General features: G+C 37.5%; 1 protein-coding gene, 2 long non-coding RNA genes and 1 other non-coding gene across 5 annotated transcripts; all 4 read right to left on the bottom strand.

Moving 5' to 3' along the window:
* Nucleotides 1-5,317: 5,317 nt before the first annotated feature.
* On the bottom strand, nt 5,318-10,838 carry LOC130936556 (uncharacterized). The gene is made up of 3 exons (XR_009068126.1): nt 9,982-10,838; nt 6,162-6,333; nt 5,318-6,008 (listed from the first exon to the last, which is right to left on the bottom strand). It is a non-coding gene; the product is annotated as an uncharacterized LOC130936556 (long non-coding RNA).
* An 11,188-nt stretch (nt 10,839-22,026) lies between these two features.
* On the bottom strand, nt 22,027-23,941 carry LOC130936773 (probable serine/threonine protein kinase IREH1). Its single transcript, XM_057866926.1, has 5 exons — nt 23,855-23,941; nt 23,664-23,752; nt 23,016-23,067; nt 22,851-22,907; nt 22,027-22,238 (listed from the first exon to the last, which is right to left on the bottom strand). The coding sequence occupies exons 1-4, from the start codon at nt 23,921-23,923 to the stop codon at nt 22,854-22,856; spliced, it is 264 nt and encodes an 87-aa protein (XP_057722909.1). The 5' UTR covers nt 23,924-23,941; the 3' UTR covers nt 22,027-22,238; nt 22,851-22,853.
* Nucleotides 23,942-24,930: 989 nt separating this feature from the next.
* LOC130932538 (uncharacterized) lies at nt 24,931-25,833 on the bottom strand. Of its 2 annotated transcripts, none has more exons than XR_009067479.1 (4): nt 25,780-25,833; nt 25,652-25,714; nt 25,232-25,506; nt 24,931-25,007 (listed from the first exon to the last, which is right to left on the bottom strand). It is a non-coding gene; the product is annotated as an uncharacterized LOC130932538 (long non-coding RNA). The 2 variants fall into 2 exon arrangements; XR_009067478.1 differs by having other exon boundaries at nt 24,968-25,007; nt 25,232-25,512.
* Nucleotides 25,834-55,334: 29,501 nt separating this feature from the next.
* On the bottom strand, nt 55,335-55,443 carry LOC130937165 (small nucleolar RNA R71). The gene has a single exon (XR_009068395.1). It is a non-coding gene; the product is annotated as a small nucleolar RNA R71 (small nucleolar RNA).
* Between the last annotated feature and the right edge of the window lie 16,646 nt (nt 55,444-72,089).

The following is a 72,089-nucleotide window of genomic DNA, read 5'->3' on the forward strand; positions in this document are numbered from 1 at the left end:
AGCATGTTGGCTCTTGAAAGAATGATAAATCTAGAGAAGTATTATTGGTTCTTTGAAAAATAAAAAAAAAATATTGATTCTTGAAGCAAGAAAAAGCAGCTAAAAGAAAAAAAAAAGAGAGAGAGAGAAAGAAAAGCTCAAAAAGAAAATTCAAAAGAGCAAGAATCCAAGGCTTTGAGCATCAATGGTTAGGAGGGTCACAAATTGGCCTAAAAATCTCAAATGAGTTGCTATCCCTAACTAAATGCTTGTGGTGTGAAGCTGTCAAGTAAAAAGCTTGAGACTGAGCAGTTAAAGTCGTGCTCCCAAGGCTGAAGAGTACGCTTAAGAACTCTGGACACCACTGTCTGGGACTTTAAGCAAAGCTAAAGTCGAATCCAAAGGGTTCCCCCAGTTAAGTGTCTGTGGAGTTTATGTATCCGATGATAATACAGAAAAACAAAACGCTTAAAGTCACAGTTAGGTTCAAAAGGTGCAAAGCACCAAAAGAAGCTGTGTTCAAGAATCAAGAAGAGCCAAAAGATGAGAATCAATAATATTATCCGGATTCTAGTTCCAAGGGATGCCAATACTTCTGAGCTTCAAAGAAAAGTGAGATGCCAAAACTGTTCAAAAGTAAAGAGCTAATAGTCCCATTCAATAATTGGAACTGAGCTTCATTGACAACTCGGAGACCTAATGTATTTTTCTCTTCCATTTGTCCTACATTGTTTTTGGCTGCTTGAGGACAAGCAACAGTTTAAGTTTGGTGTTATGATGAGCGGATATTTTATAAGTTTTTTGTGCTATTTTCCTATTGTTTTCAGTATATTTTATTAAGTTTTACTATGTTTTAATAGGTTTTTGTGCAAAAATCACTTTTTGAATGCTACTTTGAGTTTTTGTGGGTTTTCTATGATTTTAGGTGATTTTTGGCTAAAATTCGCAAGTTTTGGCAAACTCTGATTCAGAGGCAAAGAAAGGAGTCTAAATGCTGTTAAATACTGACGTCCATGCATTCAAACGAGCATTTCTGGAGCTACAGAGGTCCAATTGACGTGCTCTTAACAACGTTGGAAATGTAACTTCTAGGTCTTTCCGGCAATACATAATGGTTTATACTTTTCTTTGGAGATGACTGCCCAAAATGGGCGTTCACACCCTTTCTGATGTTCAACGCCCAAATAGGACCAACGTCTCAAGTTGAACGCCCAAACTGGCGTTCAACGCCAGCTAGGGAGCAGGAAACGCCCAGAACGTGATTTGAATGCCAGGCATAAGCCCAAACACTCACCAAGTGGGCCCCAAAGTGAATTTTAGCACTTTTTAACTTATTTTATTTCCCTTTTTGTAATTTTTAATTAAAAACAATATCTTTTAGGTTTAGTCTTAGAGTTTTTATTATAAATAAGGGACTTCCTTCTTCTTGAGGACTATGCCTCCCAGGAGGAGAGAAGCTCAGACATATTACATTACACCTTCTTAATGTGTTCTTTGAAAAGTATGAGTAACTAAACCTCCTAGGTTAAGGTTAGGAGCTCTGCTGATTCTCATGGATTAATAATATTATTCTTTCTATTTCAACATATGTTTGATTCTATTCTAAGATGCATTCTCGTTCTTCATCTTTATGAATTTGGGGTGGAACGGAAGTATGACCCCTTGTTCTACATGAGTTCTTGCGAGTCTCGGAAGGGATAGCATGGAACTACAAGCTTGAGGTGACATCTCTTAGACGGCTAATCCACAATCTTGCTGGGGATATGGGAACATCTGTTCAGTTGAGTTTTGGGGCGATTAAGGTCTTTGTGGTATAAGCTAGAATCATAAAGCTTCATTCTCCGATCCAGAAGATTTGACCTTGTCTGTAGCATTTTGAGTATGATCACCAGAGATTGAATTGCTAGAGCTTCACCCTCGTTCAGATTGAATGACCATTGACGTGGCATTTGATGTGGATCAGAGGAGATTGATGACCATTGACGTGTCGTTAATTACTTAAAGCTTACCATGGAATGAATCCTCCATTGTTGGAATAGACAGTAAGAAAAGTTGATTCGGAAAGATAAAGCATCTCCAAAACCTTAACCAATTTCTCACTATTGTTTCTTCGCTATTTCTTTATTGCTTTCATATTTTGTTTATGCGCATTCAACAACAAACAATCATCTCTCTATTTGCCTGACTAAGATCTGCAGAATAACCACTGCTTACTCAGTCCAACAATTTTCGTGGGATCGACCCTCATTCACCTGAGGTATTACTTATTACTTGGATGACCCAGTGCACTTGCCGGTTAAGTTGTGCGGAGTTCTAAATCTCGCACACCAACAATCAAAAGGAATTTATACGTATAAAAGTATTAAGGGTAAAAAAGAAAAAAAATGTTCACATCAATTTAATTAATTCGATATTAAATATATTCTTGAAATCAATTTATCATAAAGCAGTATCACACAATTATCTATTTTAATATTTTTCATTTAGTATCGATATTTAATTATTTATACTTTGTAGAGTATCAATATGTGTTATTATAATATATTTATCACATTTTATAGTTGCTAAATTTGGATTAAATGTTTTTTGCAAGGTAACTTTTTCTGTTATCTAATAATTATACAAAAAATATGATCAAGTTAAATTAATTGTCTTTTGATTGAATAATAATTTTCTCTTATTTTTTATCTAAAGTAATTCTCATAGTTTTTTTTTTGTGTACAGAAAGTGAAAAAAAAAATAAAAACATAAACGAACAGGAAAAAAATCCCCTAATACAGATTCATATGTAACAGCGAAAATACTATCACTCTTGACATATAATGGTTAATTGATAAATTTCAATTAATTGATTTATTATGTAACAAACAAATTTAAATTTTTTTATTATGCTTATATATAAAAACAATAAAATAATCAAATTAAAAGAAACTTGATAAAATGAAGTTCATTAAAAGATTTTAAAATAATCGAAAGAATTTACAAATATAACATTAATAGATCTCTACCGTTAATATTTTTAAGAATTAGAAAAGAATTGAAAAAAAATAGAAATAAACTATTACTTCAACAAAAAAAAAAAAAAAACAAATTGTAGGCCATTAAAATATTCTTTTCTTGTATGATTTTATATCCGTGAGTTTTTGAGTCAGAAATGATACATTTATATATCACTCAGTGATTTTAGTCTTTTCTTACATTTGTAATTCTATTTTGTCTCATTCTTTGATTTTAATTGTCATTGCATGTATATATTTAAAATAATTGAGCCTTATTTGTTTTGGAGTCACTCACCGTATAGCCTACCCTTACATCAACTTTAGTTAGCCACTTTAAACTTCTCATCCCTTTTCATTGAAACATAGCACAATACAAGTTTAATACGAAAAATTAATAAATTGCCTTGAACTTAACTCTCTAGGTAAGTTAGGATGTTATGTGTACTTAGACATAAGATAGAAGTGTTGTATGAGGACATATATATACAATAGTCAAAATGTGGGAGAATGTATATAAAAAGAAAGAAAAAAATATATATATACGAAAAAAAAGGGAGACAAAAGAAAGAATATATATATATATATATATATATATATATATATATATATATATATATATATATATATATATATATTCTTATATATATATATTATAATATTTTTTATCTAAAATAACTCTCAAAGTAATATTTAACAAAAGTTGTCTTAAATATGTAAAGATAACAAAATTTTTGGCCACCTATAAAAATAATTGTCCTTGATATTTTATTTTTGTGATTAGTTGTCTTTGATATTTAAAACAACATTTACAAAATGTTACACTATAAAAACTATAAGACAGTATTTTTAAATAAAATATAATATTTTATAAGAGTTGTCAAAAAAACTGAAGAAATAATATTTATAAAAGGTGGCCTAAAATTGTTCATAGTTAAAAATTTTAGAGAAAAACTTTTAATCATATTCTCACCAATTATTTTTCCAATCAAATAACTTAAAAAATAAAAAGAACAATGCTTCAATTCATTATACTACCCTAAACCCTAACATATATAACCCAGTAACCCACTACTACACACCTTTTCTCTCTTGCCAATCAAAAAATTCTTAACGGCGACAGTAGTTTGATCGCGGTGTTCTCTTCTATGTATGGCGACTGCGCAATGCTCTCCTCCATGGACGACAATAATGTAGTCATCTTCTCCATGTACGCTTCTCCACGGCGACGGTGCGTGCGCTCCTCGTTCTACGTCGAACCACCACCGGTAAGAAACCTCTTTCCCTTCTCTTCTTCTTCTCCTTCTTCCTTTTCTTCCCTTGTGGTGGACGAAATTGTGACCCTCTTAAAGTTAGTCTCTTTGTACTTGTATGAAATTTAAATATTTGCTCTTATCAAAAATACACCAAAGAGATCATGGTATGATGAATTGGGATCTTAATAATCCCTGGTAATGGCACGTGTGATCACAACTCCATTCAACTAACCAGCAAGTGCACTGGGTCGTCCAAGTAATAAACCTTACGTGAGTAAGGGTCGATCCCACGAAGATTGTTGGTATGAAGCAAGCTATGGTTACCTTGTAAATCTCAGTTAGGCAGATTAAATGGTTTATAATAATTTCGAAAATAAATAATAAACAGGAATTAAAATAGGATAGAAATACTTATGTAAATCAATAGTGGGGATTTCAGATAGGCGTGTGGAGATGCTAGAATCCTCTCGAATCTCTGTTTTCCTATTGCCTTCATCCAATCCTTTTTACTCCTTTCCATGGCAAGCTGTATGTAGGGCATCACCGTCGTCAATGGCTACTTTTCATCCTCTCGAAAAAATGGTCCTATGCGCTGTCACTGCATGGCTAATCGTCTGGAGGCATCACACTTGTCGATGGCTACATCCCATCCTCTCAGTGAAAATGGTCCAAATGCTCTGTCACAGCACGGCTAATCATCTGTCGATTCTCAATCAGGTTGGAATAGAATCCCTTGATTCTTTTGCGTCTGTCACTAACGCCCAGCCTTCAGGAGTTTGAAGCTCGTCACAGTCATTCAATACCGGAATCCTACTCGGAATACCACAGATAAGGTTAGACTTTCCGGATTCCCGGAATCCTACTCAGAATACCACAGACAAGGTTAGACTTTCCGGATTCCCATGAATGCCGCCATCTATCTAGCTTATACCACGAAGATTCTGTTGGGGAATCTAAGAGATATGCGCCCGGCCTAAAGTAGAACGGAAGTGGTTGTCAGTCACGCGCGTTCATAGGTGAGAATGATGATGAGCGTCACGGATCATCACATTCATCAAGTTGAAGTACAACGTATATCTTGGAATAAGAATAAAAGAGAATCGAATAGAAAATAATAGTAATTGTATTGAAACTTGAGGTACAGCAGAGCTCCACACCCTTAATCTATGGTGTGTAGAAACTCCACCGTTGAAAATACATAAGTGAAAGGTTCAAGCAAGGCCGAATGGCCAGCCCCCATGAAGGTCTAAGGACTAGGCATCCAGAGATGTTCCTCAGATCTAAAGTGATCAAAAGATGTCTAATACAATAGTAAATTATCCTATTTATACTAGACTAGCTACTAGGGTTTACATGAGTAAGTAATTGATGCATAAATCCACTTCCGGGGTCCACTTGGTGTATGTTTGGGCTGAGCTTGATCTATCCACAAGCTGAGGCTTCCTTTGGATTTGAACGCCGAGTTATAGCGTGTTTCTGGCGTTCAACTCCGGGTTGTGACGTGTTTCTGGCGTTTAACTCCAGACAGCAGCATGTACTTGGCGTTGAGCGCCATTTTACGTCATCAATTCCCGAATAAAGTATGGACTATTATATATTGCTGGAAAGCTCTGGATGTCTACTTTCCAACGCTATCGAAAGCACGCCATTTAGAGTTTTGTAGCTCTAGAAAATCCATTTTGAGTGCAGGGAGGTCAGAATCAAACAGCATCAGCAGTCCTTTTGTCAGCATTTTTCAGAGTTTTGCTCAAGTCCCTCAATTTCAGCCAAAAATTACCTGAAATTACAGAAAAACACATAAACTCATAGTAAAGTCCAGAAATGTGAATTTAACATAAAAACTAATGAAAATATCCCTAAAAGTAGCTTGAACTTACTAAAAACTACCTAAAAACAATGCCAAAAAGCGTATAAATTATCCGCTCATCACCTTGTCTCACCTCCTCGTCTTTACGAACCAAAGATGCAGAACCGTAGCAACCTCTGTTCTACTGTCGAGCTCTGACGCAAGACGATGACCACCCCTCCACTGCTCTATTACTCTAGCAACACTACACGCAACTGCAACCTCCTCACCCTGGTCTTCTTATTCCTCTATTCTTCTGTTTCCAGGTTTTTGAAAAAACTAGTTTTACTATTCTCTGATTTAATTCATTACAGTTTAGTTAAATTTTAATTTTATTTGGTAAATTATTTTGTTATTTTCTAATTTACTGTTCTCTGAAAAACTTGAGTTGCTGTTCTCTAAAACTATTTTAACTCATTAATTTATAGGCAACAAGATGCATCTTTTTGTAGTATGAAACAAACATATTAGCTTAGCTTGCATCAATCGATATACACCAAACTAGCTGCATTCTGCCTTCTCAATGTAAATAGGTATAAGTTCTAAGTTATAAACTAGAGATAGCCTTTTAATTTGGTATATGGTAGCTTAAATTTTGCTGTTCTCTGAAAGTAACAATGACAATTAAAAATTCTTTTTTCTTCAGTTTAAGTAAAATATTATTTCATCAATATAAGTGAAAAATGTGATTATAATGTCAAAATTTTTATTTGTTATTTTTTAGTTAATTTGGTTGATGAGTGCAAAAGATAGAAGAAGAAGTGACTTGGTAATAAAACTTTTCAGTGACTGAATTTCTTCAAATATAAATTAAAATTTTATCATATACTTCAAAAAGAAATAAACCTCTAGAGAGCATTTGTAAACAACTTCATTTGGTGAATCTATATGGTTTATTGACAGCAATGATATTAAATAACCTTAATTAATCGAATTACTAACTCAAATGACAATGCAATTTCCATGCAACCTTTTAAGTTTTATCTATTGTGAAATATTCACTAATTAATAATTTTGTAAAAGAACAGCACTCATGATTATTATGTTTTTAATAGTATTGCACAAGCATAAGAAGCAACCCTTGCACATGAAAACATGCATAGGTTTATGGTTCAATGTGATTTCTCAACTAAATGATTTCCAGAGTTAATAATAAAATAATTGACCTAAAAGATCTTATTGATGAAATAGTCTATGATTTTGAAATTTTAGTATGTTTGGACTGATTTGATTGATTTTTTTGTTGAATTTTAGATTTTTTACCATTTTTTTACCGAGGTATGATTCTCTACACTAGTTGTTACTAATCCAACCATTTTTGGTTCTTCACATTGATTTTGGTATTTTTTCCTTTAATTTCTTCATTTTTAATATAAATTATAGAATGATTAATTTTCGTAATTCGCTGAGTTAACTAGTTTATATAGATATTTTTTGTTTGTTTATTCTATTGGCCACATTGACTGATTTAAATAGTTCATAGAGAATAATATAAATTTTATTCTTTACTCTTTTATAGAGAAAGATTGCTTCAGAGGAGTTTGAGGAACATTAGCGGATATTCTAGTTGAAGATTACAATTTGTTGAGCTATAATTCTGTAAGTTTTTTATCTTGCTTATAATTGTATGCTTTTATATGTATATTATGTATCTTTATGCAATCTTTTTTCATATTGAATGTCTTTTGATATTAAGTCTACTTTTGGATAAGGAATATAATTTTTTCTTAATTTTAATAATAAAATTGTTGTGTGCCATTTGATGATTTATATACTTAATATGCATGAACATTATTATTTACATGCTTAGTTAAATAGTAGTAACATTATTATTAATAAGGGTTTGTTACTAACCAATGTATTACTACACACATAAGGCGGGATTAAAATTTCTGATACTTACTTAAGTAGACAAATGATATGTAAATTAGCATGTAACAACCTTATTATTAGAGCTTTCGACTGCGCCACTCTGATAGCAAGGATATTACGATGACTTTTATATAATTAATAATAAAATAAAAGCCTTTAACTCAAACTGTATCGCTGTTTTCTTGGAAAACCAAAAGTTCTTTTTCACTTTTACAAACATGCATATTCATATATACAAAACTTCTTAAACAAGCAACTCATAAATATTATATGCATACATTTTATTAGAATTTTGACTTCTATCCCTTTTACAAGAATGTAATAATAATAATAATAAGGGCAAGAAAAATTAATAACTAAAAATACAAAGAATAAATGTCCAAATGCTTAGTAAAATCAATAGATCCTTCCTCTTCCGGTTACTAAAAATATTGGATGTAGGAGGGTGAGAACCTAACCACACGGTCTCTCCATAAGAGTTTTAGAATTGTCATAAGAAGATATTTAAAAGAAAACTGTTTTCAAACACAGTGATCATCACTTATCTTATGAATCTTTTTGAAAACCAATGGTTAATTCCAGAGTACCATACTAACCAAACTTATCACCGATTCATCAAATTATGACCTCCGGCCCAAACATAACCAAATCAGGACCTCCGGCCCAACACAAATTAACTCACGACCTTCAACTCAACATAAAATCAAATCATGGCCTCCAGTCTAAAGCACAATCAAATCACTACTCAAACCACCATCGTCCAGACCAACCAGTCACAATCATAAGTAATAAAGTTCAAACCCAATCAAGAATAATTATAACAAGTATGGCAATTAGCAATTAAACAGAAACATTCACATAGGCAGACCAAATACAATATGCACACCCAAGAGGTATTCACTTCTCTTAGAAGAATTATCCGACAAGGTCTAAGTGTCCGGCCACATCTTGCGATGGAGGGTCAACAGAGTCTCAAATCTCAACCCGAAGTAAGTGGGGAAAACCACTTCATCTACCCAGTGAGTTTCAATTCTCAATCCAAAGCAAGTGGGGTGAATAATAACCCTTGCATCTACCCAGAGAGTTATCACATCAAATCTCTCTAATAAAACTTATTTTTACTGAATCAAAAGTCCTGAATTAACTTCAAAATTATTTCTCTTTTAAAAACTCATTTTCAAGTAACCAAAATCACTTTTTATCCAAAAACTTAGCACATTCAAAAATAGATAATTTCTAAGTTCATCCTTTTGAAAAACAAGTTAAATTCCCATCTTTACTCAATCAAAAATTCCAAAATAACTTCAAAACTTTTTCAAGTTTAAACCTCCTCCAAAAGATTCAGAAATCATCCTATTTGCAAATCAAAATTTTAACTGAAACAACATAACTATTTGTTGTTTAATAATCACTATAAAGTTCACCAAAAAAACCCCAAATCATACTCTTTTCTTTAGTTAAATCAAAATCAAATAAAATTATTCTTCAATCAAATTAACCAAAATAAAACTTCCAAATTCTCATAAAAATTTCGACAACATCTCCACTAAAATTTGGACTTTGCCACCCTTATCAGGTCCTAACAAAATCATTTCTCAAGCTTTTCTCAAATCATTTCCAATAAATCATACTAATTCCAATATCAAATTATTTCCAAATGACAAATCATTTCCAAATGACAAATCATTTCCAATAAATCAAACCAATTTCAATATCAAAATCATTTCTAAATCTCAAATCATTGCCAACCTTAAATCATTTCTAATATCAAATTATTTCTAATATCCAATCCTTTTCAACGTTGAATCATTTTCAATATCAAGAGAACCAATTCAACCAAGTCATAACCAACAAATCAGAATACCCAGCCCTCTCAAAAGGTCAATAAATCAACCAGGCAAATATTTGCAATCATCCAAAGCAACTCAGTTCAATCCATAATTCTCACAAAATAATAAAAATATATTTCTTGCATGAATATCAATTTATAAAAATTATGTAATATAAAATAAGTTTTCAGAAAAATTCCTACCTCGAATAATCAAAATCCAAAAGCCATAAAACACTTTTTCTCCCGGCCCACAACAGCGGCAGTCGTAACCACAGCTCTATAACGCTTCCGCAACAATAACAGCAACTCCAAACGCGAAATGCAAGAACCAAAACTCAACGCATCAATGTCGCACAGATCTTAGTAACTTAAAACAAAATAACAATGGTAAGGATTTTGGGACAAGAAAACTCATTGTACCACAAAAAATTCAAAGGATGGAGCAACGACAGTTCCAGTGACGATGCGGCAGCTAGGGCAAGCTAGCAAAGGTTCCAGTGGCTAATATCCGGCAACGTTAGCATTGCTCCTCCCCACAGAGGATCCAAATGGCGATGGCGGTGGCTTCTGTCCACAACGACGATGACCTGGCGCGTCGGTGGAGTGCAACGACGACGGCAGAAGCGGGACATAGCTCCTCCTTTCCTTATTGCATTTTCTTCCTTTTGAAGCCCATGACTACAGCCGTGACGGTGACAGTTCCCTCGATGGCGACCTGACGCGACAGAGCTAGCGGTAGCAAGGCAGCTCGGCAGTGATGGAGGCACGTCGGCGATGCAATAGAAGCTCCCTCCTCCCCTGGCTCTCGCACGATTCTTCCGTCCTCCCTGAACAGCGTCGACGGCATCCCTTTCTCTTGGCAATAATGATGGCGGCTCAATGATAGACCGGCAGGCATGAATGGAGACGCAGATAGCACATGACGATGACGGTGGCGAGACGGGTTAGACGGCGGCAGGGCGCGGCTCCCTCTCTCCCATCCCAGGTCTCTTATGCTCTCTCCTCTCCATGGGGGGTGCGTTTAGGAAGAAAGGGGAGGGGTGTGGCAGTTGAAGAGAATGAAAATGATAGGGTTAGGATTTTGGGGAGTGTTTATTAAATTAGGATTTTTTTAGGGAAAATAATAATATAATTAGGGTATAGAATCGTAATTGAAAACCAATTTTAATCCAACAATAATTATATATAAAAATACTATTTATTCATCAATCTACAAATTATTTTTAAATAAATACTCTAATTCAAGAATTAGAGATAATCAAACCAAACTTCTTTTATTCATAAAATAAAGATCGAAATCTAAATATTCAAATTAAAGCATATAAAAAATCCTCATTATTTAATTTTTTAATTACTAAAGTTTTAAATAATAAATAAAAAAATACCCAATCAATATGAAAATATCCAAAAATAAAATCTTCAATAATAAATAAAATAAATCAAAAATAATTTATTATTTAATTTTAAGAAAATCTCTATCCAAATTAGTTGAAACAAATACTAATTATTTTTAATATTTTTAATATTAAAATCGTTAAATTTTATTTTATATTTTGTTTAATTGTCTTTAATAAAAAAAACTTTATGTATTTTTATGTATTATCTCTTGTATAGTACAGGAATATATACTAATAGTTTAAATAATAATTGGTCTAGTTATCATTTTTATTTAATTCAATTGTTATATTTAAATTTTTAATTTATTTTTATTATTTTTATTGTTTGTTGATATTTGTTTATTTTATTATTGTCATTATTTATTTAATTTATCTATTATTTATTGAAATACTTTCTGTTTTATACTATGTTAAACTTAATTTGACTAAATTATGTAATTTTTAAAGATTAATTTATTCCATATAAAAATATGTAAATTATTTACGAAGAACAACTATGCTGACTAATTAACTATTGACTTATTGAGCACTGAATGTTTATACTTTACATTCATCGTATGCGTGAGTGAGACACACCATTCTTTTTGACCAACCACCTCGGCGGCTCTCCCTCTAGTAGTGGAGGTTCAAACTTCAAAGATCAATTTGTCAACATAACATACAGTTTTTTCTTTTTATTTTATTTTATTAAAAGAACAAAGGAATAAACGCATCTGGTACCTACTATAAAAAGATTTGACTTAATTATCTGAAATAAGAATTTAGTTTTTATATACAATATAACACGTTTTACATAATTATTTATTTGAATTTATGCATTTAAATTTTTTAGGTAATACTACATGTCTATTTAAAACATGAAAACTAAATTCTTCTCATAATTCAAACTCAAAATATGTAATTGAAAAATAAATTTCAAGTATTTTATATTATTTAAATGTTATACTAAGTCCTAATCGGAGGCCGAGGCACAAGAAAATAAAGAAAGTGGGAGCCAATCCTGTATATGGAAACTGTAAGGAGATTTTACCATGGTCGTGAGAACCAGACTGGTCAATAAATTGGTGAGGTTATTGGTTTAATAATTTATTGGTTTGATCGGAGTTTATTTGGGATTTAACCGGTTTAATAAAATATTAAATAAAATTATTAAAAATCTAAAAATAATTTTAAATATATAAATTCAATAATTTTTAACTTAATAAAATTTAAAATTTCACATAATAAATTATCCATAACTTAATATTAGAAGTTCACAAACAACTTCAAACATCAAAGTTTATAACTAAAAAAAAACGCACATAATGACAAACCCATAATGTATAAAATGTATCATAAGCTATCACTAAACAGTTTAAGATTTTGACATAATATTAGACCTTTTGTCACCAAATGATCAAGGTACATCCTTGCTAACCCTTTTCTTCAAAGCAAAGTTGAATTTTAGCACAATAGTATGCATCAAGCTCATGATTATTTCAGGCATATATATTTGTACCTCCTTGTTGCCTTTTTTTTTAATAATCCTTTCAAATCCATCAATCCCAAATGTTACAAGTTCATAGGCTATATAACCAACCAAAGAATTGCAGCTCTTTAAGGCACAAAATTTATATTTGATCTGTTGTAAATATCTTGAATTTTGTAGTTCTTGAATATTGTCCTATCTCAACAACAATAGTATTTCATATAGCACAACTTACCAGCATTGCAAGAAGAGGCATGCAATTAATGTAGCCACCTACTTTTAATGCTAAACATTAAAGGAATTTTATGGAAACACAATCTCAGGCACTCAGCAGAATTAATTCAATATGAACAAACCGAATTCAAATAAAAATTCAAAATATTAATATCTTAAAATTCAGCAGAATCATCAATAATACATCATATGCATGTTCAGAATAAATTTTAAATTTCAGAGGGATAGAGTCAGGAAAATAGAATCAGGGAGTGTTAGAGACTAAAACTTGAGACCAGAGAGGGTTGAAGGCTTGAATCAGAGAAGAAGAAACTTGAGAACTGAGAACTAAGATATGAGACCTGAGAGGGTTAAAGCAGAGACTAAGACATGAGACACGATGACAGGTAGTCGCTTTGACTTCGAGACTCCACGCGAAGAAGAGAAGCAACAACGGTGAGACACGGTTCGGAGCATAGAAGCAGAAACAACGCCAACGAGGAAGGGCGAAGGAGGAACGACGAGGATGGGAGAACGACGACGACCCACGGCGAGGAGCAGTGAAGCGGCGCAACCCACGGCGAGGAGCAGCGAAGCGGCGCGACTCACGGCGACAAAGCAAGCTCGGACAGAGAGGGCGACAAGTAGAGAAGGGATCGACGATGAGTTTAAGCTCTGAAATGGGATGGTGGGTGGTGGCTATTCTTGGAATTCGAAGAGATGAGAGGATTATGGGTGGGACTAGGGTTTTCTGGTGGGTATGAGTGAGAGAGAGAGAGACAGAAGGGGTGGGGTGGGGATTGGGGCCTTTCTTTTGGTTCTTGTTTACGTTCGTTTGGCCCTTTTTTTTTTACCTTCAAAACGACGTCGTTTAGTAGTTTAATTTTCAAACAAAAACCGCTAAAAAACTGGATGGTTCTCCCGGTTCACTGGTTAATCGCCAGTTCGACCGATTTTTTTACCGGTTTTTTGTCAGACGATTTCTGACCTTACCCGGACCAGCTAGGTAATCGGTTCCCAATTTTTCTGGTTGAACCGGCCGGTCTGATCCAGTTTTCAAAACCATGGATTTTACACAAAATATTTTTGTCATCTTTAATTTATCAACCCTACAACTTCACACGAATTTAATTTTCTAGGCTCTCAAAATAAGAAAATTATGATTCACATTTTGTAACATTTTATCACATAAAATTTTACACTATAATCATAAATAAAAGTGATAAAGCATTATTACGATGCCTAAAAAAACATATATAATAATATACAAATAAACATCCTATCTCCTTAAATAAAAACTTCTAAAAAAATATATATAGAATATACAATAAAGTATTAAAAGTGGAGAGAATTCTAATACCAAAATAAATCTCAAAAAATATTCGATTCACCAATCAAAATCCCGTACTCTCAACGAGGTGTGTCACGCTCTGTATCTGAAAAATAAAAAATTCACGACAGATGAGAATTCAAAGATTTTTAATATAGTAATAGTTCCAAATAAAGACTATATAAAGAAATATGAACTCACTAGACAATCCTAATCTCCAACTTCACAAAGTTCAAGCCTAGGGTCTTAACTTATCCCAACAAGGTTAATTCACTAAATTTTTAATTCTGTAACTACCTCTAGTCTCAATCATTTCCAATACATCATCATCTCTTCTCCTCAATATTACAATTGTTCAGTTCAATATTCAATTCAATAGGATCAATCACAAACACAAAGCAAATACAAAGCAAATACAAAGCAAGCACAACGAGAACAAATAGTACAACTAATAGTTAAGCAAGATAACCAGTTAGACAAACCAAAACAATTATGCACACTCAAACAATAATAAACAAATGCACATGACGCACGCCTGTCTTACTAACTGTGAGCTCATGTGTCGGTTAAACTGCCAGACCCGACACATCTGGTAGCTAAGGCGGACATTGTCTCTCTGTTGCGCATCCTCAAGAGAAAAAATATCTGGTCTTATCACAAGCCGATCTTAGAGGTAGAGTGCCCAGTCTCCTTTTCCCTAGAGGTATCATTCTATCTCAGAGGGAAAGTGTCATGTCACTTGTCTTAGAAGGAGAGTGCTCTGTCACCTTGCAATCAGAGAGAACGTGGGCAAAATAACCTACAACATCCCCAAAAAAAAACATTCTAAACTTATCACAAGTTGGTATCAGGAGGAGGATGCCCCATCACTTATCTCAGAGGGAGAATGCCCTATCACTTGCCTTAGAAGGAGAGTGCCCTGTCATGCTTCACAATCAGAAATTGAATCAAAAGGAATTCTCAACCTTCTATACAATTCCCATCAATTAACCATTTCTAATTCACATCAATTCCATTCAAAAAACAAAAACTAACCAATTCTTATTAACTAACCACTTTTAATTTATATCAATTCCAAGCTCAACATCATACCACAACAAAATCGATGCATACATCTCAACCATCTTATACCACAACACAATCCAGGCATATCCACAAAATAACATTTCACTCAATCAATCCTCATTAAACTTACCAACATTCATTCAATCACATCCTTTGGCTCAATTATCATTCAATAACCATTAATTAATCAAATTCACACACTTCTATGATTCATATGATTCAAATTGTAAAACCTACAAAATTAGTAAATAATTAGTCAATAAATTAATTATTATTTAAAGAAATAAAAAAATTAAATTTTATAGTTTAATAAAGTAGAAATAATTTAAATATGAATTTTAACACTAATTTTAAAGAATTTATCTCAAAACCAGATCAACGGACCAGACCCAAGTCGGACCCATAGCCCAACACAGAAACCACAACTCAGCTTTCTTCTTCCTCTTATCACATGCAAAACTCTGAAAGGGAGCCAAGAGAAGGAAAGAAACTCCAAACCCTAATCTCTCATTCAACCTCACATAACTTTCAATCCGGAGCTTCGATCGCCGCAAGTAAACAATTTGGCAAGTACATCACTATTTCTTTCTCAGCCACTATCTCCTAAACTTTCAAATTTGAAGTTTTAATTTTGAGAGATTTTGTGATTTCAATGTTTAGGATCGAACTAGCTTTATGGACTTGTCGGGTCTGGTCCCAAATTTCTGTTGGTAAAGTGAAAAATCTCTAACTCTTATGAATCACAAGTAATTATGAGCCCTAAGTTGATTTTGAGAAATATTGTTGGTATTAGATTAAATTGTGATTCTTTGGATCAAATTAGTGTTGTTGGAAAGCGGAAATTTGAGTCTTGGTGGCTGGGAGTTCGCATTTGGAGAGGAGTTAAAATATTGAAGCTTGAAGAACGGTGAAATTGAAGTGTCTTGGGCTTTAACGAGGAATCGGCCAAGGTATGGTTTTGGTTTCTCATAGGTAATATATAATGTAACATGAAAACTTAGGTTAGATGACCTAGGATAAGTTGAATTGTGTCTTTGGTACATACATAGTGGTTTTAGTCGATACAATATGTGTTGAATTGATGTGGCATGGTTAGAGTAATGATTATTGATATGAGTGTGGTTGATGTTGGTGAAATGATAATTTTGATGATTGATAATGATATATTGATGGTTATGTATGAAGTTGTCCTGGATACAGATTATTGGGTTGAACTTGATGAAATTATGCATTGGTGTATTACGGAGTAAATGAGAAGTGTTGTAATATAGTTTGGTTTGTTTTGGTGTTGTTTTAAAGATTGGAATATTGGTATTGAGTTGAGAAATTGATAAAATAAGAGGTTTTGAGTTTTTGGTAAAAAGTGATTTTTAACCAACTTCAGCGAATCATAATTTGAGCCTCAGATTTTGGATTTGAATGAAATTTATTTCAAATTAAAGATAATTTCAAGAGCTTTAAAATGGTTTAAAGTTATGAAAATCAAAGTTGGACGCTCGCGTATGCGAGCAGTATATGCAACGCCAGAGTCACCTTGTTTTGAAATCTCGCGTATGCGAGCCCCCTATTTTAGCCAAAAATGAGATTTTTGAATGTTTAACTAATCCTTTAACTTTCCAAACCTTTATAACTACCTTCCCAGACCTAATACCTAGTTTCTAAACATAAAATGGAGAGGGGACTTATAGTGAAAGGTTGTGAAGTGGAAGAACTTGGATCGAGGACTTTAAAAGAAGTTAAACATGGTATAAATAATGAGAAAACTAATGTTGGTTGATTGAGGAAATGCAAAATATTGAGATTATGATGAACGAAGGTTAACTTGATGATAATTGATTGAAAATGAATGAATATTTTAAATGAGTCATGATTGAGGATGATTGATAATGAGTATGTCTGTGTTTTCTCTCTGGTTGTAAGTGTGACAGGGCACATATTCCCTTTAATGGTGACATGGCACTTTTCCTCTAACTGTTAGCTGATGTGTTGAGATATTTGTGCACAACAAAGAGATAATGCCCAGGTTAGCTACTGGACATGTTGGGTTGGCTGTATAACCGACAAATGAGCTCATTAGCCATAGGACAGTCATGCATCTTGTGCACTTGTATGACTTGGTTGTGTATGCATTTGTTTTGGCTTGCCTTATTGCTTATCTATGACTTGCTGCTATCTGATTTGCTTGTTGTAATTGCATCCTATCTTTGTTTTCTTTACTTGTCTTGTATGTCTTTGCAACTAAGAGATTCCTCATTTGGCGGACAAGTGACGAAGGTAGTTCTACTGGAGTTTTGTAGGGTTGGATGAGAGTGAGAATTGTGGGGAATAAGTTAAAATCGGACTAGAACCTAGGTACCATAGATAGTTCAACTAGTTTTTGGTTTAAAGTATAACTCTAAGATTTTAATTTGAGTGTCAGAGTTCTAGGATTGCCTATGGCTTTCCCGGGACCTTATATATTATTTATGTGAGCACCATTATCATGTTGAGAACCCCCGGTTCTCATTCCATACATATGTTGTCATTTTCAGATGCAGGTCGAGAGGCACCTCACTAGGTGTTTGGAGTTTCCTTTGGAAAGCGAAGATAGGACGTTGTCTCTTGTATTTTGCAATGCACATAGATATGTGTATAGACTTCTCCTTTAGATATGCTTTACTTTTGTTCCTCCTAGAGGTTTCATGGAGATATAGGAGTTTATGTCATGTATTTTGAGTGCTTTTGGGATGTATATGTATATATATGTATGTCATTTTCTCCGGCCAGCCTTGGCTTCGCAGGTTAAGCCTGGAGCTTGATATTCTATATCTCTTGACATTAAGCTCTTATTATATATATGTGCCTTTACTTTTCTTCGTACGCAAGTTTCTGTTACGTGAGCATTGCACTTTTCTTTTTACAATTTTGTTTAAACTTTCTTTCAAGACTCCTCGATTATTAAATTCTTTCAACTATTATTATGTATAAATTTTATTTTAGAGGTTGTAATACCACACCACCTTTGTTTTACAGCTTAAGCGTAAAGCACTGTATGGTAAGGTGTTATTGATGAGTGGATATTTTATACTCTTTTTGGTATCATTTTCATAATGTTTCATAATGTTTTACAGCTGAACAAGGTCACAATAAAGAATAAGTACCCACTGGTGAGGATTGATGATCTCATGGATCAGCTACAAGGAGCTGGAGTTTTCTCCAAGATTGATTTGTGATCCGGTTATCACTAGATAAGAGTGAGGGGTGAGGATATCCCTAAGACCGCTTTCAAGACTCGTTATGGTCATTACGAGTACACTGTAATGTCTTTTGGGTTGACAAACGCTCCTGCAGTGTTTATGGATTATATGAACAGAGTTTTCTGTCCGTTTCTCGATTAATTCGTTGTTGTCTTCATTGATGACATACTGATTTATTCCAAAACTGAAGAAGAGCACGCAGAACACTTGAGGACCGTGTTGCAGATACTAAAGGAAAAGAAACTCTATGCGAAATTGTCCAAATGTGAATTCTGGAAGAGTGAGGTGAAGTTTTTGGGTCACGTGGTTAGTAAACAAGGGATAGCAGTAGACCCATCTAAAGTGGAGGCGGTAATGAATTGGGGGCGACCAACCTCAGTTACTGAGATAAGGAGTTTTCTAGGCTTAGCTGGCTACTACCGATGATTCATCAAGGGCTTTTCGCAAATAGCTTTGCCATTGACAAAGTTAACCCGCAAGGATGCGCCGTTTGTTTGGACTCCTGAATGCAAGGATAGCTTTCAAGCGTTGAAGCATAAGTTGACCACTGTACCTGTGTTGGTGTTACCTGAGCCAAATGAATCGTTTGAGGTGTACTGTGATGCCTCACTAAAGGGTCTAGGGTGCGTGCTGATGCAGCATCGTAATGTGGTGGCGTATGCCTCACGTCAGTTGAGACCTCATGAAGTTAACTACCCTATGCATAATTTGGAGCTTGCTGCGGTGGTGTTTGCATTTAAGGTGTGGAGGCATTACCTCTATGGGGTTAAGTACCAAGTTTTTTTTAATCACAAGAGCTTGAAATACCTCTTTGATCAGAAAGAGCTTAATATGAGATAGAGGAGGTGGATGGAATTACTGAAGGACTACGACTTTGAGTTAAATTACCATCTGGGGAAGGCAAATGTAGTGGCAGATGCATTAAGTCGAAAGTCACTGTATGCTGCTTGGTTGATGATCCGAGAAAAAGAGTTTCTCAAAGGATTCGAGAGTCTGAAGATTGGTGTTCAAGAAGTGTCTGGAACTCTGTGTTTGAGTCAATTACAAATCTCAAGTATTTTATATCCGAACTCTTAAAGGCTCATGAAGATGATGACGCGTTATGGAAGGTGCTACCAGCCATTGAGCACGGGAAACATTGGAGAATGTCAGAGGATAAAGATGGGTTATGGAGATTCAAGGGTAGGATCATTGTGCCGAATGTTGGCACCTTGCGGCAAGATATCTTGAAGGAAGCACATAAAAGCGGATTCTCTATTCACCCAGGAAGCACTAAGATGTACCATGATTTAAAGGCAATGTTCTGGTGGCCAGGTATAAAGAATGATATGGCAGAGTACGTCTCGAAGTGCTTAACTTGTCAAAAGATAAATATTGAACATCAAAGACATTCCAGGATATTGCAACCTTTAGAGGTTCCGCAATGGAAATGGGAAAGCATTGCAATGAATTTTGTGTCGGGATTGCCAAGGACTAGGGACAGCTTTGATGATATTTGGGTGATTGTGGACCGACTGACGAAGTCAGCTCACTTTTTACCCATTCGGATAACTTACACCCATGAGAAGCTAGCACGGTTATACATAAAGAAGATTGTGAGACTTCATGGTGTACCTGCTACTATAATCTCTGATAGAGACCCTCGTTTCACTTCAAGGTTTTGGGGTGCATTTCAGAAAGCTTTCAGAACCCGATTAAGCTTGAGCACAGCTTACCATCCTCAAATAGATGGTCAATCCGAGAAGACTATCCAAACCTTGGAAGATATGTTGAGGGATTGTGTTTTGGATCAACCGGCGAGCTGGGATCGCTATATGCCGCTAGTGGAGTTTGCGTACAATAATAGCTACCATGCGAGCATCGGAATGGCTTCGTATAAGGCTCTATATGGGATGAAATGTCAATCTCTGCTATGCTGGTATAAAGCTGGAGAGAAAAGCTTGTTGGGGCTGGAGATGATAGTTGAGACCACTGAACAAGTCAAGAAAATCTGAGATAGGATGCTTACTGCTCAGAGTCGTCAGAAGAGTTATGCCGATCAGAGGCAGAAGCCCTTGGAATTTGAGAAAGGAGATCATGTTTTCCTTAAGGTTACTCCAACCATGGGAGTAGGGAGGGTGATTAAAGCAAAGAAGTTGAATCCTCGTTACATTGGTCAATTTCAGATCCTGGAAAGGGTTGGACCGGTGGCGTATCAGATGGCTCTACCACCTCATCTTTCGAACCTGCACGATGTGTTTCATGTGTCGCAGCTTCGGAAGTATACTCCTGATGCTAGCCATGTGTTAGAACCTGAATCGGTTCAGTTAAAAGAAGATTTGACGCTTCCGGTGGCTCCAGTCAGAATTGATGATACTAGTATCAAACGGTTGCGTGGAAAATAGGTTTCGTTAGTCAAAGTGGCATGGAGTCGAGGCGGTGTTGAGGAACACACTTGTGAACTTGAGTCGGAGATGCGAGCTGACTACCCGCACTTATTCTCAGGTAATTGAATTTGAATTTTGTGGGAAAAATTCCTAATTAGGTGGGTAGAATGTAAAACCCAGTTAATTAATGGCTTATTAACCCCATAAATGAGAATTTATTCTAGAAAGCCAAAAATGTGATTTTTAGGCTTAATATGTTAGAGGAGATTGAGAAGAGAATTTTGATACCAATTTAATAGAAATTGGACCAATATTGGACCGAACGGGTCAAACCGGGCCAACCAGACCCATATTGGGCCCTTGGCCCAATCTAACTAAACCAAAACCCAAATTTTCAACACTCTCTCTCCTCACAACACACAACACATGCTGAAAATGGGAATGGAGGGGGGAAGAACACTCTCTCAAGTTCTCTCCCTTGGTTGGTCTTCAAATCACTATAACTTTTGATCTAGAGCTCCGATTACCGCACACTACAAGAAAAACACCCATTCAGGTACACTTGAAAAGTGTAGCCAAAAGTGAAAAAAAATGATGCCTTAGGCTACGGCTACGCTTTTTAGGCTACGGCTACGTTTTTTGGAGTGATTCCTATTCGGCCGTTGCCTATTCTCAAAGGCTACGCTTTTTTGCAACAAGGGCTACGCTTTTGGCCTTTGAGAATAGGCTACGCTTTTCAAGTGATGCTATCTAGGACCAAAGGCTGCGCTTTTCAGCTTTTATTTTTCCAGAATAGGCTACGCTTTTCAACACTACTGCATCACTTGTAAAGCGTAGCCATATTTTATATCATAGCTACTTTTTATAAGCGTAGCCTTAGGTCCCTCTTTTTTTTATATACTATAGCTACTGTATATAAGTGTAGCCTTAGGTCTCGTTTTTTTTTGTATACTATTTTTTCTATATATATATATATATATATATATATATATATATATATATATAAAATAATTATTAATACAACATAATAGTTAATATGATTACATATATAATAATTTTGTATTTTTATTTAAATGAGTTGAATATTACAAAATAAAAATAATACATAATTATACTAAATAATTTCTTTATATAATAAAAATTATCTCTAACCAAAATATATTTATAATATTGATCCAAAAGTACAAGAATGAAGTTAACTGTAAAAATTTATACATCTCAAACTAAAGTAAGCATAGCCATATCAAAACCATAATATCACTTAGCCAATAAAAGTATCTTCTAATAAAAATCATTAGTCAACCATACATGTAAAGATTCTAAATAGCACTCTATCTTAGCCAATAAACCACAATAATAGTCAACTTAATCTTCATTGTTATCCTGCATAATTATATAGAAAAGTAGTTAAAAAAATATTCATAATGACATTCGTAATTATAAAAAGACCACCAAAGAAATCACCTTTTTTTAATCTTAATTTTAACTCGATTTATCACCAAAGAAACACAAGGTTCTCAAAAGCTATAGACACTTAAAAGAGTTGGAGCTAACATTTCAAGAATACATAAAAATGAGTAATGACTAACAAATATGATATTACATTTTGCACCTAAATTGTTATAGATATATAAGGTGCCAAAATAGGTCAGAGACTACTTCATAACAAACAAAAATCTGCTGACTTTGGAAATAGACCTCTCAAAATCAAAATGAGCAATTAGATAGATGAGACTAAGATTCTTCAATTCGGAAAATAATGCAATATGTTCACAGAATAATCCTGACTCTTGAATAGACCTTTCTGACAAATAAAGACTTAACTATCGAAACAGAAAAATAAAACTGACAAATCCAAACCATAAACCATTGCATTGAAGTGATGAAATATAATTCATTATATTAGGGAGTAATTATAATTTTAATTGAAACGCATATTGCATTGAAGTGATGAAATTAACAGTACTTAATTATGACTTGAGAAGCATTACATACCTTCTATCTAGCAAGTGTGTCCCAATTTATATCCTTAAAGAAAACATGTTCTTTCACCTGGATAATTAAGCATCTATCAATGTGACGTTTGAAGTGCAAGTAAAATGAAATATGATCATAAAAATGGGGAACAAGCATCTGTATGCTAATAAGAAATTAAATCACCTCTGATGCACCTCTAGCTCCAAGTCTTTGGTTAGGATCTTCAGTCAATAATCTGTAAATAAACACATCTCAGGTACTAATCCAAGAAAATATTCATTTTTCTATCCTAATCGTGACTTCAACTTAGCACAATAACGCAGGACAAAAAACCATAATTTATAACAGATCGGCATCCAGCAAAGGGAGCATAAAGAAAAAGCTTTAGATAGAATAAAACTTAGATTTTGTACAAACTATAATTATATTTTCATTTTTACACAAAGCCACAGTTAAGAGGGGGGGTAAAAAATGAATCATGGGCTTGTTATGTAGTTGACAACAGTCAAATAATTCAGAACACCAAATACAATGGGATTGCTGTTCTCATGGTTTAAGGATAATGCCATGTGAAAGGTGAGACAGTAGTGGTCACTGTCACAAGATTATTAACATAAAGTTCATATTTAGCAGATGGCACCAGGATTGCTAAACAATATACATTCACAAATGCTATCTTCGGCTTAAGCAGTCAAGCTAAAATATCCAAATTAATGGAAGCATGCTCAGTATTGGAAACATAAACAAAGCATTGATATTCTAAAATGCTGACCAGAATAAACAGTTTGCAATTGCCAGATACATATAACATGAAGATAACATGATTATTACCGATCAATAAGATCTTGAGCTTCAGGACTCATTTCTTCAGGAACTGCAGGCCAAGGTATCTTACGATTAAGAATATTATCAAATATAGTCTACAAACACCCCCAAAAAGAAATATCTGTCAGTAAGAGCTAAACCATACATCAAACAAGAACAGAAACGCAAAAATCATGGCAAAAGGTATGCTATTAAACCTGAGGATGCTCTGCATTAAAAGGTGGAAGACCAACAAGCACCGTCTCTCCGGCCTCCGCCACTCTCATTCTCTCTCCGTCTCTCCCTAAACTACAATCACATTTAAGAATCAAAATCGAAACCACCGATAAGGAAGCTTAATCCGTAAGCCAAAACAAAAAGGTAAAGAAAAGAAAAAAAGCGAAGCTAAATTGGGAAAGTTGTATTATAAACTGTAAGCTGTAACTAGAGGCAACCATGGCAAGATTCGTCAACTACCGAGTAGGAAAAATAAAAAAATTGAAGAGAAAAAGGGAATGGGCATAAGAAATTAGGCACCTGAACACCAGGGGTATCAAAGTTTATGACTAGGATCTTGGCACCAACGTCACTCGAAATTCGGAGCTCCACTCGGTCGTTGAGCGAGGCGTCACGCATCAAATTAGCGGAGTAAAAGTGAAGCATAACTATAAAAGTGAAGAATTAGAAACTGCAAAAGTGATCTTAAAACTTGTTTAAGAAAGAATAACAAACTACTATTTAAGATGGAAACAATGAGATAATAGATATGCATGTTCTAATGATGAAACATACTACTTCATTAGCATTTCAGTTTAGAGTTGTATATCAAGTTTTCCATGAACATAAAGACTTGAAATATATAGTTTTTGGGTTAAGCCCACAAAATCTGGTACAAACTTGGTACATATTAATGAAAAGCACCTGTTTGCTTTATTCTCTGAGAGAAAGGAGGCCAAGTTGATACCTTCCTTGTTGTGGCAAGGGATCCAGAGGGCATTGCTGCTACAAAAGATACTATGAACCTAATGAGGGACATCACAGAGTAAATAAGGGATAGTAAATAAGGGATAGTACATAAGTACATAGTAAAAATTGGTGAACCTTGTTCATTAGGATTTTCTCTCTTTTGCTACAATTAAATGGAATAGTGTTCTTAGTTCTTAATCAGTAACATAGGCTTTCTTAGCTGGACTATGTGGAAGACTAGAAACCAGTTCATATTTCAAAATAAAGAAATTAATCCAGCAACAACAATTATCTGAGCAATTAAGCATTGTGAATCAGAAACCTTGCCTTTTGCTCGTTTATGCCTTGAATCAGGTGCACAACCTTGTGTGATAACATGCCAAATCCACTTGAACAGTTTCAATACTGAAAATTGATTAAAAATGTTAAAATAGACTCAGACTTTGTATTTGGTCCTAGCTCAGTATAATAACAACTATAGTAATTCATATATCAAACACGTAGTTTACTAATTGTATGCGAAAGTAATTACAATTAAAAAATAAAATCGCTAGTTTATGCATACAGGTTTTCTAAATTTCATGAAACAAAAGCAGAAAAATTAAATCAATTACTCTATTGTAAGCAACCTGTAAATGATTCGCAAGCAGATCAATGGTGTCTTGCTTAAGAAACTTCTTTGCTGAATTTCTCTTTCTCCTTATCACATTGATCCGATTCCTTGATTGTTTGATCAACGATTTGCTGAAAAACAAAAGGAGATAAACTGCAAAATTGAAAATCGAAATCTACATAATTACAATCAATGAAAGGTATTAAGAAGGAAGAAAAGAAGCAGAGAAATCGACACTTTCCTACAGAATGATTTCCCTAGTTTAGCATGCACGTATGAAATTTCCAGCACCTATTGCTTCCGTTTATGCCAAACACAAAAAGGAATCATAACAAATTGAGAATCAAAAGGCGAAACCCCCAAAATTAGAAAACCTAAAATTAGAACCCAAAACACCCCCAAAAATTCACAGAACCAATTGAAAATTGATACATACCTTCTGTATCTCAATTAGCCATTGCAGTTCATCATCACTATCAAAATCATACACACCTTTGAACTACAAAGTGAGAGCGAGTTAGAGAATGAGCAAGAAAGAGAGGATGCAGAACAGAGAATGCTTACCTGGTGACAGAGGATACGACGATGGTGTTGAGCAGTGACAGTGAAGAGATGAGCAGCGACGCAACGGCTTGGAGGTGGTGCAGCAGCTCAGCGGCGAGCTCCAGCTGACGGCAGCGCCGCGATAGAGCACAAAGGCGGCGATACATCCATCCTTCCTCCTTTCGAGCTCCTCGGCGGGGGCACAGAAGCCCGACGGTGGCAGAACGGCGACTGAAACAAGCCCTAGCAGTGGTGGTGGAGTTTCAGCGGCGACGGAGCACCTCCTTTTTCTCTCCTCCATCGCGTTTCCTCTCATCCTCGAGCTCTCTCTCTCACTGGCGCTCGACGACAACGGCGACGGCGGCGGAGCCCTAGACGGCGTCGTCCTCTCTTTCTTTCCTTTCCTTCTCCCTCTGATTTCTTCTCTCTTTCGTGTTTGTGTATGTTGAGTGAGGATGAGAGTGTGTGCTGCACTGCTGCGTGAGTGAGGGGGATTTTAGTAAGTGTTTATTGAGGATCATATTAGGAGACATTTTAAAAGCGCACCTGAAACAGAATAAATAAGCTACTCTTTAAAAGCGTTTCCTTAGATGAGAAAAGTGTATTCATAGATATTTAGATAAGGCTACGCTTTATAAGTGATTTCTAAAATACTTAAGGCTACACTTTTTAAATGATGCCACAATTGTGTATCCTTTTCTCATATAAAAAGGCAACACAGAGAAAAGCGTAACCTATTCTATGAATAGGCTACGCTTTTCAAATGTAGCTTAAAAAAAGTGTGGCTGAATGGGTATTTTTCTTGTAGTGGCACCATTTGTGGCCACGCATTCACCGCGAAAAGCTCTACAAAACCCATTACTTTATTTTTTAGGTAAGCCACGAAATTATTTCAGTTCTTCATCCCTAAATTTCGAGTTTCATGGAGAAATGTGTTGAGATTTTGGGCTCTTTGATGTTATAGGACCCAACTCTCTTGAAGGAGAAGAGTAATCTTGTTTCCTTGAACCTTGGGTGTGGTAAGATTCTCAACCCTAGTGTAATTTATTGATTTATGATGCTTGGGTATTGAGTTGTGGTGTTTGGGTATGATAATTGTGGCTTAGGTAGTGTGTATATGAATATTGAAGCATGATTTAGATTTTGGAAAGTTTGAAAGAGGGCTTTGGTGTGCAAAAATCTATTCTTGGAGGTACTGAGACCTTGAGAACTTGTGGAAAAGTGGTTTAGAAGTGCTCCGGTTGAGCGTGGAAAATTGGCTAAGATATGGTCTCAGTTTCCTGTATCTAAAATGTAATGTGGTGTGAAAACTTAGGCTAGAGGCATATGATGTGGTCATATATATGATTATAAATAATGATGCCTTGATGGTGTGATGAATGAGAAAAATGCATATTGTGATAATGAGAAAAATGCATATTGTGATATATGCTTGAAGAATGATTGAGGTTGATTTGTGGGTGGAACCATGTTGATGGTGAGTATGATATTGATTATATATAATGATGGTTGATTGGAAATGATATTGTTGGAAATTAGGATGAGGAAGGATGTATGACATGTTAATATGTTTGAATTATTTAGCGATTTGATTATGATGGGTTAAAGTGGTTGGATGGTGGTTTTGGTGAATTGTGGTAAAGTATTAATGTGTGAGTTGAGGAAGCTTGATGTTGATTTTGGTATATTTTGATTGATTTCAAAAAGGGTTGAAATTGGTATGTTTTGGTTGATTTTGAAAAGGGTTGAAAATGGCTTGTTTTGAAAATGGCACTTTGTGGTTTTGTATGAAAATATGGTTTTTGAGCATACTTTGACGGGACATAACATGGACTCTAGATCCCCGTTTTGCGCCAAATTTGTTTAGAAATGAAATTGGATCCGGGATGTTCATGCTGTTTGAAGAACGGGCAAAAAAAGATTTAAAATGAAGAAGTTATGTCCGTTGAAAGATTGGGGGTTTAATTTGTGAAATCTGCAGCTTTTAACTTAGAAAAATTTTTAGCAGAATACCCCCTACGCGTAGGCATGCCTGACACGTACGTGTCATTTTTCATAAACGCACCATCCACGCGTGCGAGTCAATGCACTGCACCAAATGTCCATCCATTTTCTCGAGAGTTGTGCCAAAATTGTGCCAGTTTTGTACGTGGGGCACAAACACACCCACACGTATGCGTGGCGGTACATACGCGTCGATAAACTTTGTGGCCATCTATGTGTGCGCGTGGAGGACACGTTTGCGTGGCCCTATTTTCATCCCAAAGTTGATTTTGAGTTTTAAAAGCCAAATTTTATACTTCTAAGTCTCCGATCTCATCCCTTATGTCTTAAATCATTATGGTATGCCTAACAATGAGAAAGGAGCTAGGGGATGTGGTAACTTGTGAATGAAGCAAGGGGAAAGTTGTGATCAATAATGAACAAAGATGATTATATGAGATACGGAGGATGGCGGTGGAAGTGCCTTATGTGCCAAGAGCCGAAGGGCTGTATTTGTTGACGAATTGGCTGGTTTTGGATTGAACCACGAGCTGGATGGTTGAGTTTATTGCCGAGTTACGGCGGAGCCATTATTGATTATGGCTAATTATAATTGCATATATTCTTATTGAATGAAATGTGAATGTTGCACTTCCACTATCTGAGATACGTGTTTCCCTGGGGGAAAGCAGTGGCTAGCCACCATGTGTTCCAGGTGGAGACTCGATACTTGGTGCACGAAATTGCAATAACACTTTTGCAATCCCACACAACTAACCAGCAAGTGCACTGGGTCGTCCAAGTAATACCTTACGTGAGTAAGGGTCGATCCCACGGAGATTGTCGGCTTGAAGCAAGCTATGGTTATCTTGTAACTTTTAGTCAGGATATCAATAATTATCAGGTTTAATTGTGAAAAATAAAAGAACATGAAATAAGTATTTGTTTTGCAGTAATGGAGAACAGGTTGAGGTTTTGGAGATGCTCTATCTTCTGAATCTCTGCTTTTCTACTGTCTTCTTCTTCATGCACGCAAGGCTCCTTCCATGGCAAGCTGTATGTAGGGTTTCACTGTTGTCAATGGCTACCTCCCATCCTTTCAGTGAAAATGTTCAACGCACTCTGTCACAGCACGGCTAATCATCTGTCGATTCTCAATCAGGTTGGAATAGAATCCAATGATTCTTTTGCGTCTGTCACTAACGCCCAGCCTTCAGGAGTTTGAAGCTCGTCACAGTCATTCAATCCTTGAATCCTACTCAAAATACCACAGACAAGGTTTAGACCTTCCGAATTCTCTTGAATACTGCCATCAATTCTAGCTTATACCACGAAGATTCTGATTAAGGAATCCAAGAGATATCTACTTAATATAAGGTAGAATGAAGGTGGTTGTCAGGCACACGTTCATAGGTGAGAAAGATGATGAGTGTCACGGATCATCACATTCATCAGATTTAGGAGCAAGTGATATCTTAGAATAGAAACAAGCGTGATTGAATGAAAAATAGTAGTAATTGCATTAATCCATCAAGACACAGCAGAGCTCGTCACCCCCAACCATGGGGTTTAGAGACTCATACTGTAGAAGATACAAAAAGGAACGTGTAAAGTGTCATGAGGTAAAGATACAATGTCAAAAGATCCTATTAATAGTGAACTAGTAACCTAGGGTATACAGAAATGAGTAAATGACGTAAAAATCCACTTCCGGGGTCCACTTGGTGTGTGCTTGGGCTGAGCATTGAAGCTTTCATGTGTAGAGACTTTTTCTGGAGTTAAACGCCAGCTTTTATGCCAGTTTGGGCGTTTAACTCCAATTTTTGTGCCAGTTCCGGCGTTAAACGCTGGGAATTCTGAAGCTGATTTGCAATGCCGGTTTGGGCCATCAAATCTCGGGAAAAATATGGACTATTATACATTGCTGGAAAGCCCAGGATGTGTACTTTCCAACGCAATTGAGAGCGCGCCAATTGGGCTTCTGTAGCTCCAGAAAATCCATTTCGAGTGCAGGGAGGTCAAACTCCAACAGCATCTGCAGTCCTTTTCAGTCTCTAAATCAGATTTTTGCTCAGGTCCCTCAATTTCAGCCAGAAAATACCTGAAATCATAGAAAACACACAAAATCATAGTAAAGCCTAGAAAAGTAAATTTTAACTAAAAACTAATAAAAAATGTAATAAACTAACTAAAATATACTCAAAATATACTAAAAACAATGCCAAAAAGCGTATAAATTATCCGCTCATCACAACACCAAACTTAAATTGTTGCTTGTCCCCAAGCAACTGAAAGTCAAAATAGAATAAAAAGAAGAGAATATACTATAGACTCCAAAATATCAAAGAAACTTAGCTCCAATTAGATGAGCGGGACTAGTAGCTTTTTGCTTCTGGATAGTTTTAGCATCTCACTTTATCCTTTGAAGATTAGAATGATTGGCATCCATAGGAACTCAGAACTCAGATAGTGTTATTGATTCTCCTAGTTACGTATGATGATTCTTAAACATAGCTACTTTATGAGTCTTGGCTGTGGCCCAAAGCACTCTGTCTTCCAGTATTACCACCGGATACATTCATGCCACAGACACATGACTGGGTGAACCTTTTCAAATTGTGACTCAGCTTTGCTAGAGTCCCCAATCAGAGGTGTCCAGGATTCTTAAGCACACTCTTTTTGCCTTGGATCACTTAGAAATAATAATAATTTTTTTTATTGCTTTTTCTTGCTTCAAGAATCAATTTGATGATTTTTCAGATCCTCAACAACATTTTTCCTTTTCCATCATTCTTTCAAGAGCCAACAAGTTTAACAATCTTGAATCAACAAATTCAAAAGATATATGCACTGTTCAAGCATTCATTCAGAAAACAAAAATTATTGTCACCACATCAAACTAATTCAACTAGTTTCAGAGATGAATTTGAAATCCTGTATTTCTTGTTCTTTTGTGATTAGAGCATTTTTTATTTAAGAAAGGTGATGGATTGATAGGACATTTATAACTTCAAGACATGAACCTTAAATTTTATTAATCATGAATTAAGAACAAGACTCAGAAATAGATATAAGATAAGACTAATAGTAGTAGAAAACAAAATTTAAATTACTCTAAAATAGACTCCTAATGATAGGGATGATCACAGAGTTAGAACTCAACAACCTTGATCTTGAGAAGTGGATGCTCCCTCAACTTGTGGGGTATTTGACCCTTCAAGGGAGAGCTTTTGGCGCTTCAGCTCCTGTAGCTCACGCCCCTGCTTCTCTTGCTCCTTCAGCAATTTACAGAGCATGCAGTTTTGATTCTGCTGTTCTTCCTTAATTTGTTCCATAGCTTCTTGCAGCTTGGCAACAGATGCTTCTAGACGAGTCCAGTAGTCAATTTCAGGAAGTTCAGGGAGGAACTCCTGCGCCCTCCTTTTGATAGAGTTATCTTGCATTTGTCCTTCCATTGACCTTTTGGTGATTGGGTGCTCAATTGGGATGAATTCATCTACTCCCATCCTCACCCCAGCATCTTTACATAGCAAAGAGATTAAGCTTGGGTAAGCTAGTTTGGCTTCAGTGGAGTTCTTGTTTGCAATTGTGTAAATCTCACAAGCAATTAGATGATGAATCTCCACTTCTTTTCCCAGCATAATGCAATGAATCATCACTGCTCTCTTGATAGTAACCTCAGAACGGTTGCTAGTAGGCAAGATAGAATGCCCTATGAAGTCCAACCAGCCTCTTGCAACTGGTTTGAGATCTCCCCTCTTGAGTTGGTTTGGGACACCTTTTGAATTGGTCATCCATTTAGTTCTAAGGAGGCATATGTCCTCTAGAACTTGATCCAACCCCTTATCTACTCTCACCATTCTCCTATTAGAGGATTCAGGATCATCTTGTAGTTGAGGTAATTTGAAGACCTCTCTTATTTTGTCTAGATGGAAGTAAATAATTCTCCCTCTGACCATTGTTCTGTAGGTATGAAAAGCGGTTCCAATCATTCTCTACTTAACTGTCAGCCACAGATTTGAGTAGAATTCCTGAACCATATTTCTTCCAACCTTTGTCTCAGGGTTGGTTAAAACTTCCCATCCTCTGTTTCGAATTTGCTCTTGGATCTCCGGATATTCATCTTCTTTCAGATCAAATTTAACTTCCGGGATCACTGACCTTAGACCCATTATTTTGTGGTAACAGTCTGCATGTTCTTTGGTTAAGAACCTCTCTTGACTCCAAAGGTCTTTTGGAGCATTCTCTTTCTTGCCTCTTGAATTGGTTTGTTTTCCTTTGGGGGCCATGATCTTGATGAGCCTTAGCTTAGTGATCACAGAAAAACACACCAAACTTAGAGGTTTGCTTGTCCTCAAGCAAAAGAAAGGAAAGAGGAGAGAGAAAAAGAGATCAAATTCGAATGGTGGGGAAGGGGGGTGTGGCCGAACATATATTTATAAGGAAGGGAGAGAGATTTCGAAAATTTTGAAGGAGATTTGAGAAGATATGGAAAGAATTTGAGAGATATTTGAGTTTTTTTTTTTTGAAGAAGATTTGGAAAGGATTTGAAAGAGATTTGAAGAATGATTTTAATTTTGAAAATTTGAAGGTGAATAATGAAAGTTTGAAATGTGTTTATGTAGAAAATTATGGATCAAAACAGGAAAGTTTGAAAAAATTTGATGTGGAAAGCAAAATCTCTGTTCCCCACCTTTCTGGCGTTAAACGCCCAGAATGGTATCCATTCTGGCGTTTAACGCCCAACTGTTGGCCAATTTGGGCGTTAAACACCCAGCCAGGTACCCTGGCTGGCGTTAAACGCCAGAAACCCCTTCATCACTGGGCGTTTTGCTAAACGCCCAGGATGCTGCACACCTGGCGTTAAACGCCAGAATGGTGTATTGGCGTTAAACGCCCAGCGTTTAACGCCCAGAGTACCCCTTACTGGCGTTTTTTCGCCAGCAAGCTCCTTTTCTCTACTTTTTGCACTGAATCCTTCTGTAACTCTGTGAATTCCTTCAATTTTGATGATCGCCCTTTGAAAATATGTATCAAACTTTTAATAAACAAAACGGATAACCTGCTAATGACTGGGTTGCCTCCCAGCAAGCGCTTCTTTATTGTCTTTAGCTGGACCTTCACTGAGAATCGTTCAAGCCTCAGTTTTGAGCATTCTTGCTCAAAATTGCTTTCAAGATAATGTTTGATCCTCTGTCCATTAACAATGAACTTTTTGTCAGAATCAATATCCTAAAGCTCAACATATCCGTATGGTGACCCTCCTGTAATCACATACGGACCCCTCCACCGGGATTTAAGTTTTCCTGGGAATAGTCTGAGCCTAGAGTTAAAAAGCAGAACTTTTTGTCCTGGTTCAAAGATTCTGGATGACAACCTCTTGTCATGCCATTTCTTTGCCTTTTCCTTATAGATTTTTGCATTTTCAAAGGCATTGAGTCTGAATTCATCTAGCTCATTTAGCTGGAGTAGTCTTTTTTCACCAGCTAATTTAGCATCCAGGTTTAGGAATCTGGTTGCCCAGTAGGCTTTATGTTCCAGTTCCACGGGCAGATGACAGGCCTTGCCATACACAAATTGGTATGGAGAGGTTCCTATAGGAGTCTTGAATGCTGTTCTGTATGCCCACAGAGCATCATCCAAGCTCTTCGCCCAATCCTTTCTACGGGCAATTACAGTCCGTTCCAGGATTCTTTTTAGCTCTCTGTTAGAGACTTCAGCTTGCCCATTTGTCTATGGATGATACGGAATTGCTACTTTGTGGCTAATTCAATATCGTACCACAGCAGAGTACAGCTGTTTATTGTAGAAATGAGTGCCCCCATCACTGATTAGTACTCTGGGAACACCAAACCTGCTGAAGATGTGTTTCTGGAGGAATTTCAGCACGGTCTTAGTATCATTATTGGGTGTAGCAATTGCTTCTACCCATTTAGATACATAGTCCACTGCCACCAGAATGTAAGTGTTTGAGTATGACGGTGGGAACAGACCCATGAAGTTAGTACCCCATACATCAAACAATTCAATCTCTAGGATCCCTTGTTGAGGCATGGCGTATCCATGAGGCAAGTTACCAGCTCTTTGGCAACTGTCACAGTTACGCACAAACTCTCGGGCATCTCTATAGAGAGTGGGCCAGTAGAAGCCACATTGGAGGACATTAGTGGCTGTTCGCTCACTTTCGAAATGTCCCCCATATTGTGATCCATGGCAATGCCACAGGATCCTTTGTGCTTCCTCTCTAGGTACACATCTGCGGATCATTCCATCTGCACATCTCTTAAAGAGATATGGCTCATCCCATAGGTAGTATTTGGCATCTGAAATTAATTTCTTTCTTTGCACCCTGCTGTACTCCTGGGGTATGAACCTCACAGCTTTATAATTTACAATATCTGCAAACCATGGAGCTTCCTGAATGGCAAAGAGTTGCTCATCTGGGAAGGTCTCAGAGATCTCAGTAGAAGGGGGGGACGCCCCAGCTACTGGTTCTATTCGGGACAGATGATCAGCTACTTGGTTCTCTGTCCCTTTTCTGTCTCTTATTTCTATATCAAACTCTTGCAGAAGCAACACCCATCTTATGAGCCTGGGTTTTGAATCCTGCTTTGTGAGTAAGTACTTAAGAGCAGCATGGTCAGTGTACACAATCACCTTTGACCCTACTAAATAGGATCTAAACTTGTCAATGGCATAGACCACAACAAGTAACTCTTTTTCTGTGGTTGTATAATTCTTCTGTGCATCATTTAAAACACGGCTAGCATAATAAATGACGTGCAGAAGCTTGTTATGCCTCTATCCCAACACTGCACCAATGGCATGGTCACTGGCATCACACATTAGTTCGAATGGCAATGTCCAGTCTGGTGTAGAGATGACTGGTGCTGTGACCAGCTTGGCTTTCAGGGTCTCAAATGCCTGCAAAAATTGTGTGTCAAACACAAATGGTGTGTCAGCAGCGAGCAGGTTGCTCAGAGGTTTTGCAATTTTTGAAAAATCCTTTATAAACCTTCTGTAGAATCCTGCATGCCCCAGAAAGCTTCTGATTGCCTTAACATTGGCAGGTGGTGGTAATTTTTCAATTACCTCTACCTTTGCTTTATCCACCTCTATTCCCTTGCTTGAAATTTTGTGCCCAAGAACAATTCCTTCAGTCACCATAAAATGACATTTCTCCCAGTTTAAGACCAGGTTAGTCTCTTGGCACCTTTTCAGGACAAGTGCTAGATGGTTAAGACATGAGCTGAATGAGTCTCCATATACTGAAAAGTCATCCATAAAGACTTCCAGGAACTTCTCCACCATATCAGAGAAGATGGATAGCATGCATCTCTGAAAAGTTACAGGTGCATTACACAGACCAAAAGGCATTCTTCTGTAGGCAAACACACCAGAACGGCAAGTGAATGCAGTTTTCTCTTGGTCCTGAGGATTGATGTGCGGAAAACGATCCGACACAAAACTCACCGGCAAGTGTACCGGGTCGCATCAAGTAATAATAACTCACATGAGTGAGGTCGATCCCACAGGGATTGAAGGATTGAGCAATTTTAGTTTAGTGGTTGATTTAGTCAAGCGAATCAAGTATTGGTTGAGTGATTTGTATCCAACAGGAAGTAAATGACAGGAAATGTAAAGGGGGAAGGGAGAATTGCAGTAAATTAAAGTGCAGGAAAGTAAACTTGCAGAATCTTAAAGAACAAGAAAGTAAATGACTGAAACTTAAAGTGCAAGAAATGTAAATTGCAGTAACTTAAAATGCAAGGAATATAAATTGCTTGAATGTAAAAGGGATTTGAGGAATGAGATTTCAGAATCTAAGCAAAGAGGAACTGAATTGCAAAAATTAGTAAAGCAGAGATTGAATTAAAAGTAATTAGAGCTCAAACAGTAAGGAAATTGAGTGCAGCAAAGGTTCACAGAAGAACCAAAAGTAAATTGGGATCTCAGGACTCCAGAGACTAGGTAGCAAAGCCTAGATCTCAATTGCCTTCCCAGATCCAAGTTCACAAAGCAATTGACAAGAAATAGAAGAAGAAGCAGTAAAGGAAATGTGTTTGAATTCAATTATGCAGAAATGAAATCAAAGAGATTTTGAATGGAGATTGAGACAGAATTTCCTCAATTCTTCACACCCAAAACTCAAAACAAGTAAAGTAAAAGTGCCCAAGCAAGAATGAGGAAGAAGAGAGATCAATTCTCCTCCCCAATTCTCTGAAATCTTAGTGAAGTCACCAAGAGAAATTTTAACAGCTCCAAATAAAAGCAAAGGTTCAAAGGAAAATTCAAAGTTCAAAAGCAAAGCAAAAGGTCCTAATTACATCAAACTAGCTCCTATTTATACACTTTCCATTCTTGGATCTTAGGATTTGGATGGGCTTTTGATTTGGTGAAGAAATGAATTAAATTGGATTTTTAATTCAATTTTTGGCCCAAAAAAATAGCTTCCAGGAGGCTGCCCTGCCCTTGTGGAGGGCAGGGCAGGATTTGGTGCTTGGTGCGTTGCTGGTGCGGGCGTGGTGCAGGCTGGTGCGCAGGATGCTACCCTGCCCTCGCGGAGGGCAGGGCAGAAAAAGTTGGTGCGCCAGAATTGTGCTGTGGTGCGCTGCTGGTGCTGGCAGAATCGTGCCTTGGTGCGCCAGAAACGTGCCTTGGTGCGCCAGAATTGTGCTGTGGTGTGCTGCTGGTGCTGCCAGAATCGTGCCTTGGTGCACCAGAAACGTGCCTTGGTGCGCCAGATTCATGCCACAAAAAAATGCTGCCCTGCCCTCGCAGAGGGCAGGGCAGTGTTTCCAAACTGAAGTCCCACGTTCAAATCCTGGCAGAAACACACGCTCATTCAATTTCCTTGGCTTTCTTGGCACCGTAATGGAGCCTAGTTCCTTGCTTCCTCATGGTCCCGTGTTCAACTCTTGTGGCAAGCATTGTAGGCATTTTCCTTTGATTTTCTTCCCTTGGTGAGCCCGATACTGCCTTTGTGGAGGGCAGGGCAAGGTTTTGTTCTTCTTGATTCCAAGGCACAAATTTGTGCTCTGCCCTTGTAGTGGGCAGGGCAGAGTTGCCTTTCATGCTTTGTTCCCTTATGTTGCCCTCCTAGAGGGCAGTGTGCCCTTGTGGAGGGCAATGCTTGCCTTCCTCATTTTGTGCGCCACACTTCTTCTCTCTTTGACCACATTTTCTTCTCCTTGGGCCACACTTCCTTAGGCTACGCTTCCTCTTTTCTTCTTTTATTCACCTACAATAAACCAAAACAACTACTCAAAGTATCACTAAATTCACAAGGCTTATAAATCAATTAAAATTCAATTAAAATTAGCTTGAACCTCATGAGTTAGCATCAATTTAATGGTAGTTGCTTGATCTAAAGAAGTTATGTGTTTTCATTCCAAATCTCTTGCTTAGGATGCAAGAAAGTGTATAAAGACTAATAAAACAAGTGAAATTAGCTTGAAAAATGGGTATATGATGACTTGTCATCACAACACCAAACTTAAATCTTGCTTGTCCCCAAGCAAGCATCAAAACTAAGAGAAATTGAATTGAACAAGAAAAGAACACATATCCTTATTAGGCATATAGCAGAACTTGATTTATGGAGTTTTTATGCAGACAAAGATAACTCAATTATTGTTGCTGTTACATAATATACATCTTTCCTCAAAGGCTTGCTAAACTTGCTGTTATAAGACTTACTTTTTAATTACTCCCTTGCTAACTTTTCTTTCTTATAATACTTAACAAGCTTATTATTCTTTTTGGAGGTTTGGTGTCTAATGTTGCAGTAGTAGCCTTTGGCTTCATTTTTTTCTTTTACTCAACATCTTTCCACCACAGACACATGGCTCACTATTTCTTCCTAGGATCATTGATGCCCAGCATCTCTTTGGATAACTAAATGTTTTGTATCTAAGTTTCTCTTTATTGTGGACTTTCAATTGGCCATCCCAAATCAGTTGATCTAAGTGACCGGGTTTTAAAATACCCTTTAGAATTTACTTATCCAAGCATATCTTAGTACAAGAACACCACAGGCATATGTCCTAGGGTCCAAGCTATTGGTGTCCAACCTTTATTCTTTGTTTTTCTTGCCACTTTGGCTTTTTCTTCTTCCTCTTTTTTTTTTCTGTTTTTTTGTTTTTGTTCTCAAGGGCTTTTTATTTATTGATGAGGATCTTTATAACAGCAAGCTAACTTACACTTGAATGAAAATGATATTATGCAGTAATTATTTCATGAGTCATGCATTTAATCAAACATATATACCACCATTAACTTCCATTCTACTTATGCAACATTGGATATTTCACTTTTCAATTCAAACCAAATCTCTTTTATTCAAGCATATGGGAAACAAAACAAAATTAAAGCTAAGTGATGAATGACAAGCATTATGCAGATCATTTCTCTAGCTACTTATTGAATAACAGAAAGTACAAGAAAAAGAAATAAAAAGAAATAAACAGTGGAGGCATATCATGTTTCAGACATGCTTCTCCTTATTAAAAGAGTGAAAGAGGGGGAATGAAAGAACTTTGCCACCTTCTATTGGTCGTGGCTGCTGCTTGATTCTCCCTTTTTCTTCTTTCTCTTCCCTAGCTTGGAATAATCTCGGATCTCTTCACCAGGACATCTTCTACCCCAGATAGAATCTAAGAGTCCTGAGAGCCCAACATCTTCCAATCTTTTAAAGGTTGCCTCCGTATAGTGACGAGACCTTGCTTGTTGCTTGGCTTCAAATTCAGGGCATTGCTCAAATGGCTTGATCTGAGGATTGAGTGTTGGCAAATTATGGGTCAAGTACTCCAACCTTGCTTGCATGTTTTCATCATTCTCCATTCTTTGTGCGTATCTCACTTCTCCCATGGTGTGATGAATATTCTTCCATTGATACAAGTTGTGACTGTATTCCCCTGCTTTAGCTTGACTAAAATACAGCTTATCATATGATTCTTTGAATTCTTTGTATTGCTCTTTTTGTCCTTCAAGAATCTGTGCTTGAAATTCTTGCTGCTGAGTCATCATTTGCTGTTGCCATCTCTCTTGTTTCTCCTCCATTTGACGCTGCCAAGCTTCTCTCTCCTCTTTATCTTTCAGATATTGCTCCCTAAACTCTGGATGGGGCTCTAGATATTGCGCTGGGCGCCCCTGATTTTGCTCTTGTTGAGTCTGCATGAGTTGTTGGGATAGCTCTTCTATTGCTCTGTGTAGCTGGCTCATGTCTATGGCATCATGAGCTTGATTTCGTCCTTCCTCTCTTTGAGATCTCCTTTGTCTAGGAGCTACCACCCCCTCTGGATCATCTTCTTCATTTATTCCTTCCATACTCTTCTTAGTGATCCCTTTTCCCTTTTTCACTTTTTCTGTGTCCTCATCTTCAAAGATTACTCCAGCTTTGTCACATAGCCTGAGGATGGTGCTTGGATGTCCAAGACCACTTGATTTGCTTGTGCTATTGGCCATCTCTTGAATACTGTCAGCTATGAGTTGTACGAGGTTGATCTCACCTCCATGTAAGATGCAGTATGTCAAGAGTGCTCATTTAATTGTGACCCAAGAAGCGTTTCCAGTAGGAAGGATAGATCTCCTTACTATTTCATACCATCCCTTAGCCACAGGAGTGAGATTTATCCTCCTCAAGTGACTTGGAACTCCCTTTGAATCTCTTTCCCAATCTGTATTCTCCACACATAACCCCTGCAAGATCTCATCAGGATTGTTTTCCATCTGCAATCTGGTTTCATAACTGGGCTCTGCATAAGTTATGGTTCTCAACTTGAGAGCCCTTGTGATGGCAGCTGGACTAAAACTCACTTCAACTCCTCTGACATAACTTGTGTAAGGAGCACTATCTTTGTTTTCCTTTACAGCATTTGCATAGAACTCCCTGATCATGACTGCACTGATGTCAACAAGAGGAGCACATAAAAGTTCCCACCTTCTTTCTTTAGTGATTTGCCTCATGATGGGGTATTCCCCGTCTCTCAACTCAAGGCCTTTCTCATAAATGACATTCTTTGTCTCCATGAACCTATGATATCTCCCTTCATGGAATTGGGATCTAAATTTGGTTGCATCAAATAATGGAGGTTCGGCTACCATAGGTTCCTTTCCCGGCCTTCTTTTTGAACTTGAGGAGGCCATTGGATTTGAGGTAAGAAGAAAGAAAAAGTGAGAATAGAAGAAGTATGTGTTGTGTTTGGGATGAGTTTTGGTTCGGTTCTGTTGTGTGAGATAAGGGAGTTATTTTGGTTTTGGGAGTGGAAGAGATTATGGCTTTCATATGAAAGTGGCTTGAATGAGTGTGTGTAGACCGTTTTGGTGCCAACGGCTATTTATAGGTGGATTCTTCAAGCTTTCCAACAAAACCATAATGAGTGAGAAAGGGACTTGTTGGTGCTCATGAAGGGTTAAGATTGAGTTGTTCATCCAAGGGATGCATGAAATGGACGGTCTGCATGTATTGTTGAGGCTTTGACGAGGATCCTCCTTCCATTGGCTGCATGCATTTAGGTGTTCAATGATGCATGCATGCAAATTCTGTTCCCCATGAGCGCGTTCTTCTAGGCACATGTGACCATCCTCTCATAGCTGATCCTAGCCGTGGCCCCTCCTTGAGTTTGTTTCAATCTTTTTCTCCTGCATGAATCAAAACAACTAGCCTTAGAACATTGATGTAGTCATTGGCAATTGATTTGTACTAAAGGAAAAGAATTGTTTTGTTTTGTTTATTACTATTTATTATTTAAATTTTTTTTTGTAAATTGTGTCCCTTAATTAAAGATGCTAAAAGTTGGTGAACACCAAACTTATCTTTTATTGAGGGGACGGCTTAGCAATGCAAGCCATTCTTCACAATTGATGTAATTTTTTTTTTTTAAATTTTGATGCATGATTCCTTTCTGTATGGTTTTGATTCCATGATTGGGAAATGATCTTCTGAACATTGTTATACATGCAGACACCAAACTTAGTGTTTGGTCATATGCTCCATCAAAAGAATTACGCATATGTTCTAAGAATAGCTCCCTTTTTTTTTGAAAAGCAAAAATTAAGTGTGCCTTAAGGGACACCAAACTTAGAAGTCTGACTTCTGCTCTAAAATGAAATATGCATTTATCAAATATGAAAGTTCAAAATCATACTCAGGAAATCATAACTTATTAAAGAGAAGACAGAAATCTTAAATCATGGGTTGCCTCCCATGAAGCGCTCTTTTATTGTCACTAGCTTGACATTGGACTCCCTTTAGGGTGGTTGATGTTGGTGATGTCTCAACTTGTCACCTCTCACTGTAAGCTTTCTCTGTGTGCCTTGATGCTCAATTTCAATGTGCTCAAGAGAGAGTACTTGGTTGACAGTGTAATAATCTTTTGTTCCCAGCTGTTGATACACTAGTTGCACCTTATCACCTTTGGCAAATCCTTCGGTTGGGATTTTCTTATTCTTCCACCCCTTGTAGGCCTTTTTCTTGTTTTTCTTCTTCGTCTTCCTTGTTAATATGCTTCCTTTGACAGTGACTTGAGTTGTGATACCTTCCTTTTTGTTTATCATCCCAGCTTCTTTTTGAATTCCTTTTTCTCCTTGTACAAGCTCACTCTCTTGTTCTATTGTTTTGTCGGTTGCTTGCTTTGGAAGGAAATCACCACTTGTCTTGCTTGGTTCTTCATTCCTTTGTAATTCTAGAAAGACTTTCAAGGTGATGCTTTCCTCATGCATCCTGAGGGTTAGCTCTCCCTGTTCTATATCCACAATGGCTCTAGCAGTGGCCAAAAATGGTCGACCAAGTATTATGGAGTCATTTCCATTTTCTGAAGAATCCAGGATCACAAAATCTGCCGGATAGATGAACTTGTCAACCTTAACTAAAAGGTTCTCAATCATCCCCTTAGGATATACTACTGATTGATCCACCAACTCCAAGGATATCTGTATTGGTTTCACCTCCTCTATGCCAAGCTTTTTCACTAAAGAAGATGGGATTAAATTTATGCTTGCTCCTAAGTCACACATCCCCTTGTTGATGAATAGGTTTCCAATAGTGCAGGGTAGGAAGAAACCTCCAGGATCTTCAAGCTTGGGAGGGAGTCCCTTTTTGATGAGTGCACTGCATTCTTCACTAAGCATTACAGTCTCCTTCTCATTCCAACTTCTCTTCTTGTTGATGAGCTCCTTTAAGAACTTGGCATACAGAGGCATTTGCTTTAATGCCTCAGCCAAAGGTATGTTGATTTCCAGCTTCTTGAAAGTCTCAAGAAATTTGTGGAAGTGCTGATCCTTTGTTTCTTTGTGGAATCTTTGTGGATAAGGTATTGGGGGTGTCAAGTTTTTCTCCCCTTGAAGTTGTCTTGGAATCGGTTCTTCCATGATTTGCTTTCCTTTCTTCAGATTCTGTGGTTGTTTATTTTCCTCTATGAGTTTTTCTGAGACATTCTTGGTTGTCATGTCCTTGTTGATGGCTTCATCATTCTTTGTTGGCTCATTGTCGTTCTCCACAAGTTTCTTGGTTGCTCCTTGGTTACCATCCACTAATATCTTTCCACTCCTTAGTTGCACGACCTTGCATTCTTCCTTTGGGTTAGGAATGGTGTCACTTGGTAGTGAGCTTGATGGTTTTTCAACAGAAATCTGTTTGGAGATTTGTCCAATCTGCCTCTCTAGGTTCTTCATGGCAGCTTCTTGATTCTTTGTTGTCAATTCTTGGTTCTTCATCATTTTTTCCATGAGCAGGTCTAGATTAGTGATCCTCTGGGATTCTTTTGAGATGGGTTGGTTTTGGGGTGTTGATAGATGATGGTAAGTACTTTGGTTAGTTGGATGGTTATTGGGTAGGTGATGGTTAGAATTGGGGTAGTTATTTTGTGGTTTTCTGTATGTATTTTGGTTAGTGTTTGGCTGGGGGTTGTGGTTTGTGCTTTTCCAATTGTTCTGACTTGAGTTTCTTTGCCATGGTTGTTGGCTTTGATTGTGGTTGTCTTCCCATCTGAGGTTGGGATGGTTCTTCCAAGATGGATTGTAAGTATCACCATAAACTTTATTTGTTCCAGGATTTTGGTTGTGCATGTATTGGACTTGCTCTTGCTGTTTCTCCTCTTGGGTCTCTTCACTTTGCACCCATGTGGTTGATGGTTGGCTTGTAGTGCTCACTGCTGCCACTTGCAGGCCATCAATTCTTTTGGCCATTTGCTCAAACTGTTGTTGAATCTGCTGCTGCATCATCTTGTTCTGAGCTAGAATTGAATTCACTCCTTCTAACTCCATTACTCCCCTTCTCTGTGATGGTTGGCGTTGTCTTTGATGAGCAAAGAAATATTGGTTGTTGGCCACCATATCAATGAGGTTTTGAGCTTCCTCTGTGGTTTTCCTGAGTTGTAATGAGCCTCCAGCTGAGTGATCAAGTGCTTCTTGAGCCTTTAGAGTAAGTCCTTCATAGAAGTTTTGCAACTTATCCCATTCAGTAAACATCTCTGGTGGACATTTTCTCAATAGAGCTTTATATCTTTCCCATGCTTCATATAAATTCTCAGCCTCCATTTGAGTGAATGTCTGCACCTCAGTCTTCAATCTTATGATTCTTTGAGGGGGGTAAAATTTGGCAAGAAACTTGCTCACCAAATCATCCCAAGTGTTGATGCTTTCCTTTGGGAACGTTTCTAGCCATTGAGTGGCTTTGTCTCTGAGAGAAAATGGAAAGAGCAACAACTTGTAACTGTCAGGAGGCACACCATTGGTTTTAACAGTGTCACAAATCCTCAAGAAGGTGGATAAGTGTTGGTTTGGGTCCTCCAATGGTCCTCCTCCAAAAGAACAGTTGTTTTGAACCAAAGTGATGAGTTGTGGCTTTAGTTCAAAGTTGTTTGCATTGACATTGGGGGGAAGAATGCTACTCCCACAGTGTCTAGCATTTGCAAATGTGTATGAAGCCAGTACTCTTCTTTGTTGTTGGTTATTATTGGCTCCTCCTTCTGGTTGATTGGGATTTGATGGATCTCCTTCCATTTCTTGGAATTCCTCCTCAGATTCTTCCTCTCCAATAACGTTCTTTCCTCTTTCAGCTCTTCTTATTCTTCGAAGAGTTCTTTGGTCAATTTCAGAGAGGATAGGGGAAGATCTTCCTGTACCTGACATGCAAACACACAACAATAAACACACAGAAAACAAATCAATAAAACTTCAATCTATGGCTAGAATGAAGTTTTAGTTAGTTTAAGCAAAAACTCAAACAGTTAGTGTGTTAGAGAAACAGAAAAGAAAAAAAAATGCTTAATCTAGACCTCCACTTCACTTAATCATTGTCAATCTATTTCAATCCCCGGCAACGGCGCCAAAAACTTGATGTGCGGAAAACGATCCGACACAAAACTCACCGGCAAGTGTACCGGGTCGCATCAAGTAATAATAACTCACATGAGTGAGGTCGATCCCACAGGGATTGAAGGATTGAGCAATTTTAGTTTAGTGGTTGATTTAGTCAAGCGAATCAAGTATTGGTTGAGTGATTTGTATCCAACAGGAAGTAAATGACAGGAAATGTAAAGGGGGAAGGGAGAATTGCAGTAAATTAAAGTGCAGGAAAGTAAACTTGCAGAATCTTAAAGAACAAGAAAGTAAATGACTGAAACTTAAAGTGTAAGAAATGTAAATTGCAGTAACTTAAAATGCAAGGAATATAAATTGCTTGAATGTAAAAGGGGTTTGAGGAATGGGATTTCAGAATCTAAGCAAAGAGGAACTGAATTGCAAAAATTAGTAAAGCAGATATTGAATTAAAAGTAATTAGAGCTCAAACAGTAAGGAAATTGAGTGCAGCAAAGGTTTACAGAAGAACCAAAAGTAAATTGGGATCTCAGGACTCCAGAGACTTGGTAGCAAAGCCTAGATCTCAATTGCCTTCCCAGATCCAAGTTCACAAAGCAATTGACAAGAAATAGAAGAAGAAGCAGTAAAGGAAATGTGTTTGAATTCAATTATGCATAAATGAAATCAAAGAGATTTTGAATGGAGATTGAGACAGAATTTCCTCAATTCTTCACACCCAAAACTCAAAACAAGAAAAGTAAAAGTGCCCAAGCAAGAACGAGGAAGAAGAGAGATCAATTCTCCTCCCCAATTCTCTGAAATCTTAGTGAAGTCCCCAAGAGAAATTTTAACAGCTCCAAATAAAAGCAAAGGTTTAAAGGAAAATTCAAAGTTCAAAAGCAAAGCAAAAGGTCCTAATTACATCAAACTAGCTCCTATTTATACACTTTCCATTCTTGGATCTTAGGATTTGGATGGGCTTTTGATTTGGTGAAGAAATGAATTAAATTGGATTTTTAATTCAATTTTTGGCCCAAAATAATAGCTTCCAGGAGGCTGCCCTGCCCTTGTGGAGGGCAGGGCAGGATTTGGTGCTTGGTGCGTTGCTGGTGCAGGCGTGGTGCAGGCTGGTGCGCAGGATGCTGCCCTGCCCTCACAGAGAGCAGGGCAGAAAAAGTTGGTGCGCCAGAATTGTGCTGTGGTGCGCTGCTGGTGCTGGCAGAATCATGCCTTGGTGCGCCAGAAACGTGCCTTGGTGCGCCAGAATTGTGCTGTGGTGCGCTGCTGGTGCTGCCAGAATCGTGCCTTGGTGCGCCAGAAACGTGCCTTGGTGCGCCAGATTCATGCCACAACAAAATGCTGCCCTGCCCTCGCGGAGGGTAGGGCAGTGTTTCCAAACTGAAGTCCCACGTTCGAATCCTGGCATAAACACACGCTCATTCAATTTCCTTGGCTTTCTTGGCACTGTAATGGAGCCTAGTTCCTTGCTTCCTCATGGTCCCGTGTTCAACTCTTGTGGCAAGCATTGTAGGCATTTTCCTTTGATTTTCTTCCCTTGGTGAGCCCGATACTGCCCTTGTGGAGGGCAGGGCAAGGTTTTGTTCTTCTTGATTCCAAGGCACAAATTTGTGCTCTGCCCTTGTAGTGGGCAGGGCAGAGTTGCCTTTCATGCTTTGTTCCCTTATGTTGCCCTCCTAGAGGGAAGTGTGCCCTTGTGGAGGGCAATGCTTGCCTTCCTCATTTTGTGCGCCACACTTCTTCTCTCTTTGACCACATTTTCTTCTCCTTGGGCCACACTTCCCTAGGCTACGCTTCCTCTTTTCTTCTTTTATTCACCTACAATAAACCAAAACAACTACTCAAAGTATCACTAAATTCACAAGGCTTATAAATCAATTAAAATTCAATTAAAATTAGCTTGAACCTCATGAGTTAGCATCAATTTAATGGTAGTTGCTTGATCTAAAGAAGTTATGTGTTTTCGTTCCAAATCTCTTGCTTAGGATGCAAGAAAGTGCATAAAGACTAATAAAACAAGTGAAATTAGCTTGAAAAATGGGTATTTGATGACTTGTCATCAAGGATCTACTGCAATTTGGTTGTAACCTGAATAGCCATCCAAAAAGCAGTAATAATCATGACCAGCTAGTCTTTCTAGCATTTGGTCTATGAATGGTAAAGAAAAATGATCCTTTCTGGTGGCTGTGTTGAGCCTTCTGTAATCAATACACATACGTCACCCTGTAACTGTTCTTGTGGGAACCAGTTTATTCTTTTCATTATGAACCACTGTCATGCCTCCCTTCTTGGGGACAACTTGGACAGGGCTCACCCAGGGGCTATCAGAAATAGGATAAATAATCCCAGCCTCTAGTAATTTAGTGACCTCTTTCTGCACCATCTCCTTCATGACAAGATTTAGCCGCCTTTGTGGTTGAACCACTGGTTTGGCATTATCCTCCAATAGAATCTTGTGCATGCATCTTGCTGGGCTAATGCCCTTAAGATCACTTATGGACCACCCAAGAGCTGTCTTGTGTGTCCTTATCACTTGAATCAGTGCTTCCTCTTCCTGTGGATTTAAAGCAGAGCTTATGATCACTGGAAAAGTGTCACCCTCTCCCAGAAATGCATACTTCAGGGATAGTGGTAGTGGTTTGAGTTCAGGTTTGGGAGGTTTATCCTCTTCCTGAGGAATTTTCAAAAATTCTTTTGTTTCCTCTAGTTCTTCCTGATCAGGCTAAACATCCTTGAAGATGTCCTCTAGCTCTGATTCTAGACTTTCAGCCATATTGATCTCTTCCACTAAAGAGTCAATAATGTCGGTGCTCATGCAGTCATTTGGTGTGTCTGGATGCTGCATAGCTTTTACAGCATTCAACTTGAACTCATCCTCATTGACTCTCAGGGTTACTTTCCCTTTTTGTACATCAATAAGAGTTCGCCTAGTTGCTAGGAAAGGTCTTCCTAGGATGAGAGTTGCACTCTTGTGCTCCTCCATTTCCAGCACTTCAAAATCAGTTGGAAAGGCGAATGGCCCAACCTTGACAATCATGTCCTCAATTATGCCTGATGGATATTTAATAGAGCCATCAGCAAGTTGGAGACATATCCAGGTTGGTTTGACTTCTTCAGTCAACCCAAGCTTTCTGATAGTGGATGTAGGTATTAGATTGATACTTGCTCCAAGGTCACACAGGGCTGTCTTGGTGCAAGCACCTTCTAATGTGCATGGTATCATAAAGCTTCTTGGATCTTGGAGTTTTTCTGGTAAGCTCTTCAGAATGACTGCACTGCATTCTTCAGTGAGAAACACTTTTTCAGTTTCTCTCCAATCCTTCTTATGACTTAAGATCTCTTTCATGAACTTAGCATAAGAAGGTATTTGCTCAAGTGCCTCTGCAAACGGAATCTTTATTTCAAGAGTCCTTAGATAGTCTGCAAAGCGGGCAAATTGCTTATCCTATTCCGCTTGGTGGAGTTTCTGAGGATAAGGCATCTTGGCTTTATATTCTTCAACCTTAGTTGCTGCAGGTTTATTCCTTACAGAGGTGGTTGGAGAAGCCTTTTTAGAGGGGTTACTATCAGCACTCTCAGGTGTCTGATTTCCCATTGGCATTTGAACGCCAGGATTGGGTGAGGAATGGGCGTTTAACGCCAACTTTTTCCCCTTTTCTGGCGTTTGAACGCCAGAACTGGGCAAGGAATGGGCGTTTAACGCCAGCTTTTCCCCCTTTTCTGGCGTTTGAACGCCGGGAGTATTCCTCTCTGGGCTCTTACTGTCCTCAGAGGGATTTTGGGCAGTGGTTTGGTTATCCTCTGTCAAATGTTCCTTTCTTGGCTTTTTGCTACTTTGAGCAGTGTTATTCAATGTCTTCCCACTCCTCAATTGAACTGCTTGGCATTCTTCTGTTATCTGTTTAGATAACTGCTATTTTGTCTGATTCAACTGTGATTCTATGTTCTTGTTGGAAATTTTAGTTTCTTGGAGCATCTCTTTAAATTCTGCCAACTGTTTTGTCATCAAGAGTAATTGCTGATTAAGCTCAACAATCTGTTCTTAAGGATTAGGATCAGTGGCTACTGCCATAGCTTCTTCTTTTATAGAGGACTCACTGCTAGAGTACAAATGTTGATTTCTAGCAACAGTATCTATGAGTTCTTGAGCCTCTTCAATCGTCTTCCTCATGTGTATAGATCTACTAGCTGAGTGGTCTAGAGACATCTGAGCTTTTTCTGTAAGCCCATAGTAGAAGATGTCTAACTGTACCCACTCTGAAAACATTTCAGAGGGGCATTTTCTTAGCATACCTCTATACCTCTCCCAGGCATTATAAAGGGATTCATTATCCTCTTGTTTAAAGCCTTGGATGTCCAGCCTTAGCTGTGTCATCCTTTTTGGAGGGAAAAATTGATTCAGGAATTTGTCTGATAACTGTCTCCATGTTTTTATGCTTGTTGTGGGTTGGTTATTCAACCACCTCTTAGCTTGATCTTTTACAGCAAATGGAAACAGTAATAATCTGTAGACATCCTGATCCACCTCTTTATCACGTACTGTGTCAGCAATTTGTAAGAATTGTGCTAGAAACTCAGTAGGTTCTTCCTGTGGAAGACCGGAATACTGGCAATTTTGCTGCACCATAATAATGAGTTGAGGATTTAGCTCAAAGCTGCTTGCTTTAATGGGAGGTATACAGATGCTACTCCCATATGCAGCTGTAATGGGGTTAGCATATGACCCCAGAGTCCTTCTGGACTGCTCAATTCCGCTTAGGTCCATGATGGAGAAAGGGAATATGATATGGATTCACAAGTAAAGTAATTTTTTTTTTAATTTAAGGTGACTGAAAAAAATAAAATAGAATAAATCGAAAATAAAATAAAATTTCAAAAATTAAAAGAAAATAATATCAAAGCAAATTGAAAATTGAATCAATTAGTTAATTAAAAAGATTTTGAATTAGCAATTGAAAAGATATGATTAAAAATTATTTTGAAAAAGATTTGATTTTTTGAAAAGAGGAAAGAGAAAAACAACAAAATGACACCAAACTTAAAATTTTTAGAAAATCAAACACAACTTTTCGAAAACTTAAAGGAAAACACAAAGAAGATACCAAACTTAGAATTTTTTAAAGATCAAGAAAGGACTAAGAACATGCAAATTCGAAAAATTAAAAGAAAACAAAAGCATGCAATTGACACCAAACTTAAAATATGAAACTAAACTCAAATAAAAGACTCTAGACCAACAAAAATAAAACAGTCCTAAAAACTTGGTGCACGAAATTGCAATCACACTTTTGCAATCCCGCACAACTAACCAGCAAGTGCACTGGGTCGTCCAAGTAATACCTTGCGTGAGTAAGGGTCGATCCCACGGAGATTGTCGGCTTGAAGCAAGCTATGGTTATCTTGTAACTCTTAGTCATGATATCAATAATTATCAGGTTTAATTGTGAACAATAAAAGAACATGAAATAAGTACTTGTTTTGCAGTAATGGAAAACAGGTTGAGGTTTTGGAGATGTTCTATCTTCTGAATCTTTGCTTTCCTACTGTCTTCTTCTTCATGCACGCAAGGCTCCTTCCATGGCAAGCTGTATGTAGGGTTTCACCGTTGTCAATGGCTACCTCCCATCCTCTCAGTGAAAATGTTCAACGCACTCTGTCACAGCACGGCTAATCATCTGTCAGTTCTCAATCAGGTTGGAATAGAATCCAATGATTCTTTTGCGTCTGTCACTAAAGCCCAGCCTTCAGGAGTTTGAAGCTCGTCACAGTCATTCAATCCTTGAATCCTACTCAGAATACCACAGACAAGGTTTAGACCTTCCGGATTCTCTTGAATACCGCCATCAATTCTAGCTTATACCACGAAGATTCTAATTAAGGAATCCTAGAGATATCTACTTAATATAAGGTAGAACGGAGGTGGTTGTCAGGCACAAGTTCATAGGTGAGAATGATGATGAGCGTCACGGATCATCACATTCATCAGATTTAGGAGCAAGTGATATGTTAGAATAGAAACAAGCGTGATTGAATGAAAAACAGTAGTAATTGCATTAATCCATCAAGACACAGCAGAGCTCCTCACCCCCAACCATGGGGTTTAGAGACTCATGCCGTAGAAGATACAATAAGGAATGTGTAAAGTGTCATGAGGTAAAGATACAATGTCAAAAGATCCTATTAATAGTGAACTAGTAACCTAGGGTATACAGAAATAAGTAAATGACGTAAAAATCCACTTCCGGGGTCCACTTGGTGTGTGCTTGGGCTGAGCATTGAAGCTTTCATGTGTAGAGACTTTTTCTGGAGTTAAACGCCAGCTTTTATGCCAGTTTGGGCGTTTAACTCCAATTTTTATGCCAGTTCCGGCGTTAAACGCCGGGAATTCTAAAGCTGATTTGCAACGCCGGTTTGGGCCATCAAATCTCGGGTAAAATATAGACTATTATATATTGCTGGAAAGCCCAGGATGTCTACTTTCCAACGCAATTGAGAGCGCGCCAATTGGGCTTCTGTGGCTCCAGATAATCCATTTCGAGTGTAGGGAGGTCAGAATCCAACAGCATCTGCAGTCCTTTTCAGTCTCTAAATCAGATTTTTGCTCAGGTCCCTCAATTTCAGCCAGAAAATACCTGAAATCACAGAAAAGACATAAACTCATAGTAAAGCCCAGAAAAGTGAATTTTAACTAAAAACTAATAAAAAATGTAATAAACTAACTAAAATATACTCAAAACATACTAAAAACAATGCCAAAAAGCGTATAAATTATCCGCTCATCACAACACCAAACTTAAATTGTTGCTTGTCCCCAAGCAACTGAAAGTCAAAATAGAATAAAAAGAAGAGAATATATTATAGACTCCAAAATATCAAAGAAACTTAGCTCCAATTAGATGAGCGGGACTAGTAGCTTTTTGCTTCTGGACAGTTTTGGCATCTCACTTTATCCTTTGAAGATTAGAATGATTGGCATCTATAGGAACTCAGAACTCAGATAGTGTTATTGATTCTCCTAGTTACGTATGATGATTCTTGAACATAGCTACTTTATGAGTCTTGGCGGTGGTCCAAAGCACTCTGTCTTCCAGTATTACCACCGGATACATTCATGCCACAGACACATGACTGGGTGAACCTTTTGAGATTGTGACTCAGCTTTGCTAGAGTCCCCAATCAGAGGTGTCCAGGGTTCTTAAGCACACTCTTTTTGCCTTGGATCACTTAGAAATAATAATAATTTTTTTATTGCTTTTTCTTGCTTCAAGAATCAATTTGATGATTTTTCAGATCCTCAACAACATTTTTCCTTTTCCATCATTCTTTCAAGAGCCAACAAGTTTAACATTCTTGAATCAACAAATTCAAAAGATATATGCACTGTTCAAGCATTCATTCAGAAAACAAAAATTATTGTCACCACATCAAACTAATTCAACTAGTTTCAGAGATGAATTTGAAATCTTGTATTTCTTGTTCTTTTGTGATTAGAGCATTTTTCATTTAAAAAAGGTGATGGATTCATAGGACATTTATAGCTTTAAAACATGAACCTTAAATTTTATTAATCATGAATTAAGAACAAGACTCAGAAATAGATATAAGATAAGACTAATAGTAATAGAAAACAAAATTTAAATTACTCTAAAATAGACTCCTAATGATAGGGATGATCACAGAGTTAGAACTCAACAACCTTGATCTTGAGAAGTGGATGCTCCCTCAACTTGTGGGGTATTTGACCCTTCAAGGGAGAGCTTTTGGCGCTTCAGCTCCTATAGCTCACACCCCTGCTTCTCTTGTTCCTTAAGAAATTTGCAGAGCATGCAGTTTTGATTCTGCTATTCTTCCTTAATTTGTTCCATAGCTTCTTGCAGCTTGGCAACAGATGCTTCTAGACGAGTCCAGTAGTCAATTTCAGGAAGTTCAAGGAGGAACTCCTGCGCCCTCCTTTTGATAGAGTTATCTTGCATTTGTCCTTCCATTGACCTTTTGGTGATTGGAATTAGAAAAGGAAGTATTAGCTAGACTGAAAATCTTTAGTCAATTGCCATTTATGGTTCAGTCTGCTTATAAGCTATGAATTTATCTGGTGAAAGTTTTAGGATTGCCTTTGGCTTTTCCAAGACATTACATGTTAGATATATGGGCACTGTTACCAAACTGAGAACCTCCGGTTCTTACCCATGCAGATTTTGTGGTTTTCAGATGCAGGTCGTGAGGCTTCTCGCTGAAGCATGCTGGAGACTTCTAGATTAGCGAAGATCTTTTGTTCTCGGGACCCTATCTTGGTTTACATGTTTCGTTTATATACTTTTATCTCCACTAAATAATACAAACTGTGATGACTCCTCTTATAGGAGATTTTGGAGAATAGGTTTTCTGTATTTATGTCCCTTGGGTTTCCTTTGGGGTTCCTATTTTATTTACATGTATATATTGCTATGCTTGGACCAGTTTTCTTCGCAACCGGATTTTGAGTTTTAATTTTCCTATTTCTGACACTCCTTTGTATATATATAATCTCGCTTTAGCTTATTCCTTTATTCGTTACAGTTTCGATCGGAGTGTTGCGCTTTCGAGTTATGATTTTGTTTACCCCTTTCTCTTCAAAGGATCCTAGTTATAATCATTATTCATACTATTATATGTACTAAATTTTAATTTTTAGAGGTCGTAATACCTTGCCATCTCTGAATTATGACTTAAGCATAAGACTCTGTATGGTTGGGTGTTACATGGGTCGTCTCTCAAGGAATTGCAGGGACGTGTTCTTGTTATTGGTTATGAGTTGTATATTTTGGGGTTTTAAATAAGGAACAAGAAACGTAAATAGAAGCTCAAATGATAAAAAGGTCTTGACAAGGGTTGATGGTTAAGGAACTCTATCCTTATTACTAACCACAATATGATAATTGCAAGGATCAATCTCATTAAGTCATCCTCCAACAAGTGAAGGAAAGTCAAATGAGCTTTATCGATCCTAGTCCATAAGTCCTAACTATTTCACTAATTGACTTAGTGAAAGCTAGTGTCAAAGGACATTAATTATCAATCACTTGGACATTAATAACTCAAGGTCACTTAAGTTACCATCCTAAGTCGAGAGGACAAAAATCTACTCTAACATCCTTCCAAGCATTTTATCAAACACATGGAAGGTATAAATGGAAGGCATGGTAAAATGACAAGAAATGTAAATTCTAACAACTACTAATTGCAAGGAATTAACAGTAACAACAAAGTAAATCAACAATAAAAGAAATCAAACATAAATTGCATTAAAAGAAAATAGAAGAAACAAGAGTGCACCAACAACAAAGAAAACAAATACAAAGAGTAAGATACTAAGCTAGGAAAGCAAAGGTAAAGGAACAAGAAATTAGAAAGAAAAAGTAAATCAAAGCATGAATTAAATCTACATCTAAAAAGGAAGATAAAACTAAGAACCCTAATCTAGAGAGAGGAGAGAGCCTCTCTCTCTAGAATTCTACATCTCTCAGTAAAACTAAGTGTATGAATGATCCCCCCTTGTCCAATCCTCAATTCTCCATGAAATAGTCTCTGGAATCAGTTGGATTTGGGCCTGGGAAGCTCAGAAATTGCCCCCAGCATTTTCACTTTAATGAAGTCACGTGCGAGCATCGACGTATACGCGTGGGTCACGCGTATGCGTCGCTTGACATTTTTCTTCCATACCTACGCATCTATTACGCGTACGCGTCGGCGAGTGCATCACAAATCCTTGATTTTTCATGATTTCTCCACTTTGCATGCTTTTCTCTTCATTCCTTTGATCCATTCCTAGTCTTTTCAACCTGAATTCACTAACAAACACATCAAGGCAACTAGTGGAATCAAAGGTGAATTAAAATTAGCAATTAAAGGCCTAAAAAGCATGTTTTTACACTTAAGCACAAATTAGGAGAAAATCATGAAACCATGCTATTTCCTTGAAGAAATGTGAGAAAAGGTGATAAAACCCCCTACAATAAGCACAAGATATACCCTAAAATGGGGTTTATCAATCTCCAAAGCCTTAACTGAATCTCTATTCAAATTTTTGAAATCCTTGCTATCTTTTCTTATCTTGATTTAAAAATTTTAAGTTTGGTGTTTTCTTGTTAGTAAAGTTTAATTTTTAAATTTTAAATCTTATCTCTTCAAATCTTTTTCAAATCTTTATCTTATCTTTTGTTTATCTCTCTTTAAATTTCAAATATCTTATTTTATCTAAGTTTAATTTCGAATTTCAAAATAAAATCTTTTCAAATTTCAAAATCTTTTTTAAATCTTTATCTTATCTTTCTTTTTTAGATTTTAAAACTTACTTATCTCATCTTATTTTTAAATCTAAAACTTTTAAATTTTAATTCTCTACTTTCTTTCAAAAAAAAATTGAATTTCAAAATCAAATCTTTTATTTTCAATTCTTGTTGGTTAGTTACTTGTTTTACCTTATTCTCTTTCTATTTTCTGTCTTTCTTCTTTTTCAAAACCTCTTAAATACTTTCTCTTTCTTCTTTTTTGAAAATTTCATCTCTCTTTCCCTCTCTATTTTTGAAAATATCTCCGCTTTTCTCTCTATTGATTTTTGAAAACTATCCTTATTAAAGGACATCTTCTTTTCTTTTCCTCTTGACCTATCTCACTAACAAAGGACCTCTATACTCTGACATAGAAAATCCTTTCTTCTTCTCTTCTTGTATTCTTTCTTTTTGTTTATGAGTAGGAATAGGGATAAAGAACCTCTCTTTGATCCTGATCCTGAACCTGAGAGGACTCTAAGGAGGCATTTACAACAAGTTAGAGCACAACACTTAGGAGGAAATCTCACAGAGCTTTTCGAACAAGAAGCTAAGAATACAGACATGGCAGCCAACCCTAATGACAGAGGAGACGCAAGGAAGGTCCTAGGTGACTTTACTGCACCCACTTCTGATTTCTATGGGCGCAACATCTCTATACAAGCCATTAGTGCAAATAATTTTGAGCTGAAGCCTCAACTGGTCACTCTAGTTCAACAGAACTGCTAGTTTCATAGACTTCTACAGGAAGATCCCAACAGATTCATCTCTAATTTCTTGCAAATCTGTGTTACTGTCAAGACTAATGGAGTGGATCCAGAGATTTACAAGCTTATACTTTTTTCTTTTGCTGTAAGAGGCAAAGCTAGGTTATGGCTGGATTCCCAATTCAAGAAAAGCTTAGACTCTTGGGAAAAGGTGGTCAATTCCTTCCTGGCCAACTTCTATCCAACTTAGAAGCTGAGTAAGCTTAGGGTGGAAGTTCAGACCTTTAGACAGAAAGATAGTGAATCCCTCTATGAAGCTTGGGAGAGGTACAAGCAACTGATCAGAAGGTGCCCTCCTAACATGATTTCGGACTGGACCATACTAGATATCTTCTATGATGGCCTTCTTGAGATGTCCAAAATGGCATTGAACCACTCTGCTGGTGGATCACTCCACTTGAAGAAAATGCCTGAAGAGGCACAGAAACTCATTGACATGGTTGCAAACAATCAATTCATGTACATTTCTGAGAGGAACCTTGTGAACAATGGGGTAGCTCAAAAGAGGGGAGTCCTAGAAGTTGACACTCTGAATTCTATATTGGCTTAGAAAAAGATCCTAACCCAACAGGTCTACATGATTTCTCAGCATCTGACTGGATTGCAAGCTGCAGCTGGCAGCACTCAAGAAGCCTCCTATGAAGGAGATTCCTATGATCCAGATCAACCCATGATGCAGGAGATTAACTATATGGGAAATTCCTCAATGAATCCTAATAATGAGCCTTATAAAAATTCCTACAACTCATCATGGAGAAATTATCCCAACCTTTCATGGAGGGATCAACAGAAGCCTTAGCAAGGCTTCAACAACAATCAAGGTGCACGAACCTAGAATATGTTCAATAACAAACCATTCCCACCTTCTCAACAACATATGGAGACTTCTAAGCATAGCCTCTCTAACTTAGCCACTATAGTCTTCGATCTCTCTAAGACCACTCACAGTTTTGTTATTGAAACAAGATCCTCCATTAGGAATCTGGAGGTACAGATTGGTTAGCTGAGTAAGAGGATCCCGAAGATCCCTTCTAACACTCTTCCAAGTAACACCAAAGTAAACCCAAAAGAAGAGCGCAAGGCCCTCAGTATAAGAGCTGAGGCCAAAACTGAAGAGGAACTTCTGGCGTTGAACGCAAGTGATGAAATAGCTAGGTGTTCAACGCCCAAAGAGGAGCAAGTTCTAGCATTAAACGCCATAATGGGAGAGGATGGGCATTCAACGCCCACTAAGGACCGCCTTGTTGAAGAACTAAAAGAAACCAGAACTCATGAGGAGATGATAAACTCTAATTTTGTAGTTTATCTTGTCCTTATTATGGGAGATTTTATCACCTTTTCTCATATTTATTCAATGAAATAGCATGGTTTTGTAATTCTCCCTTGATTTGTGCTTAAGTGTAAAAACTTACTTTTTAGGCCCATAAATTGGCAAATTTTAATTAACCTTTGATTCCACTATATGTCTCAATGTGTTTGTTGAGTGATTTCAGGTTGAAAAGGCTAGGAATGGGTCAAAGGAGTGAAGAGAAAAGCATGCAAAGTGAAAAATTCAATTAAAAATAAGGATTTAGAGTGCTGACACCGACGCGTACGCGCAACATACGCGCACGCGTGGATGATGAAGTCGCATGGTGACGCGTACGCATGCACTACGCATACGCGTGGATAGCAAAATGCCAAGTGACGCGTACGCATGGGATGCTCACACGTGACATCATTAAAGTGAAAACGTTAGGGGTGATTTTTGAGCTGCCCAGGCCCAAATCCAACTGACTCCAGAGGTTATTTCATGCTGAATTGAAGAATGGACAGGTGGGAGCACTTAGTTGTAGAATTACAATCATGTAGTTTAGTTTCTAGAGAGAGAAGCTCCCTCTTTTCTCTAGAATTAGGGTTCTTAGGATATTTTACATCTAGATCTAGGCTGCATTTCATGTTTTCATCTTGTTTCATTTACAATTTGTTGTTCTACTCCTTTAATTCTTCTTAATTCTCTTGTTAATTTTACTTTTATGCCTCTTTCATGATGTTTGATGTCCTTTTATGGATGAATTGAGTTGTTATTATTAATTCCTTACAATTGGTAGTTGGTAGATTTATTATTCTTGCACTTTTACTATGCTTCCCTTTTGTGCCTTCCAAGTGTTTGACAAAATGCTTGGTTGGATGTTAGAGTAGATTTTGAGCATTCTTGGCTTGGAAAGAGTAATTAGACAATCTTGAGTCATGGATACCTAACTCATGTTGGTGATCTAGAGTTGTAAGTTAATATTGTTTCCCTTGACGCTAATCTTTTGCTAATGTAATTAGTAAGATGATTAGGACTTTTGGATTGAGATTAGCTAGTCTTATTAGAATTTCTTCGAGTGTGAAGATAATATTACACCTTCTTCCATCGTCGGGGATGACGTAATAAGATAAATTCTCGTTTATTATTGCGATAGGATTAACTAGTCTTTTTTGACATTCTCCCTATGGGAAGATAACATGATACCTTCTTCCATTTGTTAGAGTTGACTAAATAAGATGAATTAATCATTGTATGACTAGGATAGAAGGCCTACATTCTCAATCTTTGCCATGAATGTCTCTCTTTGTTGATTGCTTGATTCATTTATTTTTCTTGTCATTTAATTTCTTGCACCTTCACTGAATCAAACCCCCTTGTACCTTTATAGCCAATAATTAATCACTTCATTGCAATTCCTTGTGAGACAACCCAAGGTTTAAATGCTTCAGTTAAAAATTTCATTGGGGTTTGTACTTGTGACAAAACCAAATTTTGATTGGGAGGATTGTTTGTTGGTTTGGAAGCTATGCTTACAACAAAGTTCTTATTCCTATAAGACAAATTTCTAGACCGACACAACAATTCTTGTTCATTAAATAGCGCTGTTGCCGGGGAATTGCAATAGTGCTATGTTATTGGCTATTGTATATATTGTGGATAGCTTGAATTTTGGTTTGTTTGTTATTTTTTGCTAGTTGTAGGATTTATCTCTCTTTGTTTCTTATTAGTATTTGTTTTTATTTTCTCTTGTCACTATGAATTCTCATCCATTTGGCTATGGGCGTGGTTACAACTATGTTGTTGGAAATGGAAGCTTCAATGAGGATGTGCATTAAGAATTTGGGAATCAAAGGTGGGAGGAGCCCCAGCTTATGGACAACGAAGTTCTTATTCCTATAAGACAAATTTCTATACCGATACAACAATTCTTGTTCATCAGGAGACCATAGAGGTTCCCTTGAATGTTTTGATGCGAATTATAGACTTTGAAGATTATCCCTCCTCTAATGAGGAAAAGGAAACTAGGGAAGAGCAAGCTGCTCGGTACTTAGAAGTTCTAATGAAGCTGAATTCCAAATTATTTGGAACAGAGGCATTGGAGGAAGAACCTCCAGTGCTGACCAAGGATCTCAATGCCTTGGTTCAGTAGAAGCTACCTCAAAAGCTGCTGGATCCCGGACACTTCCTAATTCCTTGCACCATAGGCACTATTACCTTTGAGAAGGCTTTATGCAACCTAGGCTCAAGCATAAACCTCATGCCTCTCTTTGTAATGGAGAGACTATGAATTTTTTAGGTGAAAGCTACAAAGATCTCATTAAAGATGGCAGACAAGTCATTGAAAAAGGCATATGGTATGGTAGAAGATGTCTTAGTAAAGGTTGAAAACCTCTACATCCTTGCAGATTTTATAATCTTAGATACTGGAGAGGACGAAGATGAATCCATCATCCTTAGAAGACCTTTCCTAGCCACAGCCAATCCCATAATTGATGTGGCAAAGGGAGAGCTTGTTCTGCAGTTATGGGAAGATCACATCGTGTTCAAGATTGCCAAACCTAACTCCCTCCCTAAAGGAGAGACAACTGTGCAACACTTAGTGTTCCAACCCTCTCTATTTGTGCATAGCTTTACAGAGCCCCCAAGCACCAAATCTAAGTTTGGTGTTGAGAAACCATCATCAGGCACTAAGAATAAAAGCACTAAGAAGAAGGTACCTAAAGGCTGGAGGGATAAGAAAATTTCTACTAAAGGTCTCTCACCTGGCATGAGAGTTGTCCTTACTGATAGTCCAGTCATTCCACACACTGTGAACAAGATCCTGTCTCTAGAACATGTGGAGCTCATCCATAAGAGCATAGGAAGGAAGTTCACTGTACAGGGTGAAATTTTGAGCCCCTATCCATCTCCATTAAGGAACTGATCATCAAGCTAGGGACGTTAAAGGAACGCTTGTTGGGAGGCAACCCAACCATGACTAAAGTATTTCTACTTTTCTTTAAGTTTATATCTGTTTGAGTGATGACAAGTCATCTTATGCTAGTTTTACAAGCATTTTTCATTAATTTCATTAGGTTTTATGCACTTTCTTGCACAATAAATAAGTAATTGGAGTGGATTTTCATGATCATCTTGCATCAACCAAACATTATTTATTTTACACAAAATCATAGGTTTTATGCTAGAATTAATTGATTTTATAAATGATGCAAAGATCTAGTGATTTTGGTGGGACTTTGATTAGTTGTTTGGTTGCTTGTAGGTGAAGAAATGATGAAAAAAAGGAAAGAACCAGGAAAGCATTGAATTACAAAGCGTGGCGATCACTAAGGAAACACTAACCATGGAAACAATAGTGCCCAACCAAAATAATCTCACACAAGGAGCCACGTTCACTAAAGTGAACGTCACGTTCATTACAATGAACGCTTTCGTTCTTCTCAAGCCTTGGGAAGGAAACTCAGGTCAAGCGCATCAAAGAGGCAAGAGATAGCGTTCAAAAAGTGAACGTGAAGTTCACTAATGCAACGCTGGCCAAGGCAAGGAAGGAGCTACGTTCAGCAAAGAGAATGTAGCATTCACTTTTGTGAACGTTTTTGAAGAGAGAAAGGCAAGGAAGCAAGGTTCACAAGGGCCAGCGCTCAAACAAAGAAACGTAGCGCTCAATCAAGGAAACATCAAGCACTCAACCAAGAAGCCAAGTTCACTCAAGTGAACATTTTCGTGATGATGGCCAAGGAAAGCAAAGCGCACACCAAACATGCGCTGGCCAAGGCTCGAACTCGTGCACCAAGGCACATGCCAAGGAGTAGCGCTCAAAAGATTGAACGTAGCATTCACTCTTTCCACCTTTTTCGTGGATCTTAGCTAGGGAAGGCAACGCAGCACTCACACCAAGGCTCGAAGAGGGAGCGCTGGCCCAAACACGGCACGCCCCAAAGGGAGCGCTAGGAGCGCTCAAAATTTGCAACGCTGCGCTGCCCAAGGCTCGAATGGGGAGAATGCGTGCACCAATAGCGCAGCGCAAGTAGTAACGCTCATGCCTTGAGTGCAGCGTTCACTTTGTGAACGCTAGTGATGCCATGACACGGGGGAGGGCAAGCCTTGGAGCAAGGAACGTAGCGTTCACTTAAGTGAACTGAGCGCTTCCCTAGGAGCTAACAAAATGCACCCTGACCCATGCCACTTAAACCAAGCCATTTGGACCCATTTCTTCATGAAATTTAAAAGCCCACACCAAGTTTTGTAGACCAAAATAGAAAGTTTATAAATAGGAATTAGTTTGATTTGAGAAATGACTTTTAGCTCATTTTTAGTTTTTCTCTTTTAAAATTTTCCTTTTAGAATTCTGAGTAATTAAGATCGGATCTGAGCTTGTTTTTTGTTTTCATTTTCTTTCTTCTGCATCTATTTTCTGATTCTGGGCTTTTGAACTCTGATTGAAGAATTCTTTGAAGTTCTTCCTCTTGGAGTTCCATCTCTTTTCTATGTTCTAAATTTATGAATTAAGGATCGGATCTCTATTGCTTCCTACTGATTTTACTTCTTCTGTAATTTTTAAATTATATTTTAGTCCTTCTGCAAATCTACTTCATCTTCTACTTCTCTGCACTTTACAATTCCAGTTTTATTTTGAATCTCAGTCCCCAAATCCTTTATTCTTCAAGCAATTTAAGATTCCCAGCAATTTAGATTCAGCAATTTAAGTTTCTTGCACTTTAAGTTTCAGTCATTTACTTTTCTTGCAATTTAAGTTTCAGTTTATTTACTTTCTTGCACTCTAAGTTTCATGCAATTTACCCTTTTTACACTTAATATTCTGTCAATTTCCCCTCTCCCTGTTATTTACTTACAATTTAGCTTCTGTCAACCAAAATTCACTCAAATCATTAAATATTTGCTTAACTAAATTTATCACCTAACTAAAATTTTTCAATCCAACAATTCTTGTAGAATCAATCTCACTCTTGTGAGTAATTACTACTTGATGCGACTCGGTACACTTGCCGGTGAGTTTGTGTGGAATCATTTTTCCCTCATCAAGTTTTTGGCGCCATTGCCTGGGATTGATAAAGATTGACAATGATTAAGTAGGGTGATAATTGGTGGACGAAATTGTGATCCATATTCTTTTGTATTTGTATGAAATCATTATTATGGCACCAGTTGAATTCACAACTCCGTTCAACTAACCAGCAAGTGTACTGGGTCATCCAAGTAATAAACCTTACGCGAGTAAGGGTCGATCCCACAGAGATTGTTGGTATGAAGAAAGCTATGGTCACCTTGTAAATCTCAGTTAGGCAGATTAAATAGTTTTGGTTTTCGAATAATTAATAATAAAACGAAAATAAAAAGGATAGAAATACTTATGTAGATCAAGAGTGGGAATTTCAGATAAGTGCATGGAGATGATGTGCTCCTCTTGAAACTCTACTTCACTACTCTCTCTTCCAATCCTTCTTACTCCTTTCCATGGCAAGCTGTATGTAGGGGTTCACTATCATCAATGGCTACTTTCAATCCTCTCGGGAAAATGGTCCTATGCGCTGTCACTGCACGGCTAATCGTCTGGAGGCATCACCCTTGGTTGATAGCTACATCCCATCCTCTCAGTGAAAACGTTCCAAATGCTCTGTCACAGCACGGCTAATCATCTGTCGGTTCTCAATCAGGTTGGAATAGAATCCATTGATTCTTTTGCGTCTGTCACTAATGCCCAGCCTTCAGGAGTTTGAAGCTCGTCACAGTCATTCAATACCGGAATCCTACTCGGAATACCACAGACAAGGTAGACTTTCCGGATTCCCAGGATCCTACTCGGAATACCACAGACAAGGTTAGACTTTCTGGATCCTCATGAATGCCGCCATCTTTCTAGCTTATACCACGAAGATTCTGTTGGGGAATCTAAGAGATATGCGCCCGGCCTAAGGTAGAACGTAAGTGGTTGTCAATCACGCGCGTTCATAAGTGAGAATGATGATGAGTGTCACGGATCATCACATTCATCAAAGTTAAGTGCAACGTATATCTTGGAATAAGAATAAAAGAGAGTTGAATAGAAAGGAATAGTAATTGTATTGAAACTTGAGGTACAGCAGAGCTCCACACCCTTAATCTATGGTGTGCAGAAACTCCACTGTTGAAAATACATAAGTAAAAGGTTCAGGCATGGCCGAATGGCCAGCCCCCCTGAATGTGATCAATAGCCTCTTAAGATGAAGAATAAAACAAAACTGAGACCAAAGATGTCTAATACAATAGTAACTTATCCTATTTATACTAGACTAGCTACTAGGGTTTACATGAGTAAGTAATTGATGTATAAATCCACTTCCGGGGCCCACTTGGTGCATGTTTGGGCTGAGCTTGATCTATCCACGAGCTGAGGATTTTCTTGGAGTTGAACTTTGAGTTATGACGTGTTTTGGGCGTTCAACTCTGGATCATGACGTTTTTCTGGCGTTTAACTCCAGACAGCAGCATGTATTTGGCGTTCAACGCCAAGTTACATCGTCAATTTCCGAATAAAGTATGGACTATTATATATTGCTGGAAAGCTCTGGATGTCTACTTTCCAACGCCGTTGAGAGCGCGCCATTTGGAGTTTTGTAGCTCCCACAAATCCATTTTGAGTGCAGGGAGGTCAGATTCTAACAGCATCAGCAGTCCTTTTGTCAGCCTTTTTCAGAGTTTTGCTCAAGTCCCTCAATTTCAGCCAGAAATTACCTGAAATCACAGAAAAACACACAAACTCATAGTAAAGTCCAGAAATGTGAATTTAACATAAAAACTAATGAAAACATCCCTAAAATTAGCTTGAACTTACTAAAAACTACCTAAAAACAATGCCAAAAAGCGTATAAATTATCCGCTCATCACAACACCAAACTTAAATTGTTGCTTGTCCCCAAGCAACTGAAAATCAATTAGGATAAAAAGAAGAGAATATACTGTGAATTCCAAAATATCAATGAATATTAATTCTAATTAGATGAGCGGGACTTGTAGCTTTTTGCTTCTGAACAGTTTTAGCATCTCACTGTTTCCTTTGAAGTTTTGAATGATTGGCTTCTCTAGGAACTTAGAATTTCGGATAGTGTTATTGACTTTCCTAGTTAAGCATGTTGATTCTTGAACACAGCTACTTATGAGTCTTGGCCGTGGCCCTAAGCATTTTGTTTTCCAGTATTACCACCGGATACATAAATGCCACAGACACATGACTGGGTGAACCTTTTCGAATTGTGACTCAGCTTTGCTAGAGTCCCCAGTTAGAGGTGTCCAGAGCTCTTAAGCACACTCTTTTTCCTTTGGATCACGACTTTAACCACTCAGTCTCAAGGTTTTCACTTGGACCTTCATGCCACAAGCACATGGTTAGGGACAGCTTGATTTAGCCGCTTAGGCCTGGATTTTATTTCCTTGGGCCCTCCTATCCATTGATGCTCAAAGCCTTGGATCCTTTTTACCCTTGCCTTTTGGTTTTAAGGGCTATTGGCTTTTTCTGCTTGCTTTTTCTTTTTCTTTCTATTTTTTCGCCATTGTTATTATTTTTTTTGCAAGCTTTTGTTTTTCACTGATTTTTCTTGCTTCAAGAATCAATTTTATGATTTTTCAGATCATCAATAACATTTCTCTTATTCATCATTCTTTCAAGAGCCAACAATTTTAACATTCATAAACAACAAGATCAAAAATATGCACTGTTCAAGCATTCATTCAGAAAACAAAAAGTATTGTCACCACATCAATATAATTAAATTAAATTCAAGGATAAATTCGAAATTTATGTACTTCTTGTTCTTTTGAATTAAAAACATTTTTTTTATTTAAGAGAGGTGAAGGATTTATAGATTTTATTCATAGCTTTAAGACATATGATGAGCGGATAATTTATACGCTTTTTGGCATTATTTTTAGGTAGTTTTTAGTAAGTTCAAGCTAATTTTAGGGATGTTTTCATTAGTTTTTATGTTAAATTCACATTTCTGGACTTTACTATGAGTTTGTGTGTTTTTCTGTGATTTCAGGTAAATTCTGACTGAAATTGACGGAATTGAGCAAAACTCTGAAAAAGGCTGACAAAAGGACTGCTGATGCTGTTGGAATCTGACCTCCCTTCACTCGAAATGGATTTTCTGGAGCTACAGAACTCCAATTGGCGCGCTCTCAACGGCGTTGGAAAGTAGACATCTAGGGCTTTCCAGCAATATATAATAGTCCATACTTTATTCGAAGAATGACGACGTAACATGGCGTTGAACGCCAAGTACACGCTGCTGTCTGGAGTTAAACGCCAGAAAAACGTCATGATCCGGAGTTGAACGCCCAAAACACGTCATAACTCGAAGTTCAACTCCAAGAGAAGCCTCAGCTCGTGGATAGATCAAGCTCATCCCAAGCACACACCAAGTGGGCCCCGGAAGTGGATTTATGCATCAATTACTTACTCATGTAAACCCTAGTAGCTAGTCTAGTATATATAGGACATTTATCTATTGTATTAGACATCTTTTGACAGTTTAATCTCTTTGAATATTCGGTCACTTGATCATGGAGAGGGCTGGCCATTCGGCCATGCCTGAACCTCTTTTACTTATGTATTTTTCAACGGTGAAGTTTCTGCACACCATAGATTAAGGGTGTGGAGCTCTGCTGTACCTCAAGTATCAATGCAATTCTATTTTCTTTTATTCAATTCCTCTTTTATTCTTACTCCAAGATATTCATTCGCACCCAAGAACATGATGAATGTGATGAGTAAATAACCCTCATTATCATTCTCACTTATGAACGCGCGTGATTGACAACCACTTCCGTTCTACATGCAACAGAGCTTGAATGCGTATCTCTTAGATTCCCCAACAGAATCTTCGTGGTATAAGCTAGATAGATGGCGGCATTTATGAGGATCCGGAAAGTCTCACCTTGTCTGTGGTATTCCGAGTAGGATCCTGGGAATCCGGAAAGTCTAACTTGTCTGTGGTATTCCGAGTAGGATTCCGGTAATGAATGACTGTGACGTGCTTCAAACTTGCAAGTGCTGGGCGTTAGTGACAGACGCAAAAGAATCAAGGGATTCTATTCCAGTAGGCGCGGGAACCAACCAGTGATTAGCCGTACTGTGACAGAGTGCGTGAGCATTAGTTTTCATTGCGAGGATGGGATGTAGCCATCAACCATGGGTGATGCCTCCAGACGATTAGCCGTGCGAGTGACAGCCGCATAGGATCATTTTCCCGAGAGGATTGAAAGTAGCCACCGCTGATGGTGAACCCCTATACAGAGCTTGCCATGGAAAGGAGTAAGAAGGATTGAATAGAAGCAGTAGGAGAGCAGGCGTCCTTGAGTCATACAGCATCTCCATCCACTTATCTGAAATTCCTACCAATGAATCTGCATAAGTATTCTATCCCTTTTATTATTTCTTCTTTTTATTATTAATTTTCGAAACCATAAACAATTTTAATCTGCCTAACTGAGATTTGCAAGGTGACCATAGCTTGCTTCATACCAACAATCTCTGTGGATTCGACCCTTACTCACGTAAGGTTTATTACTTGGACGACCCAGTACACTTGCTGGTTAGTTGAACGGAGTTGTGAATTTAACCAAGAGACACAATAGTTTTTGTGTACATACCAAAGAGCCAATATTGATGATCACAATTTCGTCCACCAAGTTTTTGGCGCCGTTGCCGGGGATTGTTCGAGTATGGACAACTGACGGTTCATCTTGTTGCTCAGATTAGGTAATTTTCTTTTCAAAAATCTTTTTCAAAATTTTTCTTTAATTTTTCGTTTTTCTAAACTTTATTTTCGAAAAAATTAATAAAAATCCAAAAAAATTAATAAAATCACAAAAATAAAAAAATATTTTGTGTTTCTTGTTTGAGTCTTGAGTCAATTTTTAAGTTTGGTGTCAATTGCATGCTTTAAAAATCTTTTCTTGCATTTTTCGAAAAATCCATGCATTCATAGTGTTCTTCATGATCTTCAAGTTGTTCTTGATAAGTCCTCTTGTTTGATCTTGATGATTTCTTGTTTTGTGTCTTATGTTGTTTTTCATATGCATTTTTTGTTTGTTAGAGTCCATGCATTAAAGATTTCTAAGTTTGGTGTCTTGCATATTTTCTTTGCATCAAAAATTTTTTTTTTATAAATTATGTTCTTGATGTTCATCATGATCTTCAAAGTGTTCTTGGTGTTCATCTTGACATTCATAGCATTCTTGCATGCATTCATTGTTTTGATCTAAAAATTTCATGCATTGAGTATTTTTGTTGTTTTTCTCTCTCATAATTAAAAATTCAAAAATCAAAAAAATATATCTTTTCCTTATTTTCCTCCAAATTTTCGAAATTTTAGGTTGACTTGGTCAAAAATTTTCAAAATTAGTTGTTTCTTACAAGTCAAGTCAAAATTTCAAATTTTAAAAATCTTATCTTTTCAAAATCTTTTTCAAAAATCATATCTTTTTCATTTTTTTTATTTTCCGAAAATTTCAAAAATCTTTTTCAAAATATTTTCAAAATCTTTTTCTTATCTTTACATCTAATTTTCGAAAATTCACTAATAATTAATGTGATTGGTTCAAAAATTTGAAGTTGTTACTTTCTTGTTAAAAAGGTTCAATCTTTAAGTTCTAGAATCCTATCTTGTAGTTCTTGCTAGTGAAGTAAATAATTTAAAATTTTTGAATTAAATCTTTTATCTTTTATTTGATCTTTTTCAAAAATTTTATCTTTTTCAAAATTGATTTCAAAATCTTATCTAACTTCTTATCTTCTTATCTTTTCAAAATTTGATTTCAAATCTTTTTCAATCAACTAACTAACTTTTTGTTGTTTCTTATCTTTTTCAAAACCACCTAACTACTTCTCTCTTCTATTTTCGAAATATCTCTCTCTTTTCAAAATTCTTTTAATTAACTAATTGTTTCAAATTTTAATTTCAATTACATTTATCTCTAATTTTCGAAATCACTAACTCTTTTTCAAAATTATTTTCGATTCTCTCCTCTTATTCTTAATTTAATTTATCTCTATTTTCGAAAATAACTACTAACACAAAATCTATCTTCACTCTTCTTTTCTTTTCTTCTCTTTCATATGAGCAGGAACAAGGATAAAGGCACTCTTGTTGAGATTGATCCAGAACCTGAAAGGACTCTGAAGAAAATTAAGAGAAGCTAATTACAACAATCCAGAAGAAACCTTCTAGAAATTTTCGAACAAGAGAAAGAGATGGCAGCTGAAAATAATAATAATAATGCAAGGAGAATGCTTGGTGACTTCACAAGCCAACGTCCAAGTTTGATGGAAGAGCAGCTCCATTCCTGCCATTGGAGCCAATAACTTTGAGCTGAAACCCAGCTAGTTGCTTTAATGCAACAAAACTGCAAGTTTTATGGACTTCCATCTGAAGATCCTTATCATTTTTAACTGAATTCTTGCAAATCTGTGAGACTGTAAAGACGAATGGAGTTGATCCTGAAGTCTACAGACTCATGCTTTTCCCTTTTCTGTAAGAGACAGAGCTAGAATATGGTTGGATTCACAACCCAAGGATAGCCTGGACTCATGGGATAGCTGGTCACTTCCTTCTTGGATAAATTCTTTCCTCCTCAAAAGCTGAGCAAGCTGAGAGTGGATGTTCAAACCTTCAAACAAAAGATGGTGAATCCCTCTATGAAGCTTGGGAAAGATACAAGCACTGACCAAGAGATGTCCATCTGACATGTTTCTCAGAATGGACCATATTAGATATATTCTACTATGGTCTCTCTGAATTTTCGAAAATGTCATTGGATCATTCTGCAGGTGATCTATTCACCTGAAGAAAACGCCTGAAGAGGCTCAAGAACTCATTGACATGGTTGCAAACAACCAGTTCATGTACACTTCTGAGAGGAATTCCGTGAACAATGGGATACCTCAAGAAAGAGTTCTTGAAATTGACACTCTGAATGCCATATTGGCTCAGACACAAGTGTGACTCAACAGTCAACATGATCTCTCAAAATCTGAATGGATTGCAACATGCATCCAACAGTACTATAGAGGCAGCTTCTGAGAAGCTTATGATCCTGAAACCCTCCATGGCAGAGGTTAATTACATGGGTGAACCTTATGGAAACACCTACAACTCATCATGGAGAAATCACCCAAATTTCTCATGGAAGGATCAGCAAAAGCCTCAACAAGGCTTTAACAATGGTGGACGCAATAGGCTGAACAATAGTAAGCCATATCCATCATCTTCTCAGCAACAGACAGAGAATTCTGAACAAAACACTTCTAACTTAGCCAATATTGTCTCTGATCTGTCAAAGGCCACTTTCAGTTTCATGAATGAAACCAGATCCTCCATTAGAAATTTGGAGGCACAAGTGGGCCAGCTGAGTAAGAAAGTTATTGAAACTCTTCCCAATAGTCTCCCAAGTAATACAGAAGAAAATCCAAAAGGAGAATGCAAGGCCATTGACATAGTCAATATGGCCGAATGCACCAAGGAGGAGGAGGACGAAAATCCTAGTGAGGAAGACCTCCTGGGACGTCCCTCAAGCAAGAAGGAGTTTCCTATTAAGGATCCTGAGGAATCTGAGGTTCATCTAGAGACCATAGAGATTCCTTTAAATCTCCTTCTGCCATTCATGAGCTCTGAAGAATATTCATCCTCTGAAGAGAATGAAGATGTGACTGGAGAGCAAGTTGCTCAATATTTAGGAGCTATCATGAAGCTGAATGCCAAGCTGTTTGGTAATGAGACTTGGGAAAGTGAAACCTCCCTTGCTCATTAGTGAATTAGATACTTGGATTCAGAGAACTCTACCTCAAAAGAAACAAGATCTTGGCAAGTTCTTAATACCTTGCACCATTGGCACCATGAGCTTTGAAAAAGCTCTATGTGATCTTGGGTCAGGGATAAATCTTATGCCACTCTCTGTAATGGAGAAGCTGGGGATCATTGAGGTACAACCTGCCTTGTTCTCATTACAATTTGCAGATAAGTCCATAAGACAAGCTTATGGAATAGTGGAGGACGTGCTAGTAAGGGTTAAAGGCCTTTACATCCCTACTGATTTCATAATCCTAGACACTAGGAAGGAAGATGATGATGCATCCTAGGAAGACTTTCCTAGCCACAGCAGGCTGTGATAGATGTCAACAGAGGTAGTTAGTCCTTCAATTGAATGGGGACTACCTTGTGTTTCAGGCACATGGCCATCCCTGTGACAAAAGAGAGTAGCATGAAGAGCTTCTCTCAGTTCAGAGTCAAGAAGAGCCCACACAGTCAACTCTAAGTTTGGTGTTGTGAGGCCACAACCAAACTCTAAGTTTGGTGTTCAAACCCCATATCCAAACTCTAAGTTTGGTGTTGGGACCACACACTAAATTGACCTGATCACCATGTGGCTCTATGAGGGCCACTGTCAAGCTATTGACATTAAAGAAGCGCTTGTTGGGAGGCAACCCAATTTTTTTCTAATTTTATTTTATTTTGTTTCTTTGTTATTTTTGTGTTTAATTAGGTACATGATCATGAGGAGTCACGAAAAAATCAAAAAAATTAAAAACAGAGTCAAAAACAGAAGAAAAAAATTTTCACCCTGGAGGTAGCGCAGACTGGCGTTCAACGCCAGTAAGGTTCTGGCCGGCGTTCAACACCAGAACAGAGCACCATTCTGGCGCTGAACGCCTAAAACAAGCAACAACCTGGTGTTAAACGCCAGGATGGTGCACAGAGAGGACAAACTGGCGCTGAACGCCAGGAACAAGCATGAAACTGGCGTTCAACGCCAGAAACTGCATTACATGGGCGTTGAACGCCCAGAACATGCATCATGGGCGTTTGAACGCTAGAATGATGCATGAAGGCATTTACATGCCTATATGGTGAAGGAATGGTATTTGTTTCACCTCAGGATCTGTGGACCCCCAGGATCCTCACCTCAGGATCTGTGGACCCCACAGGATCCTCACCTATATTCCATATTCCCCCTTTTTTAATCCTAATCACACTCTCCTAATCCAAATCTCATTTCACTCTTCCCCATATAACACCTCCCAAAAACCTTCACCAATCACCTCAAGTCCTCTTCCCATTACCCCATTCACCATTCACATCAACCTCCCCTTCCCCATAAACCCCACCCACCCTCATAAATTCAAATTCAATTTCCCCCCCCTTCCCACCCAAAATGGCCGAACTCCCACCCTCCTTTCCTATAAATAACCTCCCATTCTTCTTCATTTTCACACTACACAAACCCCTTCTTCTCCCAAATAGCCGACCTACTCTCTCCCTCTCTACCATATTCTCTTCTTCTTCTTCTACTATTCTTTTCTTCTTGCTCGAGGACGAGCAAATTTTAAGTTTGGTGTGGTAAAAGCATAAGCTTTTTTTTTTGTTTTTCCATTACCAATGGCACCTAAGGCCGGAGTTTCCTCAAGAAAAGGAAAGGGAAGGCAAAAGCTTCCACCTCCGAGTCATGGGAGAAGGAGATTCATCTCTAAAAGCCACCAAGACCACTTCTTGATGTTGTGGCAAAGAAGAAGGTGATCCCTGAGGTCCCTTTCAAGCTCAAAAGAATGAGTATCCGGAAATCTGACATGAAATCCAAAGAAGAGGTTGGGAAGTCATAACCAACCCCATGCAACAAGTTGGAATATTGATGGTTCAAGAGTCTATGCTAATGCATGGATCACTAGGAACCATGATCAAAGTATGACCCGAATCCAAAAACTATCTCACAATGGTTCGGGGAAATACTTAGATTTCAGTCCGGAGAATGTGAGGTTGGCATTTCACTACCCATGATGTAAGGTGATGAACGCACCTACACAAGAAGGGTCAATTTAATCAAAGGTTGGACCAAGTCCTTATGGACATAGTGTGGAAGGAGCCCAATGGAGAGTAGACTCCAAGGGCAAGCCAGTCCAACTAAGAAGACTGGACCTCAAGCCTGTAGCTAGAGGATGGTTGAGTTCATCCAAAGATCCATCATCCCTACAAGCAACCGATCTGAAGTTACTGTGGATCGGGCCTCATGATTCATAGCATCATGATTGGAGAGAAGTAAGTTCATGAAGTCATCTCCAATGAACTCTACAAAATAGCCGACAAGCCTTCACACATGGCACGGCTAGCCTTCCCCCACCTTATGCCATCTATGTTACTCAGCTGGAGTTATCATAGATGGATGTCCCCATTGAAGAAGACAAGCCCATCACCAGAAAAAGGATGGAGCAAACAAGAGAAGTTCCTCACGCCTCAAGAAGAACATGAGGAAGTTCATCATCAACAAATGCCTCAAGGAATGCACTTTCCTCCCACAACTATTGAGAGCAACTCACACCTCCTAGAAGATTTGAGCCATAATGTTGAACAACTAAGGGTGGAACATCATGAACACTCCATCATTCTCCAAGAAATAAGAGAAGATCAAAGAGCAATGAGGGAGGAGCAACAAAGGCAAGGAAGGGACATAGAAGAGTTAAAGAACATCATTGGTCCTTCAAGGAGAAGACGCCACTAGAGGTAGATTCATTCCTTGTTCTTTATTTCTTTCTGTTTTCGGTTTTTAATTAATGTGTTTATCTATGTTTTGTGTCTTTATTTCATGATCATTAGTGTGTAACCATGCCTTAAA

Source organism: Arachis stenosperma, chromosome 6 (genome assembly GCF_014773155.1).
Source record: "Arachis stenosperma cultivar V10309 chromosome 6, arast.V10309.gnm1.PFL2, whole genome shotgun sequence".
NCBI lineage: Eukaryota > Viridiplantae > Streptophyta > Magnoliopsida > Fabales > Fabaceae > Arachis > Arachis stenosperma.

Bases quoted from the DNA above. Each gene is read 5' to 3' on its own strand.
- LOC130936773 (XM_057866926.1), bottom strand. From the start codon at position 23,923: ATGAGAGTGGCGGAGGCCGGAGAGACGGTGCTTGTTGGTCTTCCACCT. The intron at 23,753-23,854 runs GTTTAATAGCAT...GGGTGTTTGTAG, and splicing joins TTAATGCAGAGCATCCTCAG to ACTATATTTGATAATATTCT. The intron at 22,908-23,015 runs GTGATTTAATTT...TTAATTATCCAG, and splicing joins GAGCTAGAGGTGCATCAGAG to GTGAAAGAACATGTTTTCTT.